Raw genomic sequence first — 72089 nt, 5'->3', positions numbered from 1 at the left:
CAAAGTCTGGGTCATCACAGCAAGTGCTTCCTGGAGTTGAGTAATCACAGTACCCAGTGCAGAGACCTGAATAGCCTCTGTGGTAGCCAGGGTGCCTGCTGTAGGTACTGGCAGAGTTCGAGTATCTGCGATTCTAGTTGTGGGGACCAGGGCAGCTGTGGTGTCTGTTACAGTGGTTGCAGCAGCTGTGCCATATCTGCCCTTATACAGATGTTGAAGCAAGAGCAAGAACTGAAAGACATTCAACAGGCCTGACAATATGACCACGGTGGTCAATACATCCCACTGGTATTCAAAATTTTCAAAAGCCATTGAGATCCGCTTCAAGGGAAAAAAAATATACAGGTCACTCATTCCCATTCCATAGAAATCAGAAACGGTCCCAGTTCCAAACAAATTTATAATACCATAAACCAATGCCAAACCACATAGCAGACTGATACCTTTAAGTCCATCGGTCATCACAGCAAGTGCTTCCTGTAGTTGAGCAATCGCAGTGCCCAGTGCAGAGATCTGAATAGCCTCTATGGTAGCCGGGGCACCTGCTGTAGGGACTGGCAGGGTTTGAGTATTTGTGATTCCAGTTGTGGGTGCTGGGGCAGCTGCAGTGTCTGTCATAGGGGCTGGAGCTGCTGTGGTGTCTGGTGTAGGGGCTGGGGCTGCTGTGGGGCCCATTTCAGTGGTTACAGCAGCTGTGTTGTAACCACCCTTACACCGATGTTTAAGCAAGAACAAGAACTGAAAGACCTTCAAAAGGCCTGACAATATAAGCATGGTGGTTGAAACATCCCAAGGGTATTCAAAATTCTCAAAAGCCGTTGAGATCAGCCTAAAGGAAAAAGGAAAGTACATGTCACCCATTCCCATTCCATAGAAATCAGAAATGGACACAGTTCCAAAAGAATTTATGATACCATAAACCAATACCAAACCACATAGCAGAGTGATACCTCTAAGTCCATACCCAGAAGTGATAAACCGCACAAAAGCACTGACAAACAGTGACAAAACCACACATTTGATTAGCCACTCCAAAAGCAACTGTAAAAACAAACACCAGAAAATTCCACCCAGGGACCCTGCTACTGACACCAACATAATGAATGTTCATAACAAAAAACAGTCAAGTCTCTGAAAACATCAGCTCTCTGAGACTCTTAGATCAAAAGTCTACAGCTCTCCCAGGTGATCTATTTATATTGGGCACCAAATAAATTGTCTTTGTTTAGCCCACACACAGAGCTCAACAATAGCAATTTTTCTCTCACCCAATGTCCCTACCCCAACTGAGGAAGGAAATTTGGAAAAGGAGGGAGACTCATGGGTTAAAATTTAACAGATTTGATAAAATCAAGAAACCAATATCAACAATAACACAAAGCACACAAAAGTATACTTAACTACAGAGTTGCAGCAGGTTGTTCTAGGAATACCAGTCATTTAGAAAGAGAAAAATAGAAACAATCAGAGCAAAAATATCCCTACTCATCTCCAGCAAGCTTTCCCTTTTGTAGTGAACTTTATGTTAATGATCTAGAATACACCTGTGGGCCAGTCTGGGTCAGCTGCCCTGGATTTAACTGCTAAGGGCCTTGATCACCATGGCTGACCACAAACTGAAACAAAATCCCAAAGAAACCAGGACAGGTATAAAATTAAATATCGGTGTAGGTGTTATTTAGGCATCTCATCCGCTGCAGCCTCCGCAATGGCCACTATATCTACTCAAACCCTGGCAAGGACGAGGGCTAGGCCCTTGCCCTGCCCCAGCGAGCCTCAGCACTCCCACGACAACCACTGCACCCCCCACAACAGCCGCTGCATCTACTCGACCTTCAGCAACAGGCATTGTGCCGCTTCAACTCCAATGACAGGCACCGCAGCTACGCCAGCCTCAGCAACTTGCACTGCAGCCACAGCAGCCCCGGTGACAACCACTGCATCCACTCTACCCCTGACAGCGGGCACCATAGTCACACCAACTCCAACAACAGATCACAGAATCACAGAATTGTTTTGGTTGGAAAGGACCTTTAAGATCATTGAGTCCAACCATTAACCTAACACTACCAAGTCAACCACTAAACAATATCCCTAAGCACCCCATCTACTCATCTTTTAAATACCTCCAGGGATGGTGACTCAACCACTTCCCTGGGCAGCCTGTTCCACTGCTTGATAACCCTTTCTGTGAAGAAATTTTTCCTAATATCCAATCTAAACCTCCCCTGGTGCAACTTGAGGCTGTTTCCTCTCATCCTATCACTTGTTACCTGGAAGAAGAGACTAGCACTCTCCTTGCTACAACCTCCTTTCAGGTACTTGTAGACAGCAATAGTCTCCCCTGAGCCTCCTTTTCTCCAAGCTAAGCAACCCCAGTTCCCTCAGCCAATCCTCATAAGACTTGTTCTCCAGACCCTTCACCAGCTTTGTTGCCCTTCTCTGGACTCTCTCCAGCACCTCAATGTCTTTCTTGTAGTAAGGGGCCCAAAACTGAACACAGTATTAAAGGTGCAGCCTCACCAGTCCTGCAAACAGTCCAACTCTGACAATGGGCACTGTAGTTACTTTAACCTCAACGATGGGCACTGCAGCTACACCAACCGTGGTGTCTGCCATGGTGATTCTACTCCCATCTGCTACTGGTGCTCAGTGCAGATGCAAGTGCTCTATGCCTACTTCAGGACCAGATGACCAATCCGTGCCGGTATCAATCACCCCTGTAATCAAGAAGAAATACCAAAAGAAATCAGCTCATGAAGTGAAGGATGATGACTCAGAGCCTTCTCAGGCAGAGCCATCACCTGACACAGGTGAGGGCCCTTCTCAGGCAGAGCCAGGACCCAATGCAGATGAGGGCCGCCTTGGTCATCTTTTTAAAACAGACCCATCACAGAAGAAAGGTCCTTCTAAAGCAGAACTATCACAGGAGAAGGACTCGGACATAGAGGTAACCTACCACTCCCTATCCCTGAAGGACCTGTGAAATATAAGGAAAGACTTGAGCCATCATGAAGGTGAGCCAATTATTACCTGGTTGCTCCGATGCTGGGATAATGGGGCAGATGATAGCATGGACTTGGATGGTAGAGAAGACAGACAGTTGGGTTTGCTGTCTAGAGACGGTGGTGTTGATAAGGTGCTTGCGAAAAAAACAAAAACTATCAGTCTCTGGAGGCAACTCTTGTCAGCCGTAAAGAGCAGGTATCCCTATAAAGATGATGTTATGAGCCACCCAAGCAAATGGACCACTATAGAAAAAGGTATTAACTACCTTAGAGAACTAGCTGTGCAAGAGATCATTTATAGACACCCACGGGAAATTGTAGATCCTGTAAATCCTGATGAAGTGGAATGCAACCGATCCATGTTCCGGAAGGTTGTGCAGAGTGCTCCACCGGCATATATCCATACATTGTCAATATTAGTCTGGAAAGAAAGTGATATGGCACGACCTAGTGTGGGTAAAATGGCTAACTGTATGCGACAGTATGAAGATAGTATTTCTTCCCCACTGCAGACCCGCATCTCGGCTGTGGAAAAACTGACTAAGGAAAACAAGGACTCATTTAAACAACTGTCAGACAAACTGTCCAGGATAGAGAATAAACTTGACTCTCTACCTACACAGGCCCGCGTTGCAGCTGTTAAGAGAAAACGCCCTCCTACAAATCTGGCTCAAAGGAAATGGAACACATCACGAGGTATCCTGTGGTTTGCCCTGCATGGTTATGGGGAAGACATGAGCAGATGGCATGGACAACCTACCAGTACTCTACAGGCACGAGTACGTGAGTTACAAGGTAGAAGAAATACCAGAGAGGGTTTTCCTAGGAGGATGGCTGCTCCAGTTTACAGTGGGCAATACCCCAGTCAGGGTAGATGAACCTCAAATCCCTATGTACCAGATGCGAATAAGGGGAATGAAGGTCTAATCCCCATGAGCAGCACGAATCCATTCCTTAATTAGAGGGGCCCTGCCTCCAGCCAGGTGGAGGAGAGGGACAACCGAGTGTATTGGACTGTATGGATTCGATGGCCTGGAACATTAAAACCACAAAGGTATAGAGCCCTGGTAGACACTGGTGCACAGTGCACCCTAATGCTGTCGAATCATAAAGGGACAGAATCCATCAGCATTTCGGGAGTAACAGGGGGAGGGCACAGTTTGCTTTTACCTGGAGAGGTATCCAGTACACCTGGAATCGATTGCTGCGGTGGGCGGAAAAGAAGGCATGGACTCTGTGATCAAGGAGGCAAGGGCCAAAAGCCGAAAGGCCTAAGGCTCCTTTATTGTTATTCTACTACCTTATTGTCAGGTTGCGAATTAAGCTCGTCAGCAGTTGCCCGGCCCTTGGCCCTTGACAGCAACCCCAACTAAATTAAATGCAGTCAGTCCCACATGGGACCCGCCTAATCCAATGCAGTCAGTCCACATGGGACCTGCCTGATTCAATGCAGTCAGTCTACGTGGGACCCGCCTAAGTGCAGGCAGTCCCGCGTGGGACCCGCTTTATTAGTAAATCACACGGTATGTTTTACCTGCCTGCAGGCAAAGCACCCCCAAAATCCTGACCAAAAATAAAATAGATTCGTGATCCTTGAGTTCGGACAAAGCACAACTGAGGCACGGTATCAATAAACTGAACCTTGACTTTATTAAGTCCAATAATGAGGCAACTTAGTGAACAAGGAAGGGGGAGAGAGAGAGAAGTAAGTAAAATGAAGAGAGGAAAGAAATCAGTTGAGAGGGAAAGGATAGTCACCACCCTGGATCCCGCAGTGTCCCGTGGGTCCTCTGTTGATTCTTGGCAGTTGGGGGTGGGCGCGCACATGGTGGGGCAAAACGGCCTCTTTTATAGTCATGCTGACGCGGAGCCGCCAGTCACAGTTCACACCACTCACAGTCCTGAGGGCGTTGACAGGTCCGGTTCCCACGCAGTAGGATTGGCCCATTGCCAGGCTGTCGCCCGATATCCCGGATGGGTCTCTCCGGAGTGGGTGGAGGGCTTCAGGGCGGGGACGTCACTCACCCCTAGTCAGAGTCTAACTTCTTGCCTCAGAAAATGTAGTCAAGGTCAGGTAGTCCTTTACCCCAGAAGACGGCGTCTGAGCACGTGGGATAGGACAGTTTCTGAGACAATGCTGAAAAAAAAAAGGGGGGCAAGGAACAGATCCCCACACCTATTTAAATGCTACAATGCAGGAGCCGGACTATGCAGTTCAAGATAACATCAACATTCACACGCTAAGCACTCATCACCCATTCTGGGAAGAGCCACAGTGTTCTGGGCTCAAAACATCAACAACCATTCCTTGTTTTCAGTTCTGTATTCAGAACTGACCTTCAACACACTTCTTTCATGCCTCAAAGGGCCCTGTGAACTGGTCACGGCTCCTTTATCTTAAAAGCAAGCAAGAACTATTCTCAATGCAGCGTTCCCAAGTGAATCCTCTGCTCTTCAAGTAAAGCACAGCTGTTTGCAGGCTGATGGTCTTCCACATTTCCCCCTTTTTTGTTTATTTCGATGACAAGGGTGATCATGATGTGGGTTTCGGCTTTTCAGAGTCCTCTGATTGCAGACCAGATAAAGTGAAAGACTATAACAAAAATAAGAGTATAAAACCTCCCACTATTGCAAACATCCATAACCGTAAGTTTAGACCCATAAACCAATTCTTTAGATTTAACCACTTAACATTGTCCGATATATCATCCAAGACACTCTTTTGCTAATTCCTTAAGATTAGATAATTGATTTTGTAGGGCAGCTTTTAGGTCTTGCACTTAGCCATTTTAGATCATTGGTCGAAATAGGGATTTAAGGATCCCACCACGTTGTGGGTGCAAACAATAGGGGTTCCAGCATGTGTGCCCAATAAAGCGTATCATCTGCCATACTCCATTAAGGACAGACCCAAAACAAACAGCTTATTATAATCACCTTTGAATTCGCAGAGATCAAGGCAAAATAAGCTAAAAGGGTGTTACAGGGTATAGGCTCAGCCTCAACCTGATACCAGACACTTGAGCAAAAGCAGGCCTCAGAGCAGGCCCTAAAAGACCTACTCTGTGCAACCCTCAGATAGAATCAACTTTCCTTTCAGTAATTTTCCTTTCAGTTAAAAACAACTGCACCTTCCAAAACCAGCTACATGTTCTGTGGGCAGTGTCTGGCTCTGGGACTGATAATACCCAAAGTTATATCTATCACTGACTCATGCTTGTGCTTATTCCCAGAGAATCCAAAGTCTCTGTTAAATTCCTCACTAATTACAAAGAAAGGCCAAAGATAACAAGACTGTGAACAACATCCTTGTAGTGTCCAAATTGACTCGATTCACACGCTCTAGAAGAGATAACTGCTGTGAGAACCAAAACAGTATCTTCTCCTCGGAGCCACCTGCATGTGTCAACAGAAAGGCCTTAACCATGCTTGCATGGAAACGGGGTCACACAGCAGACAGCACAACTATGGGGGGACCACGACCACCAGAGACCACCCAAGACCCCTCGCAGCATGCTACTTGCGTGCTCATCCAGTCATTTCAGCATTTCCCAAGTAATGCCTGGTGTCGGGTTGACTGTTCTACGTCGCTTGCGTGGTCCCTGTACTTTCGGCGTCTGCATTTCTGGTACCGGGTTCTGGTTGTGGTTTCTCCAGCTCATGGTATGGCTTCACGCATCTTGCAGGTAGCCAACGAGGACCTGTTGGGAGTAAAACACAAGCATATCCCCTCCCCCATGTCAACAATTCTATTGGTCCACGACAATCAGTTGGGCCTGGCAAATCTTTATATCAAACCTTAGGATTTTGTGTAAAGGGAACTTTACCCTGAAAATGTCATTCCACTGCCATGGTATCTAATCGTGTTATTGTGAGCATAGGCCGATCATTAGTTACCTTTTGATTCCACAACACCTGTGGCATATTAGTACTGCCAAATCCTCCTCTGCCATGTGGATGTGGATTTGCTGCTGGCACAGTATATGGTATCAATAGCAACTGTGCCACACACTGACCTTTAGGTATAAAACAAGGTGGTTCTGATGTCCATAACATGATTTTAATTTGGCCCATATAATCTGAATCAATAACTCCGGGTATGACAAATATATTTTGCTTTCCCACAGAAGAACGCCCAAAAATCAATCCTACCAGTCCAGAAGGGGGAGGCCCATATACATTGGTATCTATGATCTTAGTCCTTTTATCATTCAATTCTGTATTGGTGGCTGAGGCCTGATCCAACCCGGTGCTGCCAGCTGTGCTGGCAACGAGTTCTGAGACTGTCCGTTTATCGGATTCTCGGACTGAGCATGTGTACAACAGACCCTGTTGTATTGGGGGGCACCGGGCCTCGCGCTCCTCCTCCAGTTTCCCTGCATGGGGTTTCCATCCTTATCAAACCTTGATCGACACTGATTGCTCCATTGATAGCCCTTTTCACACTTAGGACATAGTCCTCTGGGTGTTCTGGGTCTTTTTGATCCTTTCTGCTCATCTTTTTTCTTTACTGTCAGCTTTGGGCAGTTCTTTCTAATATGTCCCATTTGATGACACTCAAAACATTTCACTTCTGCTCGTCCCATGACGAGTTGCTGAGCCAAGGCACTTGCAAGTAAAGTAGCTTTATGCTCTTCAGAACCTACGTTCTGACAGGCTTTAATAAATTCTGCTATACTTCTGTAAGAGTTTCTTAGAGAGGCAAAAATTTTTTGACAATCTGCATTTGCATTTTCATAAGCCAATTGTAATAACAGCGTTTCTACTGTATTTTCATCATCAATCTGCCTGCTCAATGCAGTTTGTAAACGATCAATAAATGTAACATAGGGTTCTTGAGCTCCTTGCCTGACTGCAGCAAAAGAGGCAATTGGCAGTTTTGCTTAGACTGCAGCTTGCTTAGACTGCAGTTTTGCTGTGTCACACTTATTTCCCTGCCTCCGGAACGCATTTCAGGCACTTTAAAGCCAATGCAGAGATCTGTTGTAAATGCTGTCGAGGTAGCCCTGCCTGTGCCTCTGTTGTCGCATAGCAATTAGTTCTCAAATATTCATCTAAGCCTGCTTCCATATTTTCCAAAGTGTCTGCAGAAGCAGCCTCCTGGTACTCTGCCAGCTACACTGAATATTGTGCAGGTGTTAAAATCATCCGTAAAAGTGACTTCCAATCATGTGGAGTCATAGTATAGGATTCCCCAATGACTGTTATTAAACTTAAAGTATAGTCACTGTGCAAACCATAGTCTCTCACCGCAGCCTGTACTTCCTTAATCTTTTCATAACTAAGGTAGTGATACTCAGGAGAATGATTTGGGCGATAATTACCGGCATCGCCATCAGCATAGTAAAATCTCCTTTATGAGCAGCTTCCTCTCTACATTTTTCTGCCAGCGTTTTGTATTTCATTACACGAGACTGGTGCCTTTTCAGAAAAGCCAATAGGTGGCTCGGCAGACGCAGGATAAGGAGGAGCTGTTGGTGTTAACTGTGCTCTCGCTGTAGCCGCTGCCGCTACTGCTGCCGGCTGCGAGACCCCCTGTACAGAAGGGACGGCTGCAGCCGTTTCTTTTACCGATGTTAATGGTGGATATAAATTGAACTGTATGTCTGGATCTGTGAAATCAGGATCGTAAGGATCATCTGATTCTCCAGAGACTGTTTCATATACAGGCTCCTGTTGCTCCTTCACATTGTCCTGGTTTGGCCTAAACCAGGCCGATTTTCCTTTCAGTGATTTTTACTTTCAGCTAAGTCTCCTCTAAGTAACTGCACTTTCTGAAACTGACTGCATGTTTTTGCAGACAGTGTCTGCTTCCAGGACTGATAACGCTCGAAGTTTGTAGTTATCACTGAGGCACCGGTAGGGATGTTGTGCAGAAAGGCTCTTGCTGTACTTATTCTTGAGAGAAACCCCTGGGGCAGTCGATTCCAGGTAAAAGCAAACTGTGGCCTGCACTTTGGTGCCAAGGGAATAGAGAAAAATGCATTAGCAATGTCTATAGTGGCGTACCACTTGGCTGCCTTTGACTCCAGTTCGTATTGAAGTTCTAGCATGTCTGGCACAGCAGCACTCAGAGGTGGTGTAACTTCATTTAGGCCACGATAGTCCACAGTTAATCTCCATTCTCCATTAGACTTTTGCACTGGCCATATAGGACTATTAAAGGGTGAGCGAGTCTTGCTAATCACTCCTTGATTTTCTAATTGTCTAATCAGTTTATGAATGGGGATCAGGGAGTCTCGATTGGTGCGATATTGTCGTCGGTGCACCGTGGCAGTAGCAATTGGCACCTGTTGTTCTTCAACTTTCAGCAACCCCACAACAGAAGGATCCTCTGAGAGGCCAGGCAAGGTAGACAGCTGTTTAATGTCCTCAGTCTCTACAGCTGCTACACCAAAGGCCCATCTATATCCTTTTGGGTCCTTAAAATACCCTTTCTTAAGGTAGTCTATGCCAAGGATGCACGGAGCATCTGGACCAGTCACAATGGGGTGCTTTTTCCATTCATTTTCAGTTAGGCTCACTTCGGCCTCCAATACAGATAACTCTTGAGATCCCCCTGTTATTCCCGAGATACTGACAGGTGTTAATAGGAGTGGATGCCTGAGATTGCAAATACTCCTCTGCAGGCTGGAGTGCAGAGAGTGCTGTAAAAACAGCCCTCCACGTTGCTTCTTAATCCTCTAGAATATCAGACTGCAACGTGTTCCGTTTTTGTATTTCTACCCCCACTTTCGCCCAGGTACAGTTGTCTTTGATCCATACTAATAACTGCACCAATTTCACTAATTGAACCTTATAGCCCTGTTCGCGTAATATATGCTGTAATACCTCAGTGTAGAGCTTATGCTCTTGGGAACTAGCCTGTCCCATGTTTATTGCGATCGTGGAACTCAACGATTCCTGGGGACTCACTCACTGGTCCTGGGGACTCTCTGGTCCTAGAGATTCTCTGATCCTGGCACGTGCTAGCCCCTGACAATCATTCGATCACAGAGTCGCTGCCGCTTCGTTGATCTTCAAACTTTTTTGGGCGCCATTTGCGGCAGGCAGAAAAGAAGACACAGACTCTGCGATCAAGGATGCAAGGGCCAAAAGCCGAAAGGCCTAAGGCTCCTTTATTTTTATTCTACTACCCTATTTAAATGCTACAATGCAGGAGCCGGACTATGCAGTTCAAGATGACATCAACATTCACACGCTAAGCACTCATCACCCATTCTGGGAAGAGCCACAGTGTTCTGGGCTCAAAACATCAACAATCATTCCTTGTTTTCAGTTCTGTGTTCAGAACTGACCTTCAACACATGTTGACTTCTTTCATGCCTCAAAGGGCCCTGTGAACTGGTCATGGCTCCTTTATCTTAAAAGCAAGCAAGAACTATTCTCAATGCAGCATTCCCAAATGAATCCTCTGCTCTTCAAGTAAAGCACAGCTGTATGCAGGATGATGGCCTTCCACAGATTGCCTCAGGGGTAGAAATACAGCCACACAATTTGCCATGGACTGATCCAGACTGAGCTGGAAAAGGGTGGAGCTCCAGAACACTTGCAGTACAGTGATGACATCATTGTATGGGGTGACACAGCAGCAGAATTTTTTGGGAAAGGGGAGAAAATAATCTCTGGAGGCAACTCTTGTCAGCTGTAAAGAGCAGGTATCCCTATAAAGATGGTGTTATGAGCCACCTAAGCAAATGGACCACTATAGAAAAAGGTATTAACTACCTTAGACAACTAGCTGTGCAAGAGATCATTTATAGACACCCTCAGGACATTGTAGATCCTGTAAATCCTGATGAAGTGGAATGCAACCGATCCATGTTCTGGAAGGTTGTGAAGAATGCTCCACCGACACATACCCATACATTGTCAATATTAGTCTGGGGAGAAGGTGCTATGGCACGTTCTACTGTGGGTGAAATGGCTAACTGTATGCGACAGTATGAAGATAGTATTTCTTCCCCACTGCAGGCCCGTGTCTCGGCTGTGGAAAAACTGACTAAGGAAAACAAGGACTCATTTAAACAACTGTCAGACAAACTGTCCAGGATCGAGAATAAACTTGACTCTCTACCTACACAGGCCCGTGTTGCAGCCGTTAAGAGAAAACGCCCTCCTACAGGACCAGCTCAAAGGAAACAGAACACATCACGAGGTATCCTGTGGTTTGCCCTGCGGGATTATGGGGAAGACATGAGCAGATGGCATGGACAACCTACCAGTACCCTACAGGCACGAGTAGGTGAGTTGCAAGCTAAAAGAAATGCCAGAGAGAATTTTCCTAGGAGGATGGCTGCCCCAGTTACCAGTGAGCAGGACCCCAGTCAGGGTAGATGAACCTCAAATCCCTTTCTCCCAAATGTGAATAAGGAAAATGAAGGTTCAATCCCTGTGAGCAGCACAAATCCATTCCTTAATTAGGGGGGCTCTGCCTCCAGCCAGGTGGAGGAGAGGGACAACAGAGTTTATTGGACTGTGTGGATTCGATGGCCTGGCACATTAGAACCAGAAAGGTATCGAGCCTTGGTAGACACTGGTGCACAGTGCACCCTAATGCCATCGGATCATCAAGGGACAGAATCTATCAGTATTTCAGGAGTAACAGGGGGATCTCAAGTGTTATCTGTATTGGAGGCCGAAGTGAGCCTAACTAAAAATGAATGGAAAAAGCACCCCATTGTGACTGGCCCAGATGCTCCGTGCATCCTTGGCATAGACTACCTCAAGAGAGGGTATTTTAAGGACCCAAAAGGATATAGATGGGCCTTTGGTATAGCAGCTGTAGAGACTGAGGACATTCAACAGCTGTCTACCTTACCTGGCCTCTCGGAGGATCCTTCTGTTGTGGGGTTGCTGAAGGCTGAAGAACAACAGGTGCCAATTGCTACTACCACGGTGCACCGACGACAATATCGCACCAATCGAGACTCCCTGATCCCCATTCATAAACTGATTAGACAATTGGAAAATCAAGGAGTGATTAGCAAGACTCGCTCACCCTTTAATAGTCCTATATGGCCAGTGCAAAAGTCTAATGGAGAATGGAGATTAACTGTGGACTATCGTGGCCTAAATGAAGTTACGCCACCTCTGAGTGCTGCTGTGCCAGACATGCTAGAACTTCAATACGAACTGCAGTCAAAGGCAGCCAAGTGGTACGCCACTATAGACATTGCTAATGCATTTTTCTCTATTCCTTTGGCACCAAAGTGCAGGCCACAGTTTGCTTTTACCTGGAGAGGTATCCAGTACACCTGGAATCGACTGCCCCAGGGGTGGAAACACAGTCCTACTCTTTGCCATGGACTGATCCAGACTGCACTAGAAAAGGGTGGAGCTCCAGAACATTTGCAATACATTGATGACATCATTGTATGGGGTGATACAGCAGCAGAAGTTTTTGACAAATGGAAGAAAATAATCCAAATTCTTCTGAAAGCTGGTTTTGCCATAAAAAGAGGCAAGGTCAAGGGACCTGCCCGGGAGATCCAGTTTTTAGGGATTAAATGGCAAGATGGGCATCGCCAGATCCCCATAGAGGTGATCAACAAAATAACAGCTATGTCCCCACCAACTAACAAAAAGGAAACACAAGCCTTCTTAGGCGTTGTGGGTTTCTGGAGAATGCATATTCCAGATTACAGCCAGATTGTACGCCCTCTTTATCAAGTGACCAGAAAGAAAAATGATTTTCAGTGGGGCCCTGAACAACGACAGGCTTTTGAACAGATTAAACAAGAGATTGTGCATGCAGTAGCCCTTGGACCAGTCCGTATGGGACAAGATGTTAAAAATGTGCTCTACACCTCAGCTGGGGACAATGGTCCTACCTGGAGCCTCTGGCAGAAAGTGCCAGGGGAGACTCGAGGTCGACCCCTAGGATTTTGGAGTCGAGGATACAAGGGTTCCGAGGCCAATTACACTCCAACTGAAAAAGAGATACTGGCAGCATATGAAGGAGTTAGAGCTGCATCAGAGGTAATCGGTACTGAAGCACAGCTTCTCCTGGCACCCCGATTACCAGTACTAGGCTGGATGTTCAAGGGTAAGGTTCCTACTACCCATCATGCAACTGATGCTACATGGAGTAAATGGATTGCATTAATTACACAGAGGGCTCAAATAGGAAACCCTAATCGCCCAGGAATCTTAGAAGTGATCATGGACTGGCCAGAAGGCAAAGACTTCGGAATGCCACCAGAAAAGGAGGTGACACGTGCTGAAGAAGCCCCACCGTATAATGAACTACCAGAGGATGAGAAGCATCCAGCTGGCTTTAGACATTGCTGAACAAGAAAAGTGTCCAACGCTGTATCTCTATACTGACTCGTGGATGGTAGCAAAATGCCTTGTGGGGGTGGTTAAAGCAGTGGAAGCGAAGAAACTGGCAGCGCAAAGGTAAACCTATTTGGGCTGCTGAATTGTGGCAAGATATTGCTACTCGGCTAGAGAAACTAGTCGTGAAGGTACGTCATGTAGATGCTCACGTACCTAAAAGTCGGGCAACTGAGGAACATCGAAACAACCAACAAACGGATCAGGCTGCTAAAGTGTTCCAAATAGATTTGGACTGGGAACATAAAGGTGAACTATTTTTAGCTCGGTGGGCTCATGACACTTCAGGTCATCAAGGGAGAGATGCAACATACAGATGGGCTCGTGACCGAGGGGTGGACTTAACTATGGACTCTATTGCACAGGTTATCCATGATTGTGAAACATGCGCCGCAATTAAGCAAGCCAAACGGTTAAAACCTCTGTGGTATGGGGGGCGGTGGTTGAAATATAAATATGGGGAGGCCTGGCAAATTGACTATATCACACTCCCTCAAACCCGCCAGGGTAAACGTTATGTGCTTACCATGGTGGAGGCGACCACCGGATGGCTGGAAACATACTCTGTGCCCCATGCCACTGCCTGGAACACTATTCTGGGCCTTGAAAAGCAAATCTTGTGGCAACATGGCACACCAGAGAGAATTGAGTCGGACAATGGGACTCATTTCAAAAACAGTCTCATAGACAACTGGGCCAAAGAGCATGGCATCGAATGGGTATATCATATCCCCTATCATGCACCAGCCTCTGGGAAAACTGAACGATACAATGGGGTGTTAAAAACTACCCTGAAAGCAATGGGGGGGTGGAACCTTTAGAAACTGGGATAAGCATTTGGCACAAGCTACCTGGTTAGTTAACACCAGGGGATCTATCAACCGAGCTGGCCCTGCTCAGTCGGACCTTTTACATACAGTAGAAGGGGATAAGGTCCCTGTGGTGCATGAAAGGAGTCTGTTGGGAAAAACTGTCTGGGTTCTTCCTGCTACGGGCAAAGGTAAACCCATTCATGGGATTGCTTTTGCTCAAGGACCTGGATGTACTTGGTGGGTGATGCTGCAGGATGGTGAAGTCCGATGTCTCCCTGAAGGTGATCTGATTCTGAGTGAGAATACTTAATTCTGAACTGTATGATGTTAATTGCTGCATAATACTAACAGTGTTCATAAGTGTCTTTCAGGTTAAGACAGTGGTGATGAGACCAGATCTAGCTGCAAGTGGCGTCCAGTAACCTCCTCGAGACTGACATCTTTAACCTGCAACCCGTGGGCATGAACCGTGACAGAACTCAAACCATGTCTCCTGCCCTGAGAGACTGCTAGCCAGATGGAAACCAACAATCCTGAACTAAATGAACATAATGAACTTTTTGTATAGAGATGAATCATAAACTAGTGATGTCTGTATATATTTGAAAATGAAAATGTAGTGGTAATCTGAGTATGACATGAATGGTATGGAATAAGGGGTGGAATGTCCTGGTTTGGCCTAAACCAGGCCAATTTTCCTTTCAGTGATTTTTACTTTCAGCTAAGTCTCTTCTAAGTAACTGCACTTTCTGAAACTAACTGCATGTTTTGCAGACAGTGTCTGCTTCTAGGACTGATAATGCTCAAAGTTTGTAGTTATCACTGAGGCACCGGTAGGGATGTTATGCAGAAAGGCTCTTGCTGTACTTAGAGAAACCAAGGTCACTGCTAAATTCCTCACTGCTTACGAGTGAAGAGCCGAAGGGGGGTCGCACCTGCAGGGAGGAGCGGACAGGGCAGGTGACCCAAAATTGACCAACGAAGGTATTCCATCCCATACACGTCATTCTCAGTATAAAACGGGGGGATCACGAGGGTCTCGCTCTCTTGCCCCTTCTTCTGCCCCCTTCCCTTGGTGCTTTGGCTGTGTTTGGGTGTTTCTGCTGCTTTGGGCTGCTTCTGCGGCTTGAGCCTTTGGCCAGTGTCCAAGGAGGACTCTCTCCGTTTTCCTGCTGCCCCCGATCCTGATCTGTGCATCCCTGAATCCAGCTCTCGACCGTCGCTGGGCCCAGCCTGGGCCTTCCCGGAGCCTGCCCTGCAGTGCCGGTGGTGATGCAGCCGACATCGGGGGAGCTCGATCTTGGTTTTGTATATATATTTGTATATATTTGATTATTTCTATTATTATTATTATACTCTTTTTCATTATTATAGTTTATTAAAACTGTTTTAACTTTCCAACCCATAAGTTTCTCTCCCTTTTCCCTTTCCTTTTCCCTTCGGGTCGGGGGGAGGGTTAACAGAGAGCGTCTGCCACAGGTTTAATAGCCGGCCCAGCTTTAAACCTTGACAGCTGGTTTTGCCATAAAAAGAGGCAAGGTCAAGGGACCTTCCCGGGAGATCCAGTTTTTAGGGACTAAATGGCAAGATGGGCGTTGTCAGATCCCGATAGAGGTGATCAACAAAATAACAGCTATGTCCCCACCAACTAACAAAAAGGAAACACAAGCCTTCTTAGGTGTTGTGGGCTTCTGGAGAATGCATATTTGAATTGCTGAGGTCGGAGCAATAGGCCCTGAACTAAAGTTGCCCTCTAGATGAACCTCCAACCAGACATTATATAGTATTAGTATCTGATTATTAGTGAAATATGCATGATCATTAACGAAAGATGTAGCTTGAAGCGGGGCGGCGGCTCACCGGGTGTCGTGCGACGGTCCGGAGTAACGACACGATCTCAGTGTGAGTATGGAAGTTTTCCGTTTATTCGCAAAGCACGCAGCGGATATATAGGCGGTAACCTGAGTACATGCTAATCACGCATCCCGATCGCACTTGTGATTGGTCTATAGATTTACATACTCAGAGCTCTGGACTTAACTCTTGCGTAGCTCAAAGCCTGGGTTGCTCAGACCGCTCAGTGGCACAAAATCGTGCCCCTTCTCACTTAACCAAGCCTCTACACTTTCTCACTTAACCAAGCCTCTACAATTCCCCCTTCTTGTTTGTGAGCAAGCCAGGCCTGATTTACAAGTTTCATTAAAGCTTTCTGCAAACAAGAAAATAGACATAGTAACACCAATAAGATAACTGCAATCACAAAAAACTCCCGTGAGAACCATTTTTACCAGTTCCATCACCCATCCGCCAATTCCCAGGTCTCCAAGCCAGTCATCCAGGAATCCATGCTGTTCACGTAACCGGTTTGTGGATTTTATCAAATCCTGGATCTGCTTATGAATAGACTGAGAAAAATCGTTTAAATCCATACAACACATCCCATCAAAGTCTTGGCACCCATGTCCATGCATAAGCAAAAAAAAAATCTATAGCAGCCCTATTTTGCAAAGTTGCATGCCTAACACTGTCTACATCTTTTACTAAAACTTCTAATACCCGGGATGTTTTATTGACCCTTTTTCCACTCCGGCAGGCCAACCTTCACATCCGCGAGACCGCACACGCCGAAGCAACCCCGGGGGCAAAGACAGATGCGAAGACTGTCTCAGCTTTTGACCATAGTTCTACCTCATCCCCACACTCCCCATCAAATGCGACATGCCCCGTCACCAATAATTGGCTCATTCATGGGTAGTCATTTACATCTGTCGCGTCTCCTTGCCCCTCCGATTTCTCGGGGAGGTGTGGTTTTACTGATCGGCTCGGCACCCAAAGTGGTCCCTGGTCGGTGGCCACGCACATATATCCCCGTCCACTAAGGATCACTGGCACCGGTCCTTTCCACTCCCCTGTAGCAGGTTCCCGATAAATCACCTGTAACTGAGGTATAATGGTGTTATTATTAAATTTCAACTGCTGGTGATGTACTACAACCGGTGGTTCTTCTCGGTCCCCTGTCAAACACAGAAAATTCAGAGTAAACAACACTTTATGCAACCGCGATGTTGGATCAGTATTTACTTCCTTCTGTCTCCTTAAATATTCCTTTAAGGTTCTATGGGTACGTTCGATGATCCCTTGACCTGTCGGGGAGTGTGGTATACCAGTAACATGTTTCACTCCCCAGCGTGTTAAAAATACACGAAACTTTTGGCTGGTGTATGCTGGTCCATTATCTGTTTTGATCTGTTCTGGCACCCCCATAATGGCAAAACACGCCAACAAATGTTTACAAACCTGTTGCGCCTTTTCTCCGGACATCGCGGATGCCCAGATTAACTTCGAAAAAGTATCTACTGTGACATGTACATATTTTTGTCTCCCAAACTCCGGAATATATGTTACATCCATCTGCCATAGCTCAAGTGCTGCCAAACCCTTCGGGTTTACACCAATACCAATGCCTGGTCCCTGAGCCCCACACCTCGGACATGCTTGAACAATAGATTTTGCCTCATTTTCTGTTATTCCAAATTGTCTCTGGATTCCTTTTGCATTTTGATGGAAATGCTCATGACTTTGTCTGGCTTGTTGAAATTTGTCTAAAGGAGGAATAGGGCAAGCAGGGCTAACCAGAGAGTCTGCCACCTGATTGCCCTTCCCCAGACCAAGATCCCATTGATGACTCCGCACATGTATTATGCAACAAGGCGCACTGCGTTGTCGCATAATAGACCGTAATTGCAAGAATAACTGCCCAAGGCGGGGATTTTGTGTGTTTCGGAGCAATGCCTCCTCCAAGCGTGGGATGACACCTGCTACGTACATAGAATCTGTGACTATATTTATAGCCCCATCCAGCCAATTTGTCAAGGCCCAGCCTACGGCAGATAGTTCCAGAGTCTGTAAGGTATCATTGGCCTGACCATACAGCATGTGGTGTACCCAATTCCCTTTTTCCTGCCACACGCACACCGCTTTGCACTGTTTCTTTCCCGCATCTGTATAGACTGTTAACCCTTCCACTATTGGTGTTTTCTGTACTTTAGATTTTTCTATCCATTGATTTTTCTGTAATATCTGCCATAATTTGCCTTTCGGTTGCTGTGAATGGACTCTTCCTTCATACCCCAAAAACGCCTCCTGAATGGGTCGAGAATTGCGGAACCACCATTCTAGGTCTGCAGCATTAACAGGAATACTAATATCCGCTGGATCCAGTCCCATTAATTCTATAATCCTAGATCTACCCTTTCTCACTAGTTCCCCTATGGCTTCTGGTCTAGTCTGTATGCTTGTCTTTGGTTGTACACTAAGGAATACCCATTCCAACACCCAAAAAGCTTCATCTTTATCGTGGCATTTGTAGTGGCATTGGTTGTAGCCCTGGGGGAGTTCCCCCGCTTTATGTTGCCACTGACAAATGACACCACAAACCATGCTTTCGCGGTTAATGACAAGTAGGGACACAGGTAGTTCACGAATGCGTCGCGATGACCATGCAGTTTGTAATTTGGCGATGATTAACCGCAACGCGCTTTGTTGAGTCTCAGACAGCTGTATGGTATCAGCGGGGTGTGATTGTCGCAGCAGTTCGGTGAGGGGGGCGATCTCAGTATTCGAGATACCAACACAGTTACGGACCCACTGAATATCTCTGAGAAGCGTTTGTACATCTTTCAGGTTTTTCAAATCTGTATGTAGTTCCACCTTTTGAGGTCGGATTTGAGCATCCGAAATTGTCTATCCTAAGTATTTCCAGGGATCAGTTCGTTGAATCTTTTCTGGTGCGATCACGAGACCTTTCTCCGCCAACGTTGTTGTTAGTTTGTGGAGACTTTCTTCTGAAAAAGGATCGGCCTGGCATAACAAAATATCATCCATATAATGATAGATGATAGTCTGTGGCCATAGCTGGCGCAATGGTTTCAGCGCCCATGCTACATAGAGCTGACATAACGTAGGTGAATTTTTCATGCCCTGCGGTAGAACTACCCATTCATACCGCTGAGCTGGTTCCGCTTTGTTGATAACAGGAATAGAAAAAGCAAACCTCATGGTGTCCTGAGGATGTAAAGATATGGTGAAAAAACAGTCCTTCAAGTCTACAATCAATATATGCCATCCTGCTGGTAACATGTTAGGTGACGGAATACCTGGTTGCAATGCTCCCATTGCTTGCATTTGTTCATTAATTTTCCGTAAATCATGTAATAATCTCCACTTTCCACTTTTCTTAGGGATGACAAAAATGGGTGTATTCCAAGGACTAACTGAGGGTTTGATATGTCCTGCTTTTAACTGTTCCTCTACTAGTCCCTTAGTAATCTGCAGTCGCTCTTCAGTCATAGGCCACTGGTCAACCCACACAGGCTCATCTGATAACCAAGTCAAAGGTGGATTGGGCGACTGCTCTCCAGTGGCCATTATCAAAAATGGGTGGTTGTAAGAACCGCACCAATCTGACTTAAGACATCTCGCCCTATGAGTGCTTCCAAAACCCCAGGTAAGGACAAGACATAAACTTTCAAAGTTACACGCCGTCCCTCTGGAAAGTGTAAGGTCACAGGGTGATGACTAACAGCTGTCATAGAATTCCCGCCAACGCCAGCAATATGTGAATCAGGTGTTTCTAGTGTCCAATTCCTTGGCCAGACACGTCGACTGACAATGGTGACGTCGGCACCTGTATCCAGCAAGGCCTGTACCTTTATACGAGTGTTTTTCTGAGACATTGTGATTGACATATTTGGTCTGTTGTCCATTCTCATGGTAAAACATACCGCTGGTCCTGTGGAGCCAAATCCACGATCTCCACGGTAGGTAGTCGTATTAGCACCTTGTTGATAGGCAGAAAGGGGGATTATTTGTCCAACTCGACTACCTTTTGGTACAAACATAGGTGGATTAAGTGTATACATCATAATATATACGATCCCGGTATAGTCTGCATCTATGACTCCTGGAAGTATTATAAGTCCTTTTATACCGGCCGAAGATCGTCCTAACAAAAGTCCTCCCATGGGATTGAGATCCCCGCTTAGCGGACCCTGCACATTAGTAGGGACCTTCTGTACTTCTTGACTCCGCAAGGTGACATCTACTGTGATTTCCACATCGAACCCCAGGCTTCCTCGGGTTGCTGGTTGGTGTTGTTGTAAAAAGCCTTTGGTTCATATGATGGGTTGACTTGTCTCCTCACGCGGCCCATCTCCGCGCTCCTTCGGAAGTTTCCCTGACACGCCTTAGTTGCATGATTATTCTTCTGGCAGGTATCACACCAGACAGCAGCTCGGCAATCTTTTCTGGCATGTCCGTTCTCTCCACATCGATAGCAATTTCCTTGAAAGGATTGTCCCGCTCGTGTTGGTCGTCGTGTCCCTCTTTGTTGTATCAGCGCTGCCAAAGGTTGAACCACTTCCTTAACGGCACTTTGTACGGCAGCAGCAACGGTATTGCTAGCTCTTTGCACATCAGCACGTTCGACTCGTTTCACCATTTCCTCCACCCCTGCACCTTTAGGTAAGCTAGCGAGCAACTGTTTAGTTTGTTTGTTCACGTTATCAAAAGCCAAAATCTGTAACATCTGCTGCCTGTTATCATCATCAAGATCAGGATGATTCATTACGGCTTCCCATAGTCTATTAATAAAATTCTCATATTTCTCCGTAGCTCCTTGAACCACTGATCCGAATGACGGGATCACGGAGCCAGGCAAGGCTTGGAATGCTTCAAATGCAAGCTGTGCAGATTTTTGTAGGACTACTGCTGGTAACTGTAACTGTGCTTGCACCGTAGAATAAGCTCCTTGTCCTGTGAGAATGTCCATAGTAACTCCATGTAAAGGATCATTTGGATTGTTCATTCTTCGCGCAGCTTCGTTGGCTGCTCGTTGTGCCCATTCTGAACCCCACAAAAGGAATTGAGTAGGTGTCAGCAACAGTTTCATTAAATTCCGGGAGTCATGCGGGCATAAGAGATCAGCAGAAAAAATCCAGGAGATTATATTCCTCGTAGCGTCTGATTTTACTCCATACTGTGTAACTGCAGCTTTTGCTTGTTGAAGAATTTTCCAATCATGTGGTTCCCAAGTAGCTACTCCATTCTGTTGTAGCACTGGAAAAGCTCCCACTCCACCTAGATCCGCAGCAGCACTCCAGTGTCCTTCTAATATGGCATCACGAATCACCCCACTCCACCTCGGTGCCCGAGGTGCAGGTGGAAGCGGAGCATCCCTGGCGTTGTCTCTGTTTTGTAATCCATGAGTGGATGCTCTTAGCTGTAGCTGCTGTACCTTTAAATCCTTTAATTTTCGCAAGACCTGCTGTAAGAGGCCGGTGGGGTCGGTTTCCGGGTTCTCACGGCCAGGTGGGGTAGATGACGTCGATGTTGACGGGCAGGGCGAGGGAGGAAGGGGCGGGTACGCCGGCGGTACCAAGGGAGGGGGCCGGCTCCCCTCTCCTCCCACCAACCGGGCAGGGTCGGGAGGAGCTGACCACTCCTCCTTCTCCTCCTCCTCTTCCGCTTTCCGCTCCCTTTGCCGCGTGACTAAATTCGTGCTGTGCCACTGCTCCCGAGAGGCTGCCGCCTCTACCGCCGCACGGGCTTCGGTTACAGATGGTTGTATCGGCGCCGACATGCCCTTAACTGCTGGTAACCCAAAGAAACGAGCCCGAGACCCAAAAGTTTTTGCCTTTTTAGCGGGGGGTGTGGACTCCGTTACCGCCAGCATCTCAGCAGCCGCGCAGGTGACCTCTCTTTCTGCCCTCATAGTTTTTAAAGTCTCTATCACTTCTTGCCAGAGTCCACGCACCTCCCTAATTTCTTTTTCCTCAGGGTCCCTCTCAATAGTCTTTTCCCACATAATGTCTCCCATTTCTCTCCATTCCTCCACAGAAAATACAAGCGCTGTGTCTTTAAAATGTCCCCAGCGCTGGCCCAACTTTATCAGCTTAATTAGCTGTTTTTCCGCTGTCTCGCTCCCTCTCTTAGAGGGGATACTTGCGAGTAACGCGGCTGCAGCCTCTGTCTCCATGGCTGCCCTTTTTTACTCTGGGAGCTGAGTGGCCAACTCTTCCAGTGTCTGCTCTGCCTTCTTTGACCCGAGCAGCACCACTCCCAGCCGTCCTTTTCCCAACACCCTCCTTATCGCTGCTTACCGCAGTCTCGGAGAGAGCACGCCGAAAGGAACCATCCTCTGCTACCAGTTGAAGCGGGGCGGCGGCTCACCGGGTGTCGGGCGACGGTCTGGAGTAACGACACGATCTCAGTGTGAGTATGGAAGTTCTCCGTTTATTCGCAAAGCACGCAGCGGATATATAGGCGGTAACCTGAGTACATGCTAATCACGCATCCCGATCGCACTTGTGATTGGTCTATAGATTTACATACTCAGAGCTCTGGACTTAACTCTTGCGTAGCTCAAAGCCTGGGTTGCTCAGACCGCTCAGTGGCACAAAATCATGCCCCTTCTCACTTAACCAAGCCTCTACAGTAGCTTAGGTAAAATATAATCCTTAGTGAAAGTGAAAAGCCATGAAAATGTATCCATGTTATCATATCTATTTTTCCTTGCTTAGAGGCAGGCTGTCAAGGCCGGGAAACCAGGTATTCGGCCTTGTCTGGGAACATGTAGTCAGAGCCAAATAGATAAAGACACTCCCTTAGTTCCTCCTTGAGTCCTGGCCAGGCTTTGGGTGGCATCTAATGGAGTGAAACCAGATTTTCCGTATTTGAAGTTACATAATAATTTTGCTGTTCAGTATATTTATAGATGATTTAGACGTAGGGATTGAGTGCACCCTCAGAAAATTTGCAGATGACACCAAGCTGGGTGGGAGTGTCGATCTCCTGGAGGGTAGGAAGGCCCTACAGAGGAATCTGGACAGGTTAGATAGATGGGCCGAGACCAACGGCATGAGGTTCAACAAGAATCTTTTGAACTTGGTGTCTGTGCCCTTTGTGCTGACCCAGTCTATTGGCAAAACAATATTCCAGATTACAGCCAGATTGTACGCCCTCTTTATCAAGTAACCAGAAAGAAAAATTATTTTCTGTGGGGCCCTGAACAACGACAGGCTTTTGAACAGATTAAAGAAGAGATTGTACATGCAGTAGCCCTTGGACCAGTTCGTAGGGGACAAGATGTTAAAAATGTGCTCTATACCGCAGCTGGGGACAATGGTCCTACCTGGAGCCTCTGGCAGAAAGTAGCAGGTTCTGAGGCCAATTACGCTCCAACTGAAAAAGAAATACTGGCACCATATGAAGGAGTTAGAGCTGCCTCAGAAGTAATTGGTTAAAGCAGTGGAAGTGAAGCAACTGGCAGCGCAAAGGTAAACCTATTTGGGCTGCTGGATTGTGGCAAGATATTGCTGCCCGGCTAGAGAAACTAGTCATGAAGGTACGTCATGTAGATGCTCACGTACCTAAAAGTCAGGCCACTGAGGAACATCTTAACAACCAACAAACGGATCAGGCTGCTAAAGTGCTCCAAATAGATTTGGACTGGGAACATAAAGGTGAACTATTTTTAGCTCGGTGGGCTCATGACACTTCAGGTCATCAAGGGAGAGATGCAACATATAGATGGGCTCGTGACCGAGGGGTGGACTTAACCATGGACTCTATTGCACAGGTTATCCATGACTGTGAAACATGCGCTGCAATTAAGCAAGCCAAACGGTTAAAACCTCTGTGGTATGGGGGGCGGTGGTTGAAATATAAATATGGGGAGGCCTGGCAAATTGTCTATATCACACTCCCTCAAACCCGCCAGGGTAAACGCTATGTGCTTACCATGGTGGAGGCGACCACCGGATGGCTGGAAACATACCCTGTGCCCCATGCCACTGCCTGGAACACTATCCTGGGCCTCGAAAAGCAAATCTTGTGGCGACATGGCACACCAGAGAGAATTGAGTTGGACAATGGGACTCATTTCAAAAACAGTCTCATAGACAACTGGGCCAAAGAGCATGGCATCGAGTGGGTATATCATATCCCCTATCATGCACCAGCATCTGGGAAAATTGAACGATACAACGGGCTGTTAAAAACTACCCTGAAAGCAATGGGGGGTGGATCCTTTTAAAACTCGGATAAGCATTTGGCACAAGCTACCTGGTTAGTTAACACCAGGGGATCTATCAATCGAGCTGGCCCTGCTCAGTCAGACCTTTTACATACAGTAGAAGGAGAAAAAGTCCCTGTGGTGCATGAAAGGAATTTGTTGGGAAAAACTGTTTGGGTTCTTCCTGCTACGGGCAAAGGCAAACCTATTCATGGGATTGCTTTCACTCAAGGGCCTGGATGTACTTGGTGGGTGCTACTGAAGGATGGTGAAGTCCGATGTCTCCCTGAAGGTGATATAATTCTGTGTGAGAATACTTAATTCTGAACTGTATGATGTTAATTGTTACATAATACTAACAGTGTTCAATAAGTGTCTTTCAGGTGAAGGCAGTGGTGATGAGACCGGAGCTAGCTTCATCAAGTGGCGTCCAGTAACCCCCTCAAGACTGACATTTTTAACCTGCAACCTGTGGGCACGAACCATGACAAATCTCATACTGTCTCTCCTGCCCTGAGAGACTACTATGCCAGATGGAAACCCACAATCATGAACTAAATGAACTTGAACTTTTTGTGTAGAGAGATGAATCATAAACTAGTGATATCTGTATGTATTTGAAAATGAAAAGGTAATAGTGATCTGAGTATGATGTAAATGGTATGGAATAAGGGGTGGAATGTCCTGGTTTGGCCTAAACCAGGCCAATTTTCCTTTCAGTGATTTTTACTTTCAGCTAAGTCTCTTCTAAGTAACTGCACATTCTGAAACTAACTGCATGTTTTGCACACAGTGTCTGCTTCTAGGACTGATAACGCTCAAAGTTTATAGTTATCACTGAGGCACCGGTAGGGATGTTATGCAGAAAGGCTCTTGCTATACTTAGTCTTAGAGAAACCAAGGTCACTGCTAAATTCCTCACTGTTTATGAGTGAAGAGCCACAGGAGGGTTGCACCTCCAGGGAGGAGCAGACAGGACAGGTGACCCAAAATTGACACACGAAGGTATTCCATCCCATACACGTCATTCTCAGTATAAAGCAAGGGGATCACGAGGGTCTCAGGCCTTCTTCTCCCTTCTCGCCCCCTTCTGCTATGGTCGGTGTCCAAAGAGGACTCTGTCCATTTTTCTGCTGCCCCCGATCCCGATCTTATACCACATCTGAAACACATTCAGGACAACTGACAATAAAAACATGCCACCTAGACAGTCCCATCCGAAATTCGCAAAATCTAGCGGAATCAGCTTGGCAGAAAAGGGGAAGGTACTATTTCCCGAAGTAAAATTTAAAGTGTAATCATTAACGGAATCAGCTAAAGGACGCCCGGAGTGCGCAGATGAAGTCGCTGCTACTGATTAGCAATTAAAGCTGGCCATCGTTGCATTATAGAGATAAGAGATTGGAATAGTAACGGCCCAGTTTATCACGGCATAAATCAGTATTAAACCCCATACCAAAACGATGCATTTTGACCAGAGCCCACTGCTAAACCACACGTAGACATTAATTAGAAGCAAGCAATAACACAGTGCATACCGCAGCTAAGGCAGCATTGCAATACTCAGCTGTGAAAGAAACTCTATAAAGAGACGAGATAACACTGTGCTCAAAAGCAACATTATCATGTTAGCTATCTGGTTTAATTTCCAACCCCTTGTGAACCTCAAAGGAAGAAATCTGAGCTATCCAGGTCTCCTCCCGCTGGAGCTGGGATTCGACTTATCAGAGCAACCTGTTGGAGCTTCTCTCGAGCCCCATGTTGGGCGCCAATAAATCTGTCACGGTTTAAAGCTGGGCCGGCTATTAAAGTTAAACAGTTTTAATGAACTATAATACTGAAAAAGAGTATAAAAATAATAATAGAAATAATTAAATATCTACAAATATATAAAAAACCAAGATCAAGCTCCCCCGATGTTGGTCACGTCACCACTGGCACTGCAGGGCAGGCTCCGGGAAGGCCCAGACCAGGTCCAGCGATGGACAGGAACTGGATTCAGGGATGCACGGATCAGGGGGCAGCAGAAAAACAGACAGAGTCCTCTTTGGACACTGGCCATAGCAGAAGGGGGCGAGAAGGAGGAAGAAGGCCTGAGACCCTCGTGATCCCCCCGTATTTTACCGAGAATGATGTGTATAGGATGGAATACCTTCGTTGGTCAATTTTGGGTCACCTGTCCTGTCTGCTCCTCCCTGGAGGCACAACCCTCCCGCGGCTCTTCACTTGTAATCGGTGAGGAATTTAGCAGTGACCTTGGTTTCTCTAAGACTAAGTACAGCAAGAGCCTTTCTGCATAACATCCCTACCGGTGCCTCAGTGATAACTATAAACTTTGAGCGTTATCAGTCCTGGAAGCAGACACTGTGCAAAACATGCAGTTAGTTTCAGAATGTGCAGTTACTTAGAAGAAACTTAGCTGAAAGGAAAAATCACTGAAAGAAAAATTGGTCTGGTTTAGGCCAAACCAGGACAGGGTTGAACAGAGACACTCAGAAATAAATATAAACTTTGAGCGTTATCAGTCCTAGAAGCAGACACTGTCTGCAAAACATGCAGTTAGTTTCAGAAAATGCAGTTACTTAGAAGAAACTTAGCTGAAAGGAAAAATCACTGAAAGAAATTTGGTTCTGTTCATGTCCAAACCACGAGACTGTGTCAGGAAACCAACCAAGCAGTGTGGACAATTACAGGGCCGTGCTCAGGCCGAGGAGTTACTCAGAGAGATGTAGCCTGAGTGACCGCTGGCTCAAAGGTGGGGAGCCCCTTGCAACACCTACCTCTTGCTCAGGCATTCAGGAAAATAAGCAGGACTCCACAGTCTGTACTTGGGGGCAGGAGAGCAGAAGGGGCTGGAAGTATCTCTCTCACCCATGCTGCCATGACCAGGGTGGGATGCACCCTTCCAGAACAGAAGCTCAGAGCTCACAGGGGAATGGTTCTCCAGCCTGATGCATTGCTTTCCTCCACAAGGTTTTCCTTTTGTCGGCTCTGGGATGGGTAAGGAAGCCAGGGCAAGGCTGAGGATGTTGGTTTGTTAATGTAGGGTCTCTGGGGTGGACTGTGCATGTGGGTTTGTTCTGTAGGGTCTCTGGCAGGCACTGTGCTGAGCTATGCATGCCCTCACTGGCCTTTCCCTCCACATTGCTGTGCTGCTTCTGAGTTCTTCTGTGCAGCAATGTCAAGCTGTGCAGATCAAAGGGCAGTGATGAACCACAGGTGAAGGCTCTTCCTCAAAGCCATAGGCCAAGACCCACTGAGCACTCTCAGCCCTCTTCTCTGCCCTGCTCTCCTGCAGATGGTGGCATGGGTCACAGGGCTGCTCCCACCAGCTCAGCCAAGGCCAGTTCTGGGCAGCGCTCTGATGTGGTCCCGCTCGGCCCACCACTGCAGCCAGACCAGCTTCTTGGCATCTCTGCTCCTGGCTCACATTTGGCAGAACCACAAACACTTCAGGGATGCTGCGCTGTGGCTGGGGAGTATTACTAATAGCCTGGCAAGAGGCAGGAGATGGAGCAAGGCTGGCACAGACTCCTGGGATGAGTGTGGAGCTGCTGAGAGCCACATTGCCCAGGACCAGGTCAAGAGGGAAAGGAGCAGCCCTGTTGCCTGCTGGGCAGCCTTGGAGAATGGAAGGTATTGGGAGATAAGCCATTCAGGCTGGTTCAGGAGCAGGGTGGGAGATGCTGGAGGTGGTAGCGTTTCCCCTACCTGTTTGGCACAAGGTGACCAGTGAAGCTCCCTGCAGTGCTGGTTCATTGCAAGGACGTCGTTGTGCTCACATGGCTGCATGTCACATCACTGTGGATCACAGGTGGTGCTGGCATGGCCAGAGCTGCCTGTCCCTCCTTTTCAGAGATGGTGGTTGGGTTTTTTTATCAGTGTCCTCAATGTTTTCAAATTCACAGCCCACAGGGCTTCCAGCAGGGGTGCACTCATCTGGGCTCAGGCATCGGCTGCTCAGTCCTCTGCCACCCTGTTGTGCACCCTGGCAGGGGCACTGGGGCTTGTTTGAAGAGAAGCAGAGCAGGGAGCTGAAATCACTGCCCACCACTAAGAGATAGGGATGGGATGTGGATGCTGCCTCCACAGATGTCACGGTACCAGCACCCAGGCATGAGAAGCATCGACAGGCACTAACAGGAGGCAGTGAGCAAATGTTGCCAGGTGCTGTGCTGACTCTGCTCATAGAAAATTAATGACACAACGAATATTTGCAGCCTTCCCACTACAGACAGCCCCGCACTGGCCTTGCAGCTGGAGTGCCAGAGAGGGAACGAGGGCAGGGGGGCTGCAACATGCCTGCACAGCGGGGACCTTACCAGCCCCTGCTCACAGCTGGATGAGGGCTGCTGCAGCTTGCAGCCATGGTGCTGGGTTCTGAGCATGCACGGCCCTGCGCTCGCCAAGCTCAGCAACACACAGCGCACTGGGAAATGTCCTGCTGCATCACCTGTACTGTGTGCTGTTGAGCATAACCAGGCTGCACATGAACCACTGGGGCTGGGACCTTCTCCCACATACTCTGGGCTCCTTGCATTGACCAGACCTCCTAGCAGGTTGTAATAGACCCTGCTGTGCCCCTATCTCCTGTTTCCTATGAGGCAGAAGAGGGAGAGGTTTGTCAGGGACCTCATAAGCAGGGAGCTGGGGAACATGCAGGACAGGGGCAGGTACAGAGATCTGCTGGGTGATGTGTGGTAATGTGGGAAAAGAGCAGAGGTTGTCAGGGGACAGGAGGTGAGAGGACACCTGGGACCAAGAGGCTACACTCACATTCTGGGAGAGAGCACCAAAGGGAGTCATTTGAGTCAGTCAATGCTCCCCCTGCCTGTCCTGCTTACCTCTGGGTCTGCATAGCCCCTGCAGGCTGGAAAACCATCTTGCAATGAAACCTTGTGCCTGCTCTGGCACAGCTTCACACACTTGCTCCCCGCAGCCATCCCTGGATCCCCCTCAGCAGCAGCCATTGATGTTCCTGAGTGTTTGCAGAGAAGAAGCCTCAGGTACGGAGGGGCTCTTGCACATGGGTGCAGAGGAGGGGACTGCTGCAGGTCTGGTGCTGGGGCTCTTAGCAAGGCAAGCCTTTGGTCAGGGTGGGTTACTGTTGGCTGATCCCAACCAGAGCTGTGCTGCAAGGACCTGGTGCCACAGGTGCTGGAGTGGAATAGAGGTGGGGATGCAGCGATCACCAGGCTTTCTGCGTGGAAGCCCCCTGCACCCCTTGCTGCCCTGCACACAGCCTGGCCACCTCCTGGTGACCAGTGAAGCTCCCTGCAGCATGTGAAGAGTGGCTTAGTGGGCACTTGGCATCCAGCCAAGGTCAACCCACCACACCACACCTACGGACACCTTAGAACACCCTGAGCACCCTGGAGAAGCAGGTGCCAGACTGAAATGGTGTGAACTCCTGTCTGAAACCTACTTTGGCCCCCATGAGCATGTACAAGGAATAAAGACAAGGAACCCTGAACAATGCCACCTCCCTGAGACACACCATAATCTGATGATGTGATGTAGCCCGCCTCCAATCTGAACTGACAGGTCAAAGCAACCCATTTTCAGCAAGAACAAAAGATGGGACAGGTTTATGAGATGCTCAGGAGTGGTGCCCCTAATGGCCAGCTCCTTCTTCCCTGCTCCAAGTCTTGGCCAGAGACTCTGAGCCTGTGTGGCACCACTAGCCAAGTACTGCCAGAGCTGGAAAGGGTCAAAACAACATGGGCTCATGCAGGACAGCAGAGGAAAAAAAATACCCAGGCAGGGGCAGCCACATCCAGCCTGGGTCTGGGAATATTCCAGAGGGGTGAGAAAAGGACCTCTGGTCCTGCACTTCTACTGGATGATACCAGGACTGAATCAACTACTCTTGGCCAGGTGAGGTCTATCTCCTCCCTTCTCCTACGGTCTGCCGTGAGCCAAGGATAGTTAGGGACAACCTCTCTCCTTCTGAAGGTGTTGGCTGTGGCCGGAAGCAGGACAAAGCCTGCAGTGCAGTGTCCCAGCACAGATACCCCTCAGGCCCTTCTCAGGGATGGGCTGAAATCACAAGGCTGTGTAGCAGGGAGCTCAATCAACACCTTTTTTATTAATATGCATCATAAATAAATAAATAAAGACAAGACACCTTGTTCTAATGGGGAAATACAAATTAAATATGGTGCAACGTCTGCTAAGCGATGTACAAGCAGGAGGTAACCTTGCAAGTCCAGGGCCCCTCACCATGGGGAGGCCAGCTGAGGCACGATGCTGCGAGCAGCATCAACCCAGCCAAGGCACCAAATACTGGTATGGCCTTTCATTAACACTGTTCCCCACCTGATGTGCAGTGGACAGCATGAACATGGCAAGGAAGGGGTTGACTGGCATTGCCTCTACCGAGGACCCCAGGACGCCCAGCAGCCCCTTGTGCTCATACACAACACTCGCCCCCCCCCCTCCCCATCCCACAGCACTGCTCAGCAAGACCAGAAACCCTATGCCAAGGGGAGCACCATCCATCCCTCCCCATCTCCCCAGCTCCTTCTGGGAGCACCCCTCTGCTCTACCTGCTGGGAGCACTGCCCCAAACTCCAAAGAGCATCCCTATCCCAGTCAGGGACTCTGCCCTCACCCCCTCCCCTCCCCTCCCCTCCCACCCCCTCTCCACTGAGCATCCCAGGGCATCCTAGGCACTGTCTCCCTGCTCAGAATGGAGGGCATGGAGCCACCCCCCAAAGCACCCATCTCCGCACAGAGTGGCTCTACCCATCCTGGACCTATGTAACACTGAACATCCATGCTCCTTCCTCACGATTCCACACACCCCTTTGCTCCGCACGCACATACGTACTCTGTCCCCCTCCCTTGGCTGTGGCCAGGCACAGCCCCAGGTCCTGCAGTGTGGCAGTGCCAGGCCACTTGGCCCAGTACAACCCACCAGTCACTGCTATTACACATTAGGACAGGGCTGCTCCAGTGTAGGGGAGTCTACCTTGCAGCCTCCCTTCAAGACACAACGCAACCCATAAGCCCAGCCTTGCAGAGACCTTGCCAACACACAGTGCTCCCACCCCTGTGGCTGATGATGCCAGGGATGCTGAAGGCTGCAGACTGCACTGCCACCCCTGGGGAGGGGATGACCAGCATCCTGCACCCTCCAGCATGAAACTGAGCCATGCAGCGAGGCAGCACTGCCCTGGCAGGGACTGCTTGGGTTCCTGCTATGTACGAGTCCATGGCCTACAGGTGCTGGAGATGGCAGGGGGTGGAGGGGGCTCAGATGGTCCCTGGTGTGGCTGCATGCACAGCAATGCCTGACAATATGAGGTGCAGCTTGCAGAAGGCCCCAGGGGCCAAGTCAGCCTTTGGCAGCTGCACAAGGAGGAAGAAGGAACCACCTATGGTTACTGTATTCTGTAATGGTAAGAAACTAGCAAGAAGCTGTGTCTGTTCCTCTGGCAGGGTGGGCTTCCCCAGATGAGCCTCAGCAGCCCACAGTACTGCGCTTGGCCTCCCAGTCACATCAATAGTCCTCGTCCGCTGGGTGGGTGATGTACATGATGGGCACCAGTCCCTTCTCAGAGCCGAGGCTGCACTGCAGCCAGTCACTGTCTACCTTGGAGATGACCTGCAGGATATCCCCCTTGTTGAAGCTCAGCTGTCCTGCCTCAGTGGCAATGTGATGGCAAAGAGCTTTCACCTCACTGCAGACAGAGGGAGGGGAGGAAGGGTTAACTTGCCACAGCACACTCACCCCACTGAAGCCCAGGGACCACTGTGGGCACAGAAGAGTGAGGAATACACCCCCTGCCTCCCTCCCCAGACAGGCTCTCAGCTGCATCCCCCCCCAGCTCCTCATTGCCTGCAGATTGCAGAGTTGGGGTGGACAAGCTGTGTCACTGCCCTGAACTGTCCCCTGGTCCATGAGTACAAAGGGGGTCAGGTGAACCACAACAAGCAGAGCCATGCCAACCCCAACCCACCATGTCCCAGCACCTGCAGGACAGCCACGTGACATCGCTCACCAGGGAGGGTGGGCAGACAGCCCCCAGGCTGGCCATGTCTTGGGGGGCATTTCAGGTGGCTCTGGCTGGGAGGGCTCTGGCTCAGGGGCTGCTTCTCGCCACATGCTTGCCCCGACCTTCTGGGCCACCAGCTGGAACATGGATTTGTCCAAGCTCAGCCAGCCGGAGGGCAACCTGCAAGAAGGAGATAGAAGCAGGTAGTGGCAGGGGAGCATACCCAGGGGCAAGGAGCAGCTGCTCTCATGGCAAGGTCATGCTTTAGAGGTCTGGCTCCATGCACAAAGTGCACTGTGGTCCCCAGGCTGTCTCCTGGTGGGGAGAGCTCAGCATCCTCCAGACACACCATGGCCTAGACTGGGAAGGACATTTCCAGTGGCCATAGAAGCAAGAAGGGTGCAGATGGAGAGGCAATGTGGGGGCAACTTCACGCCTCCTCCTCACCCGTTGTGAGCAACAGGGATGGCTCCATGTTTTGCTCTCACTTAGTATGTGTTTTTGGGAGGGATGAGGTGATGATGGGGGTGGTGCAGCAGGGGCTCTTCCTGCGGAGAGGGAGCTTAGGAGCAGAGGCAGTGGTAGAGCTCAGGCAGAAGATTGAGCAAGGGTGGGAGCTGAGGAGGGAAACGGTGGTGTGGGCGGGCAGGCAGGCAGGGCTGGGCAGGGGTAACCTCTCTGTTCACACACTGCCTCTGATATACCACCACGGTGTAGCCCAGTGGTTGGCTATTGACCTGACTTCCACCTGCACTTCTGCAACCCCAGGTTAGCCAGCCTTCCCCAGCCCCATCCCTACCTGTTAAGCTGCATGGGCCATTTTTGCACCTTCCTGGACCCAAACAAGTGTCCCCACTTGATGGGCTGGCTGCCCTTTGATGCACTGATGCTGCTCTCCTCTTGGGGGGCTGCTGCTGCTACGCCCACTCTTTGCTGAGTCCCAGTATCCTTTTCCTTGCTGCGCTTCAGCTCTGTAAGCACCAGGTCTGGGGGGCTGCCCATCCAGAAGGGCCAGCTCCATCCCTTCATCTCTTTGCTGACCGGTACCTGCTGGGGCTTTTCCAAGGGCTCTTCCACAGCTTCAGGACTTGGCTTGCTGGCAGCCTTGGGCCTCTCCTCCAAGGTACCCTCAGCCTCTGCATCCTCCACCACCCCTTTGCGGAGGGGTTGTGCCTTGCAGGTCTCCACTGACCTGGGCACAGCATTCAAAGCTGCCGCCTTCTTCTCGTAGCGGATGAACTTCGAGCCTTCGGCTGAGCCCTCGATGTAAATCTGAGAGCTCTGCATGAGCTGGTACCACCAGACTGCCTGCTTGCCCTTCTTCCCCTCCCACATGCTCTCTTGCACTTTCCTCCACTCTTCCTCCCTGTTGCCATCTCTGCAGGAGCCCCCACCCCCTTGACCCTCTCACTCACAGTTTGCTGGGGGCTGCGGCCTGGTGAGACATCATCATCTCTGGCACCCACTTTGCATGCTTCAGGGGCAGTGCTGCAGCCGTAAGGATCCTCACTGCTGCCCTGCATCCACATCAGCTGCAGGGTGGAGTGTGTGGAAAGCAGCAGGTCCTGCTTCACACGCAGCAACTCCTTTTGCTGCTGCTGCTCTTTGCCCATCTGCATCAGGTGGTGCTCAAAAAGGAGGTCTAGGTTGAAGGGTAGCAGGGAGAGAGGCTGGAGCAGGAACTCCTCGAAAAGAGGCTGGCACACGCTATGAGACAGGCACAAGAAGCCTACTGGCTGGTAGTGTGCCAGGATGATATCTGTAGGGCAAGAGACATTTAATTAGATGAGAGGCCCTTGCCACCTTTGTCAAGCCACCAAGAAGCTGCTGAAGCTATGGGGAAAGGAATTGAATACTAGTTTTTGGTCACAGCTGTGGCTGCAGTGTAAGGCTCAGCACTGGGCCAGGGAGTACCAGATGCTCTGTGAGCTCTGGGCAAACTGGCCCAGGTCCTGCTTCCAGTCATGCCTGCAGCCAGGACCTGCCTGTCAGACTATCCACCAGGATGACCTCTGCCACAAATGCCATGGGAGGAGGGTGCAAATAAAGAGCATCAAATAGGGTTGGTACACATTAAGATTCTTTTCCCCACCTCCTGGAGATGAACAAGGAGCTGCAGATCTGGCCAGTACCAGTCCCCTGCAGAGAGAGAGGTGTCAGGGACAGCTGAATACAGTCTTTCCAGGGATCTGGCTGGGCTGAACTGTGGATCCTAAGAAAACGAACTAGCATTTCTATCATCTGCAGCATTCATCCTTCACTTCATTTGACCACATCTGCAGTGTCCCCCCGCCAGCTTTGTTGTCAGGTCTCACTCCCAGGGAGAGAGTTGGGAACAGAATTTGTGGCCGTTTGGTCCCAGTGAGATAACAAACTTACACCATAGACAGGACTTGCACCTTATCTCCAACCCCTTTGCCTAACCTTCTGTGTCCTGACAGCCCTAGCCATTGCTCACACTTCCAGCTCTTAATGATGGCTTGAAACAGATGGTCATCTTCTGCTCCAGAAAAACAGGGTGCTTTCTCTTGCCACACTGCTTAGTACAAAGGCAAGTCTATTTTCCTGTCTGCTCCAGAGAGAAGTGCTGACTGCACACACAGACCCGAGAAATGTCTGCTGTCAGCCCCCAAACCTGCCAGAAGATACTGGGCTGAGCACAGGCTGAGCCAGCAGCACTCTCAGGGGATCCACCAGATCGAGGGTGTCTGTCTCACTGTGCACTTAGCACTTACTTAGTCATGCTGCTTCTAAGCATCTGGCAGCTTGGTCGTTGCTGCTGGGTTATCTGTACACTCCAGAAACATTTCTGGTTGAAAAAATAGATACATCCAGTAAAATCTGCTTTTCATTTGCCAGGAGGTTTTCCTTTCCATTTCCCACGCCTGAAGGGTTTCAGCTAAGTGTTCACACCTCCAGCCATATGAAGCTCTCGGGCACCAGGCAGGGAATGCAGAAATTTGGGGAGGGTTAGAGCTGGTCTCCTGCAGGTAGATTGAGGGATCTGCATTGGAGGTGATAACCTTGGGTACTATCTGCAGCTGGGAAGGACATGGCTGACCAGGCTCTCCACAGCTCAGGTAGAGGAAGCTGCATGGAGCTTTGACTTCCACCTCGCTCCCTTTACCTGAGCAGCCCTCCAGCAACACATACAGTGGGACTGTGTATAGTCTAGTCCTTCAGCTCAGAGCAGAGGGGAGCAGCCCAGGCTGAGAGACCAACAAGAGACATGCGTGCCCCAGAGCTTAGATCTGTGCTCTACATTGTGCAGAATTTGGCCCCCACTGCATCCTGCAGCCCTCAGGCTCTTACCTTCATGGTTGTAGAGGTGGTTGAACCAGAACTCCAAGGACTGGATACTGCAGAAAGTGAAAACAAGTGGGGAAACAAAGAAAAAGTAAAAATCAATTCACCCCCTTCATCCTAGCTGTTCTACAAGAAGTGTGGCTGGAAAAGGGCATTTACACAGCATAGCCCTGTGAACCTTAAGACCTAGTGAAAGGACAATGGCTCACTCCCATCAGCATGCACTGACCACAGCCACCCAGCCTGTCACAGAGCCAGTTTGCTTTACATGAGGCATTGTGCAACCATAACCCCTAACAACCATGTTTCCAGCAACTTTCCTCACCATTTAGCTCCTATGTCCTTGGCAGAGCTTAGCTTTGCTGAGAAGGGCTCATGTGAAAGAGGCAAATCATCTACAAACATGAGACCATTGCTGCAGGCTTGGCCCGAAATATGCTGGCACCCTGTGCCAGCAGGGGAGAGCTGGGCCATCCTGGGTAGGGAGAGCAGGGCAGAGCTTGCTCCTGCTTGTAAGGGTCCCCCAACATTTAGAGATCTTGGAGACTCTGTTGCCACTGTCAGAGCTCTTGCTGACCACTGGAGAGGAGCGAGGAAATACCATCCTAACAGCATTCATTCCTTTACTACAACCGCCTTCTGTTTAACACAGAGTGTAGTGTGCACACTCCTTATCCAATCTGGAAGGGTCAGCCTTGAGTCCTGAACCAGGGCAATTTCTCCTTCAAAGCCTCATGCACTGTGATTCACTGCAGCTCCAGGAAGCAGTGATTTAAGCAGGCATTTTCAGGAGTAATTTATGCGTATTTTATGTTTATCCCTATATGGACCCTGACAGACTCACTCTTCCCACCTAATGTTTTGGGGCTAAAACAAGCTGACAATGTTCTTCAGTGGGCTACAGCCAGCCCTTCTCAGTTCTGGCCTGGTAGGGGTAGGTTTTGATCCTTCTGGAGTTCCCTGAGGCTCACAGCTTCTTCCTTCACTCACCTACAGCTGGGGAGTGGCTTCCCAGGTTTCTTAAGTCTTTTCATTGGCAACTGTGCCTGCTTGCAGTCAAGGACCAGCACCTGCTGCCAGCCCTGGACAGTGACATGCAGTCAGCCCAGGAAGCCTGCTTACTTGAGGAGGCCAAAGATGAATGCATTGAACCTCATGGTGTGGTTGGTAAGCTCCGTGTACCGGCTGATCTTGCTATAGAGGCTGTGCAGCAACTTGGTAGAGGGGCCTATGGAGAGAAGCAAAATGTTGAGATTAGTTGTGGTCAGCAAAGCCAAAACAGCATCACAGGAAGGAGCATCAAGGCAAAGACAGAAGTTGGCTGGGTGCCCATGCCCATATGTGCATTGCCCCTCTACCAATCATCAAGATGAGTTCACTCCATCCCAACAATTAGACTTCACAAGGGGCAAAGTTGTCTGTCCCAGACTGCCACTCCAAAACTTTGGGAGAGTTTCAATGGATGAAAGTACCCCAGGGACCTGTCTCCCACACGTCATGGACAATCATGGCCCTCAGCTCTGAATCAGCAGGTAAACAGAATATTATGGTGGGTGGTTATAATTTGGGGTGTCTGCAATCACAGAGATAACCCCAGAGCTGGAGATTTGCCACAAACGGGCTAGGAGGCTTCCCAGCCCTGGATGGAAGCTCTTCGTGATGCAGAAATCGGTGTGGCCCTGCCATCTGTAACCTCAGCAAGGAGTTCTCCTGGATGGTAGCCACTGCCACAATCCAGGGTGCAGATTGGTGCTAGCAGAGGGTGCAGGCGATGTGGGCATGCTTGAGCCAAGTGAGCTGTGTGTGCAAATTTTCTTACAGACCAGGCTAGAGCACAGCTCTGCCTTATACAGTAGCTGTGCAGGGCTAAAGATGAAGGTCTAGAAACACCCCGGAAACTTAGAGAAGGGAAAAGGGCATTCTTTTAGGGGTTTTTTTCTCTTTTTTTTTTTTTTTTTTTCATTGCTAGGGGCTGTTATAGGAGAATTTAGAAATTTCAGGGAAAATGACAATAAATATTTAGACAGAATAGAGCAGTGGCTCTCCCACCTTGCAAAAGAAGGTCAAGGTGCACCTTGTTCCGCGCAGGAAGCCAGGTATTATTCTTCATCCCCATCCTTATAGTCAACCTTCCCCAGCACCTCCCAGCCACAACACAGGAGTACCACAGAGCGATGGGCGTTGCTGCACATCCTCCATACCTAGCTGGGTGGATGCCTCCACCATACTCCAGGGGATGTTCCTCCTCTGGCCAATGATCATGTCCAGGACATAAGCCTTGAGCCCGTCACTCAGGATGTCCCAGACAGCAGGGCACAGGTATTTCAGGATGAGATGCCCTATGTTGGGGCTCACGGAGCTATTCCCAAGTTTGACCTAAGGGAGAACAGGCAACAGGGAGAGAGTTGGGTTGGTAACTGCTCTACAAGGTACAGATGCATGCGAACAGTCCAGTCCTACTTGCCTACTACAGACACCCAGCAAGCAATATTCAGGCCACAATGATGTTCAGCAGCTCCTTGAACAGGCAGGCTCTTCCCCTTCACCCCTGCTGCCTCATACCCAATTCTGGGTTGCTTCCTGCAAGGTCTGCCCCAGGCTGGGATGAGGCAACAGCTTGGGAAGAGAATATCCCAGCTTGAGAAGAGGATGCCCCAGTTAGAAGGGATGCCCAGTTCTCCCTATGGGTATAACAAGGCTATTCTGCTGAAGGAAGAAGAGAGTAGGGGCTTCTGCTGCTGCTGTAGATTTTCTTGTTGCTATTTTTGAAGTAGGAAGCAGCAAGCGACATAGGAACTTCCAGTACTGAGGGGTTAAGGAACACTTAACTCAGTGACATGCAGAGCTATAATTCCTAGGGATTACTATAAATAAACAGGATGAGGGCAAAATGGATAGACAGAGCCCAGGTTGAGGTGAGGAAGCATGTAAGAGCCCAGCAGCACCAGAGCAGGGACATATTCTGCTGTATACAGTCCTTGAGCTGCCAAGGGGTCTATCCAAAGGGGTCAGCCCCAGGCCTTGCACATCATGTCGGTGGTCTCAGGCAGTTGTGTTCAGGGCACAGATTTCACCAGCTGAGCTGGAATTACACTGGCCAGTTCGCACAGGTCCACAAAGGTCCTGAACTGAGACTGAACTTCTGGGTCAGGAATAATCCTGCCAGATCCATTGAGTGTGGGAGCATCAGGGACGGGTGCTGCCTTTTGACAGGTGAATGATCAGCCCTTGGCACACTGATGCATAATGAAACCCCAGATCAAAACCACAGTGTTGTCTGGCAAGTAAAGTAATGGAATGTTGCGATTATTCCCCAAACCAACACTGCAAGAATAGGAAATTCACAGTGAAGCTTTCAAAAGCTGTGGAAATACAAACAGCTCTGGTTATGCTGCACAGCAATCTCTGCATCTGCAACAATTGTAATTAGGGGCAAATTACCCTGGGCTCCGAGATAAGATTGAATGGGCTTGGAATCTGTCCCAGTCAGGTTTCTCCTTGGGGATGGCACTCCAGGGCAGTTGTCATGTCCAGTGTCACATTGCTGCCCCAGAGTCCCTTCGACTGAAGCAGAGCATTCAGCTTTGAGAGGAGGCACCACAAAGATGCTTAGTGTCACAGGACTGCAAACACTGGCTGATACAAACAGAAATGAGCTTGCTCTGCCTGTGTGTGTTGGGTCTGTGTAGTAGGGCTTTGGTAGTGGGGGAGGGGCTACAGGGGTGGCTCCTGTGAGAAGCTGCTAGAAGGTTCCCCAGCTCCAAGTCGGACCCACCTCTGTCCAAGGCTGAGCCAATCAGCGACGGTGGTAGCGCTTCTGTGATAGCATATTTAAGAAGGGAAAAAAAAAACACCTGCTAGGAAGACCTGTAGCGGAGAGAGGAGCGGGATGTGAGAGAAACACCTATGCAGATACCAAGGTCAGAGAAGAAGGAGGGGGAGGAGGTGCACCAGAGCAGAGATTCCCCTGCAGCCCATGGTGAGACAGCAGGCTGTCCCCCTGCAGCCCATGGAGGACCACGGTGGAGCAGATAGGGACCTGCAGCCCGTGGAGGACCCCACGCCAAAGCAGGTGGTTGCGCCCGAAGGAGGCTGTGACCCTGTGGGAAGCCTGCGCTGGAGCAGTCTGTCCATGAAGGACTGCACCTCATGGGAGGGACCCACGCTGGAGCAGGGGAAGAGTGTGAGGAGTCCTCCCCGCTGAGGAGGAAGGAGCGGCAGAGACAATGTGTGGTGAACTGACTGCAACCCCCATTCCCCGTCCCCCTGCACCGCTCGAGGCGGAGGAGGTAGAGGACTCGGGAGCAAAGTAACTTGAGCTGGGGAAGAAGGGAGGGGTGGGGGAAGGTGTTTTTAAGATCTGTTTTTTTTTCCTCATTATCCTACTCCGATTTGATTGGTAACAAATTAAATTGATTTTTTCCCCAAGTCGAGTCTGTTTTGCCTGTGACCATAATTGGTGAGTGATCCCTCCCTGTCCTTGTCTCGACCCACGAGCTTTTCCTTATATTTTCTCCTCCCCATCCCACCAGGGGGGAGGAGTGAGCGAGTGGCTGCGTGGTATTTAGTTGCTGGTTGGGCCTAAAGGATGACACTGTGTTATTCCAGAAATGGGAGATGAAGGGAGCACAGGCCAAAGACAGACAGCCCCATCGGCAACCTAGATGAACTCTGAAGCTAGTGGGTTCATAGTAAGGGCTATAGGGGAAGCCCAACTGTCCCAGATGGGCAATGACTGACGCACTTTTTTATTGTTACGGAGCCCTGTGAGACATCAAGGGACTGAGGACACTGCACTATGCCCTGGCGTCAGTGCCGGAACAGAATCACTGGATGGGTGGAGGAGGGAAACACAGCTCTCCACTATATGAGAAAAAAGAGCTGGTGTACTGCATCAGACCAGAAGTCCAGTTGGCCTGATATTCTCTCTTATAAAGAGCCATAAGTAAGTACATAAGAAAGAGTCAAACCAGAGCAAACATATAATGATACTTCCCCTTAATACTCTCCCAGCCTACAACTACTTTCAACTCAGAGACTACCTAAGCTGGACATGATTTCTACATATTTAGTAGATTCAATTAATTTCCCTTCCCTGCATTTTTCTGATCTTCCCTTAAATCCACATAACCTTTTAGCATCCCCAGCATCATACAGCAAGAATTGTCACAGATTTACTATTTGCTGCATGATGTACCATTGCCTTTGTTTGTTTTGTTCTTGGTAGTACTAGCTTCATTGGATACCCTGTAGTTTTTTAACTGGAAGAGAATAGAGAGGCAATCTTTCTCCATCCTCTTCATGTCACTCATGATGTTGAGAAGCCATACTGAAAGCAAGACTTACCTTCACCCCTGGATCCCTGCTGGTTCCAAAGTGAGCCACAATCAGGTCAACAGCAGTGTTGATTGCCTTCACCAGACCTAGAGGGAAAGAAAGAGTCAGAGAGCTGCCCGAGGGGCTTCTAGGACAGACCCTGACCAAACACTTAATGAATAAATCAGACAGGGGCATTTCAAGCCCACGTCAGCACACATGCCCTCTCTGGCGACATGATCAGCTCATGTCAGCTCTCTGCCAAAAACATGCAGAACCCCTCCTAACTCCTCACCAAATCTATCCCTGCTGGCTCCAACACTCACATATAAGCCCAATAGTATGACAACCTTTAGAAATGGCTGAAGCATAAGATACCCTGTCAATGTTCCCAAGGGACACAGACCATCACCTCCACGCATCATCCCTTGAGGGAGCAGAGATGGGGTCTGAGACAATGAGTCTTTTGCTGCTTTTATCTTACAGGGTGGCAGGGCAGAAGCCATGCATTTGGCAAGCTATGTAATGACTTTCAGTAACAAGCCAGTGGTGGGTAATCTGACATCTGCATCAGTATGACCACAGAATCACAGAATCAACCAGGTTGGAAGAGACCTCTAGGATCATTGAGTCCAACCATTGCACTGACACCACCATGTCAACTAGACCATGGCACTAAGTGCCATGTCCAGTCTTTTCTTAAATACATCCAGAGATGGTGACTCCACCACCTCCCTGGGCAGCCCATTCCAATGTCTAATAACCCTTTCGGAGAAGAAATTCTTCCTAATGTCCAACATGAACCTCCCCTGGCGAAGCTTGAGGCTATGTCCTCTTGTCCTATCACTAGTTGCCTGGGAGAAGAGGCTGACTCCCACTTCACTACAACCTCCCTTCAGGTAGTTGTAGACTGCAATAAGGTCACCTCGGAGCCTCCTCTTCTCCAGGCTAAACAACCCCAGCTCCCTCAGCCGTTCCTCATAGGTCAGACCCTCCAGACCCTTCACCAGCTTGGTCGCCCTCCTCTGGACTCGCTCCAACACCTCAACATCTTTCTTGAAGTGCGGGGCCCAGAACTGGACACAGTAGTCAAGATGCGGCCTCACCAGTGCCGAGTATAGAGGGACGATCACTTGCCTAGACCGGCTGGCTACACTATTCCTAATAGAGGCCAGGATGCCATTGGCCGCCTTGGCCACATGGGCACACTGCTGGCTCATGTTTAGCCAGCTGTCGATCAGCACCCCCAGGTCTCTTTCTGCCAGGCCGCTCTCTAACCACTCTTCCCCCAGCCTGTAGCGCTGCATGGGGTTGTTGTGGCCAAAGTGTAAGACCCAGCACTTGTTCTTGTTGAGCCTCATGCCGTTGGTCTCGGACCATCTATCTAACCTGTCCAGATCCCTCTGTAGGGCCTTCCTACCCTCCAGCAGATAGACACTCCCACCCAGCTTGATGTCATCTGCAAATTTACTGAGGGTGCACTCAATCCCTATGTCTAGATCATCTATAAAGATATTGAACAGCACCGGTCCCAGAACTGAGCCCTGGGGAACACCGCTAGTGACCAGCTGCCAGTTGGACTTTGCCCCATTCACCACCCCTCTCTGGGCTCGGCCATCCAGCCAGTTTTTAACCCATCGAAGAGTCCACCCATCCAAGCCCCGGGCAGCTAGTTTGTCTAGGAGGATGCTGTGGGAGACAGTGTCGAATGCCTTACTGAAGTCTAGATAGACTACATCCACAGCCCTGCCCTCATCTACTGATGCAAGAACAGAAGTGGAATAGAGGGGAAGGCTGCTATCTGGTAATCACCAACACATGGCTGGCAAAGGCATGGGAACCTTTCTGCACATCCCTTGCCTCTGACATGATTACCGAGGCAGCTGTCAACAACCCAGTCCCCAAGCTTGCCTCTACCATGGGTCTCATCACAGCCATATCTTGTCCTACTTTGGAATCCTTTCTCCCACCCTTTTACATAAATGCTTTACCATGTAGGACCCAACAGACTTTTTTCCTAAATTACAAAATCTCAGGCTAGCACATCTGCAACACCACACAGATTCACAGGTCTCCCCTTGTATACTGAGACAGGAGTGGCAGCATGCCCTGCCTTAGGGTCATACTCCTGTGCCTGCCTGCTCTCTCTGCCCTTTCTTGTGGACTTAAGATCCTTTCTAATCATACTTCCTGGGACAAGCAGCTCAAACATACTCCATTGCACGTGGCATGGTGCAGAGAATGCAAGAACCTGCCGTGGAAACAGCCATCAGTCCAGGGGGACATGTAGTTATGATGCTATAGTAAAGAAGGGCAGGGAAAGAAACCATTATGTCTACAGAGATGAGATGAGACAGAGAGAAGCACCATTTGCCTTATGCTGCACTACACCACACCCTCCTCCACTATCACGAGATGCACGGACTCACCCTTCTTCTGCAGCAGGTCAATGGAGATTGACTCTGTGTTGCCTTCTGGGGAGAGGCAGAACTCAGCGGGGGGTTTCTCTACTAGTGAGAAGTAGTCAGGGAAGAAGTCAGTGTAGGTAAGCTGGAGTTGCCTCATAGACTGCCCTGTAGGGCCAAGACAGGGAGTAGAAGGATCAGCCCCAAGCCCTTATACCAAAGCCTCTCCCACATTGTTTGCTTTTCCCAGAAGCAACCTGCACCAGCAGGAGTCTTCACACCAGCCTGTCCAAGACAGCAAAGCTACAGGCTTGTTACTCTTCCAGAAATGGTTTGCAACATGAGCCTGTAGAGTTCAACCCCACAGCCCACCCAACATCTAGCTCCAGCTTGACTGGGGGCCCCTGGGCACTGGAAGATGCTGTGGGATGTTCACCCTCATGAGCTGGTGCTAAGGAAAACCTCACCGCACCAGACTCTCAGGGCTGCTGTGCGGATAGCCCCAGCAAGTGGGGTCAAAAGTAGAGCACAGAGAGAATCCTTACTTGTCACACACAGGCATCCACAGGCAACAAACTACATTCCTTCTGCCTGTCCCCTGGGATGGTCTCTATTTTCAAGGGGTGACTTTTGCAGGAATTCTTTCATGTGCTCGATTTCCGCCTGGTTGATTCCCCAGCTCTGGGCTAGGCATCTTCCTGTGAAGGAGGGATGAAGAAACTGGGTTGGCAGTGAGGCGTAGAGCTTTGGGGAATTCACTCCATGACTTGGGGATGGCCTCAAGAATGCTCTCCCTCCCACAGACAGACCCCTCTGCTCCTCCTGGAGAACTCAAAGGTTCAGCCAAAAGCAGCCTGCCACTCTCAGTCCTTCCTACATAGGTTTTGGAGGACAAAGACCTTAAGGGCAGAGCATGGAAAAGACAGAGCCCCATGGAGCCCTACAGTGTTGCCAGCTGCCCCATGAGAGCTACAGCCCAGCACCTAGCATGCTGCCAGGGTTGGGGTAGATGGGCAGACATGGTGGGGCACAGACATGAGATCTCCAAGTGCCACAACTCCTGTATGAGGCATGAACTACAAGCTGGACACAGTCCAGGAGCACTTGCTGAGGTCTGAGTTGGCTCTTGGGCCATTCACTTTCCTCTTCAATCCAGCCCAGAGCCAGACCTGACTGCTCTCACCTTGTGGAGAAGGGAGGCTCCACAGAGTGTACCCATCAGTGAGGCAATTTTCACCTTCATCTTGTACCCCTCAGCCCCACTGTGAGCAGATGCATCATCCCTCCCACTCAGAGCAGGCAGAGCAATGATGAAGCCAGGCATAGCTGGGATACTGAACCTGAGCCCCAAGGTCACCTCCCAAGACCCCCCCAGCAGAAAGGTGGTGTGCACCATGCAACTTGCAGTGGAAATGGCTGGTACTGAGAATTCCAGGGAGCTCAAAGATTGGGTTCCCCCGGTTCAGCCAGGGCTCTTGCTGCCTCCTGTCTAGGCTGCCTGCTAAGCCAGGCAGACCTGAAATGTGATCCAGACCCAGGGGGTTCCTCTGCCTGTACTCCTGCCACTTCAGTGCTTGGGGGGAGAGGTGGTTTGCTAGAACAGCATAGGCAGTGAGCACCAGATGGGAGGATGTGAGCAGATGGGAGGACATGGAGGGGAAACAGGGAGAGAGAAGATGAGAAAGAGGAAGGACAGAGAAAGAGAGACAAGAAGTTAGTTAAAAGTCCAGCAGCGTTTCAGGATGTTAGCATACATACATGAAGGGAGGTGGAGGCCACAGCCTGGCAGAGCAGGGCAGGAGCCTGGGTGGCCTCATGGCTGCGGGCAAAGAGGGAGCAGGTTTGGGGTGCAAGCACCTGGTGTGGGGTGCTCTAAGATCATCAGGCCCATGCTACCCTCTCCAGCAACACAGTGTAGAAGTCGGGACTGGATGGACATGCTCTTAGCATACAACTTTCTTTTGCAGGCAGAGTGATGATGGGGGCTGTTGGGTGCTGCAGCACCCAGATGCAATTTTGCCCTGGGCTGCAGTTATAAGGGAGGGTGGTATTATAGGAAGCAGTAGCCAGAGAGCTGGAGACGTTCCAGACTAGCACGTCCTGGCAGATGGGAACCTACCATTGAGGGGCCGTATTCCCATGCTGCTCAGGGGACCAGAGCTGCTGGTCTCACTGCCACTCCTCCAGTGGGGATCTGCACGGCCTCCCCCTCTGCTCATGGGCATACTGTCCACCGAGAGGGGCAGGAAGGACCCACTGTGGAATTGGTACTCGGAGAGTGGTGGGCTTGGCTCCAGCAATGCCTCCTTCTTGGGAACAGGCTTGGGGTTCTCCTTTTGCCTCAGGGCATCGGCTTTAGCAGCTTGGGAGGGCTGCATGGCACTGACAGCAGGGGAAGATCTCACGGGAAGCAGGCTGTCAGAGACAGGGCAGGATCTGCTCCTGGAAGGCTGGCTCTCTTCAGCCCTCTCTGCAGTGGGTGAGGAAGAGGAGTCCATGCTTTGAAAGAAAGGCACGTTGCATTGCACAGGAGTAACTCCCCAGGGGGGGTTGGATGGGTTGTCTCAGGGGCGGGCTTCTTAATGCAGCCATCATTGCGGGAGGCAGCTCCATTCACTGAGCGTTGGGTCAGGAGCATGCTGTGGGCTTGGCTCCCCGCTGCCGCCGACTGCTCTGCCGAGGTGGCCGAGGCTGAGGACTGGGAATTGGAGATCTGCTGGCTGGCAGGCCAGTTGCTGGACAAGGTGTAGAGTTGGGAAAGGCTGGAGGCAAAATGGCTGTGCAGAGCATGGGCCTTGGGTGGCTTGCTGAAAAGGTGCTGGAAAACAAAGGGCTGGATGGGTAGAGTCGTGGGATGCTGGTCCTTGCTGTAGTGTGCCACAGGTTTGCTGTCTGTGCCACCACCTTCGGGGAGAGAAAGGGGGACAGAGTGTGAGGATGGGCAGAGGGACAGTAATCATCAGCCTGGCAGATCATAGGCAAAAGAGACCCTGCTCTCAGCTGCGGGAAGAGGATGAGCTAGAGGCCAGTGACACAAGCAGAGCGGTTCAAGTCTGAACCAGTTACACACATCATGAGCTGGCAGGGTAAAGACATGTGGCCCCAAATGCAGAGTTTCCAGCTGCTGACAGCTGTCTGGGAAAGTAGGGCGCTGCACCAGGGGCTTCTCTCTCCTGGTAGGATCACCAGATTCCCACCCCTTCCCCATCCCTTGCTCCCAGGACAGCGCAAGCCATGGCCCCAAGCACCTGCCCTTGGCCTGCCTCCATCCAGGCAGTACCACAAAGACATGGCCCAATGCACCGAGGTACAGTAAGATTTCTTATCCCAACTCACCCAACTGAGCACAAGCATTACATGCAATAGCACCGCAGCTCTGTGTCCCACATCGCACTCAGTGCTGTCGGAAAAGCCGCTTACTTCCCCTTCTCCCTCCCTCCTCTTTCTCCTGTAACTGTTCTCCCTCTGAGCACACAGCTCCTTTCCTCCCCCTGCCTGTACCAGACCCAAGCAGGACGTTCCCAACCAAATCAGGCCCACAGCAGAATAAGAAGAGCTTCCAACCCTGGAAAAGGCAGATCTCCTTCAGCAAATGACTGACAGGGATTTCCTAAGGGTATGTGCTGGACTGATCTACATGTGCATGCCTGCAGATCCTGGGGGGGGCCACAATATCCTGAGGGACTCAGCTGAAGTGTGACACACTGTGCACACAGTGCACAACACACACAGCACTGGATGCACACACAGGGATGACTGGGATCCCTGATCACCACACCACATCCCAGCGTGGCATGGCAGCTTCTGGCTTGCCTTCCCCACCACTCCTCCAGCCCACAACAAATCCTGGGACAAAGGACCCATCCCAAGCAGAGCTCTGGTGTTACTTGCTGCCTGTGGGGTGTGCCAGGCCTCTCTCCCTATAGCTAGTCTTTAGCAGGGCTTGCTTTTCCTCTAGTCCCTTCTCAGACCCTTTAGGCTTGCATGCTACTCTCAGCTGGCACAAGGCAGCTCTGCCTCTATCTCCAGCTGCAGGCAGGAGCTTTCCACACAGCGCTAATGCCTGCGTTGCTGTCACAGTGCAGATGAAGGGACCACAGCAGGGGGTGCAGGAACTGCTGGGATATATTGCCCTGAGAGCTCCTATCTGCCCCCTCCTCCCACTCCCTGAGCAGCTCTCGCTCCTTCCAAGCATTCCCTCTGCAAACCAAGAGGGATGCTCCCACAGCTGCCTTCTCCGCTATCCCACACTGAGCGTGCACATTCAAGGCTCAATAAACAAACAGGACAATACACAAAAAACCCTCTTGCTCCAAAAGCCAAAATCTCTCCCACATCTGCCATGGCAATGAATGACATGTTCTTCCTGTCTCCTGCCAGAAATTTTCAAGGCATTAAATGGAGACAGTCAGGTCCTTGGCATGTTAGGGGCTATATACTGCAGCAGTCTGGTCAGAGCCCCATTTTAGACAGGCTCTTACCTGTGAAACACGTACAAGAACTGTCTAGGGCAGAGATAGAGGTCTCCTGCCATGCTGGAGAAATGGCTGTACCTCTGATGGGGCTGTCACACAGCTTCCTCACCAGGACATGTAATGGCAATATCAAGTTGGAAAGCAATTCACATATTACAGGCTTTCCTGCAGAGGGAGCTGGGACAATTACCCTCCAGAGGAACCTTTGCTGCAATCCAATGCACTGTGGAGGATATGGCCAGGATATTCCAGCAGAGACACACAGTTGCTCTAATCTCTGCAGGACTCATGTTGTAAGTCCTGGAAGAGACTGTGTGAGCTCCCTGACCCTGCATTGAGAGGAGACTGCTGGCTATGCCTCTTCCCTCCCCACCTCTGCCCCATGTGGCTCTGAAGAAGAAAGGCTAAAAACTCCTCAATGGTTCCCTTCCCTTCATCTGCTGGGAACGTGGCTCTGCTGAGCATCTTCAAATCTCTGTCTTGGGAGCTAAAGGCAGGTGGTGCTTATGGACTAGGAGAGTACAACACCCTGGAAGGGATACAATCCTCCAAGCTGCACAGACCCTGAGTGCTAATGCCATGTCCTCCCTTAGGTTTGCACAAAACTTCAAAAGGCTTTAGAAATACAAGGACAAGACACTTGCACTGATCTGGGTCTGAAATATAAACACATCAGAGCTTTGTCCCAAGGAGTGGTAGACCAGGAAACAAACTGCACAGGCACTGGTCTCCCATCGCCATGCAGGTTCCTCTGCTGCTCCCCTCATGTCCCAAAAAGCAGCCTTTCTTTTTACTTCTCCATTCTGCCTAGTTTGGCTCCTTACCATTTGCTCAGGCTCTAACATCTCTTTGTCCATGGCCACTGGTAGAGCTACCCGAGAAGCTGGCATCTGCCTCCATCAGCAGGGAGAGAGAGGCTTGCTCACCTGCCCTGTGCCCACTGGGGACAGTCTCAAAGGAGCCTGAGTCTTTGGTGGAATACAAAGCCTGGCTGTCCCCAAAAGCGTGATTCAAACAGAAGCCCTCGCAGCTCTGGTTCAGGCTATGGACAAAGGGCATGGGTGGAAGACTCTGGCTGCGGCGAGCTCTTTCTTCAAGGAAGGTTGGGCAATCCCGCTGTGTCTCAGGGATAAGGGAGAACAAGGAGGAATTGCCACTGGACCAGAGCGGTGGGGAGGTGCTGTTCTTTTTCCTGCCTTTAGCCAGTTCAGCAAAAGATGTCACTCGCTTTGGGGGGGAACTCTGGACTGGTATTACTGGACTTTCACTCAGCTTGACTGGACAGCTCACCATGTGCTCCAAAGAGCCCAGCCTGTTGATGGATTCCTGTCCAGGTTCTGATCATAGCTCCTGGAGCGCTGCCAGCTTGTGTTGAGGTTAGGTGGCAACACATTCACATAGACTTGACCCTCAGTCATGTTCTGGGTGGCTTCTCCCTTTGCCTCCTCTTCACTGCACTCCACATTACTTTCTTCTTGTCTCAGGTCAGGCCTTCTAAACAGATAGTATTTAGCAGGCTGGGCTGGGCTACCTTTGGTATGGTCTTCTGAGCAGCTAGTTATGGAAGATCCTGCCAGGCTGGGGGATGACTGGGAAGACAAGTCACATGTGACTAACTTATAATAATTCTGAGTAGCCACAACAAGCCATGCTTGGCTCTGGAAGCAGGCAGCGAGATCTGAGCTCTCTGAAGTGCAAGGCTCACAGTGGAGGTGATAGGAGTTACAGTTAGCATCAAAGACAGGTGAGGAGGAGTATTGACACCCACACACCTTCCCCAAACTCTCTGGGTGATGTGACTCACAAGACATCTTGGATTCTGTGGGTGATGAATGCAAATCCAGGTAAAAAGCTCCCACATCTGAGTGGCTGCAGAAGGAAGAGTCACAGGACAGGTTGGCTGAATTCAGGTTAGATTGAGAATGGCCATTCATTTTGTTGTAGAGAGCACTGAAGTTCACCAGCACCCCATTGGAGCTGTTGCAGGAAGAGTCACTTATGTAGCCCATCCGTTGGTCAATCACATCAGACTGACTTGATGAACTGTAGCAGTGACAGTCCCGGAGCTCTGAGCTGGAACACCTGCATGACCGTCTGTGCAGGGCATGCCAATTCCTCAGCGATTCACCCATGTTCTGGTTCCAGTCCTGGTCGCCACCACTGAAAAAGAAGCTGGAGGAGTTGCCACAACAGCAGCTGCATTCATCCAGCTCCATGCGTTCTGAGGGCTGGTGGCACTGGTTCGCATTGCTCCTCTTCTGGACTTCATCACTGCTGATTTTGTCCTCCTGCCCATCTACCACACCTGCCCAGCTGGCCATGTTCCAGGATTTCACAATGTGGTTGGGATCATGGAGGTGAAAAGGGGGCAAGGCCAGCTCGTGCAGATGAAAGGGAGGTTTGCCAGCCACAAGGAAGTTGTGAAGGTGGAAAGATTTTTGACCCAAGTCATCCCCAAAGATGCTGAGGTCTTCACCCTTATTCAGCAGGAAAGGGTTGTGTTGCTTACTGACACTATGGACAATCAAGTCCCTCACTTTGCCGCCTTTGTTGCCTGAGGCCTCTGTTGAGGTTTCGTAGGCCTGGAGAAAGCTGCTGTACACCAAGGAGTCAGTTTGTGAAAGGTCTCTGTCCAGAAGGGCAGAGGTCTGTGTAATGCCTAGTTCTGGCTGGCAGAAGGGGTTGGTCCTTTTGCTCATGGAACAGCACTGTCTATCAGGGACTTGGCAATGCACCAGAGGAATGTGATGGACAATCAGCATCTCACCAGTCAGTTTAGGTGAACTATCCATGGTGAGGAATGTTCTTCAGGACATCAATTAAGCTGGTGCTACCCATGGACAGGTAGGGGTGCACATGAGAGGCTGGGAGGACACTTCTCATGGTGGAATTCAGATACCTAGAGAGAGACACAAAAACACAAAGGAAGTTACCTCTCAGGAAAGACAGTGACTATTTAAAGTATCCTTGGTTTGACTGAAGGCTTCATGACCCAAACAGACTGGTCCTTGTCAGCACAAGTACCTGAGCACAAGGTCCCGAGTTCTCCTTCTTCAGGGAAAGCACCACAATGTAAGACAAACACTGTCCCTGCAGACTCCTGGGACAACACTTGTCCTTCCAACTGACCCCTCTCAAACTTATCTGAAGTGAGTAACTGATTTCACTGAAGTGGCCAAATGGCTGCACAGGCTTTGGGCCAAATGAAGACCTCACTGCTGATGGCACTGTACACTCACAGGAAAACATCCAGACAGCACAGGGTCTGAAATGAAGTGCTGCACTCCGATGAGAGCAGTTCATCTTCTCGCACTGGATTCAATATCTTTGCCTACCTTTAGGTACCTTGAACTTTCCTTTAAGAACCAAACACTTAACTGCACTGCCAGATCTTGCAACACCAGAGAGACACAAGTCCAGGCAGAGACTGGAAAGCAGAAACAACCATTCCTCTCCAAAATCCAGGAATCCCCATGAGGTCCTGAGCTCTTTTAACGGTGCCAGGGGAGCAAACCAAAGTATGCAACTACTTACGCACACAAGGGCCTCTCATGTGAAAAGGAGCAGATGACTTCAGTGAGACCATGAGGAGGTACTGCTGAGGATTAAATAGGTCCCATCCAGCACATTGCCTTCTGATAGCCTTTTGCTGATGATTAAGCCTCAGCTCAGGCCAGTTCCTCTTATGGTCCTGGGTGCCCAGTTCAAAGTTCCCTGACACTCTGCCACATTATCTATAGCGCTTATCTTATTACCTGCTGCACTTCACAACAGTACCACTGCCACAGACCACAGTCCCAGGAGCTGTACAGGCAGTGCACTAAGAGCCCAACTCCCTCAGTGTTCAGTAAGTAGCAGGTTTTCATAAAGCTAGAGGATGATGTTCACCACCAATTGATGTGGGAGAGCAGAGAACATGTTCATTCCTCCTTCCCCATCTAACCCAGAGGTCCAACCTGCAAGCACCTCCAGGACAGTCTGAAGGGGGTTTTCCCTCTTGCCTTCCCTTCTACACATCAGAGAAGTCAATGCAGAAAAGTGCATTGGAGGGCAGCTAAAGCAGCAAGGAGAGGAAGAAACCACAAAATACAATGCTGATCCACAATATCCTGGTTTGGACTAAAACAGACCAATTTTCCTTTCAGTGATTTTTACTTTCAGCTAAGTTTCTTCTAAGTAACTGCACTTTTTGAAACTAACTGCCTGTTTTGCAGACAGTCTCTGCTTCTAGGACTGCGTCTTCATTTAGCCCGCACCCAAGATTAAACAATAGCAGTTTTTCTCTCACCCAATATCCCTTCCCCAAATGAGAAAGAAAACTAGGAAAAAGAGGGAGACTCCTGGGTTAAAATGAAACAGATTTAATAAAGAAACCAACATAAATGCTAACACAAAACACACAAAAGTATACTTAGCTACAAAGTTGCAGCAGGTTGTCCAGGAATACCAATCAGTAACAATGAGGGGGAAAAAAAGGAAGGCTAAAAAAGAGGAAAGTAAAAAAAACCATCCCCACCTCTCCCCAGCAAGCCCTCCCTTTTATAGTGAACTTGATTGTTAATGATATAGAATACACCTGTGGGCCAGCCTGGGTCAGCTGCCCTGGATTTAGCTACTAAGGGCCCTGATCACCATGGCTGGCAACAAACAAACCAAATCCCAATGAAACCAGGACAGGATTCCACCCCTTATTCTATATCATTTACATCAAGTCACTACTATTTTCCCCATCCCTCAACATACATACACATCCACACACAGATATTGTCTCCAGTCCATGGACCATCTCTCCAAGAAGTCCATTGAATCAATGCAGTCCAAATCCATGGGTTCCATTTCTCATAATAGTCTCTCAGGGCAGGAAAAACATTGGTGTGGGATTCACTCAGTTGGCAGATTGGGACCAGGCCTCAATACAGTGTCATGGACTGGTGAAGGTGGGCACAGCAGGATGATGTGTTCCATCTTGATCTTGAAGCTGGTATATCTGGTGCAGCCCATGTTCATGGTCTGGGGTGATTCTTACTGTAATAAATGATACTTAACATCATACAGTTAAAGTTATTTGCTATTTTCGCCCAAAATCAAATCTCCTTGGGGTACACATTTAACTTCCCCCTCCTCCTGCATCATCCACCACATGCACCCAGGTCCTTGAGCAAAAGCAATTCCACACATAGGTTTGCCTTTGCTTGAGGCAGGAGTAATCCAAACTGTCTTCCCCAACATATTTCTTGCATGAACCACAGGGACTTTATCCCCCTCTACAGTGCACAACATTTCAGATTGAGCAGGACCAGCCCGGTTAATAGATCCCCTGCTATTAACTAACCAGGTGGCCTTTGCTAAGTGTTCATCCCAATTTTGAATGTCCCATCACCTTCAATGTAGTCTTCAACAGTCCATTACATGGTTCCACTTCCCCCCTGGCTAGTGCATGGTAGGGGATGTGATATATCCCTTTAATACCATGCTCTTTAGCCCAGGTGTCTATGAGGCTATTTCAGAAATGAGTCCCCTTGTCTAACTCTATTCTTTCCAGAGTGCCATGTCGCCACAAAATTTGCTTTTCAAGGTCCACAATAGTGTTACAGGCAGTGGCATGAGGCACAGGGTATGTTTCCAACCAGCCGGTACTTGCTTCCACCATTGTGAGCACATAGTGCTTGCCTTGTCGGGTTTGTGGAAGCGAGAGGTAATCAATCTGCCAGGCCTCTCCATAGTTATATTTCAGCCAGCGTCCTCCATACCACAGGGGTTTTAGTCTTTTGGCTTGTTTAATTGCAGCGCATGTTTCACATTCGTGGATTGGTGGGGTCCATGCAAGGAACGGACTAGAGCACACCAATATGATGCTCTACTAGTCACTTTATTGTAGTTAACACACTCTTTTATAACATACATACTTTTCTTATCTCTCAGTCATGCCTTAAGCTATTGGCTGCAAGCACTGTGCACACTCTGTCTGCGTGCCACTTCTGCTGTTCCGATTGGATACTTGCTATGAGCCTAAGCAAGGCCACATCCTTATGCTTTCTTGCTGACTCATGCTCTTACATAACAGTGTACTGGTATGTTCTCTCTATAGTTCTTCCACAATCCAGGCCCCAACATCTCCCCCTTTCTTTCTTAATACAATGGCAATGGTTCTTGATATCATTCCCTGCAAACCTTTTATGATACAGAGTACCAAGACAAAGATGAATAGCAATACTTGCGCCAAGCCTTTCACTAGGCTGGCTATCCACCCTCCAATTCCCAGATCACCCAACCAGTCATCCAAAAACCCATGATGCTCCTGCATTTTCTGTTCTGGATTCAGATTCTGGAGCCATGGCCAAATGATACGTGCAAGGCGGTGATCACGACTCCTCAAGGCCTCTGGTGTTAGAGTTGCCTGGTCCTGTAGCGTTGCTGGTTCATCTAGCCACGGCTTCACCCATTTGGCCGGAACCCATTGGCAGTTATTTCCTGTGGAGACACAAGCATACGCTCTGCCCCAAGTTATCAATTGCTTTGGCCCTTCCCAAGTGCCTGATTCCAGGATGAATACCCTTACCGATACGTTTGCATTACTGAGGTCTTTTTGATTTCCCTGCCCATGAGCTATGGCAGGTGGTATTTGCAAGTCCTGCTTAGGGTTTAGCCAATTTAATACAAACAATGTTTTATGTAGTGCATCCTGTGGTCCCATCTCCCCCTGTTTTCAAATAATTTCTAAATGCTTTTTTAATGTGCGATGCGCACATTCCACAATTGCCTGCCCTGTAGAATTATATGGAATACCGCATACATGTGTAATACCCCATTTCTGCATAAACTCTGCAAGTGATTCAGATCAATAGGCAGGGCCATTATCAGTCTTAATTTGTTCTGGCTGGCCCATTACTGCAATAGCTTGCAACAGATGTTTTTTAACAGCCTTAGCTGTCATGGAGGTCAGGGCTGTAGCCCACATGTGACCGGAGCAGGTGTCAATTGATACATGGATATATTTGAGTCGGCCAAATGCAGCATATTCGGTGATGTCTGTTTGCCAAATCTGTCTGGGTTGGAGTCCCCTGGGATTTGCTCCCGCAATCTGTAACACAGGTATTCTAGCACAATCAGGGCAAGAAGCTATAATCGCCCTTGCATCAGTCTTTGTCAATTGGAATTGCGATCGCAATGCTGCTGCAGATTGGTGAAAAAACTGGTGAGATTGCCGAGCCTCTGTTAATTTTGCCTGTGGGGATCTGTCCACCAGGAACGTGGATACCAACTGATGGGCTCGGGAGTTTCCTTCCACCAAACCTCCGGGTAAACTGGTATGGCTTCTAATGTGGGTGACAAATACCGGGTGTAGACGGTGTTGCATTTCATGCCATAGGTCGAAAAAGGCTTTGAACAGCAGTTCATTGGCGATATGGCGAAGCAACGATTGGTGTATGCGTTTCACAACCCCACCACGTATAGGGAATCCACTACCAAATTTAAGGGTGCTTCGTGCCACTTTTGTAAGGCCAGGAGTACAGCTTGTAATTCTAAAACCTGAACAGATCCTTCTGCTACAATGACATGTTTTCTCCATCCTCCCTGTTCTTGCCAGACAAATCCGGCTTTTCCAGTGCGGCTACTTGCATCGGTAAACACAGTGATTGCTTGCAACAGCTCACTGACGACAATAGGCCGTTCTTCCAGCGATATGTGAGTTTTAAAGATGGGGTGTGACGGATAGTGATTGACAATCTGCATCGTTGTGTTCAATAGGGCTAAGGACATAAGTTTTTCTCGTTGACATACTTCTGGTAGGTAGCTGAGGCTGATTGGAATAACAAGCTTGTCAGGTGTTTGTCCAGCCACAGCTAATAGCCGTGCAGTCCCTTTGAGAATGACTTGAGCGATAGCTTCCCACCTTGTAGTGATAGTCTTTTTACCATGAGAGGGTAAAAACACCCATTCCAGTACTTGAAGTGGATTTGACTGAGATGGGTCCCATTGTCCTAATATGCCTGACACTTCAAGGTCCATATTATAAATGTACAAGTCCACAGGTAATTCAGGCACTACTTGTGAAGCACAAGACAAGGCAATCTTTTGAGTTATTACTTGCAGTGCAGATCGAGCTGCTTCTGTGAGCTCGCGGGATTCTTGAGGTGCGGAACCCTTCTGAAGCATTTCAAAGAAAGGTTGAAGGTCTGCATTGGTGATGCCGCAGACAGTCCTTATCCACTGAATGTCTCCCACTAATTTCTGTACCTCGCTCAGGGTCTTTACGTTTGCTTGAATCTCCAATTTCTGAGGTCGAACAGTGGATTCGGTAAGCGATATCCCTAGATATTTCCAAGGTGTTGACAGCTGCACCTTTTCCGGGGCTACGACCAGGCCCCACTTTTCCAGATCCGACTTCAATTCTTCTACCACTTCGCTGGCGATGGTTCCCTTTTGACAAAGTAGCAAGTCATCCATATAATGGTAAATCAGCATTCCCTCATGCGTCTTTCGAAATTTCTGTAGAGCCAGATCCACGTACCACTGACAAATTGTTGGAGAATTCTTCATACCTTGTGGCAATACCACCCAATGATACCTCTTCGCTGGTGCTGCACGATTTATGGAGGGAACTGTAAATGCAAATTTTTCACAGTCATCTGGATGCAAAGGTATCGTGAAGAAACAGTCTTTGAGGTCGATCACAATGACATCCCATCCTCGTGGTAACATAGTAGGTGTAGGGAGCCCTGGCTGTAACGGACCCATGTCTTGCATGACAGCATTAACAGCCCTTAGATCTTGCAGTAATCTCCACTTCCCTGACTTTTTAGGTATTGTAAATACAGGTGTGTTCCATGGACTTGTTGAGGGTACTAGGTGACCTGCATCAAGTTGTTCTTGCACCAACTCCTGTAAGTGTGCGAGCTTTTCTTCGGTTAGCGGCCATTGGTCCACCCAGACGGGTGATGTTGTTAACCAAGTAAGCTTCAGTGTAGGTAACACTTGCGGATGTAAAGCAGCTTGTGTTGCACCATCGGCGTACTGACCTCTCCCTAATAGTGCGTCAATCGATGTCAGTCTCAAGGGGTCCCCGTCAGCTCGGCGTATGTTCTCAACAGCGGCTATCTCCACCTTTTGCTGCTACTTTTCCAAAAATAACAGGTACACGGTGGGTGGCAACATCAGTTCGCCAAGAGCGCGTATGTCCACTTGTGTTAATGTTTGGTTTTTAGAGAATGATGTTAGCAACTGCATCACCGCTTCTTGTAACTGCTTCACAGTTTTCCAATCAAATGGTGCCCATTGACAACGATCTCCTTGTGTGAAAACTGGCATTGCGGTGATGCTATGCGGTAACATTACGCCTTCGATGGTAGCCTCTCAAATGATGCCCCGCCATCATTGTCCTGGATCATAACCGGGTAATGCTTCAGGCAGTGTATTCTGTTCGTCACCAGGATCGTCAGAATCTGGAGAGTCTGGCAGTGGCGTAGATGGGGCTCGAGCTCCCCCTGCAGGTCTTTGAGTGCTATTCTCTTGTTGAGGAGGGTCAGTCAGCCGGCGCATGCCCGAACGAGAAGACGATGACCTGCCCTGGGAAGGCGATGGCCCGCCCAGGCCACTCCCAAATCTGTCGCGTAGGTACGCGTCAGCTGCTGCCTCCTCCCACTCCCCATCTGCGACACACCGTCGCGCCCACTTCCAGATTTTTTCCTCAAAAAATTTCCTGGAAGAAGCCCCCTTCCTCATCGGTTCATCTTGAAACTTACACACACATGTGTCTGCAAAGCCAAGGTAGATTTTCCATCCCCTTTCCTCATGCCCTCTCCATGGTCACGCAGGAAAAACCACAGGCCTCCTCGTGATGTGTACTGTCTCTCCCAAGCAGGTCTTGCAGGGGAGCGCTGTTTCCTGATGGCCAAGACATTCTTCGGTGCAGGTGGGGAGGGGGGTCTGTCCTCTATCTGGGAAAACTTTTCTAACACCTTACCAAATAGTGCTGTGGATTTGTCAGATGGTTTTTCTACAGCTGAGACACTGGTCTGTGGGGAGGAAATGAGACTGCCTGCATACTGCTGCATCTGATTATCTATATCGCCCACTGCTGGTGCATCAGCATCTATCCATCTAAATAATGCTGATGTGTTACCATATGATGGTGGTGCGCTCAGTACCCACTTGCGCCACATGGGTCCAGTAACTCTGAGTGCATCTGGATCTACTGGTGTCTGTGGGTCATCCAGGTCCTCAAAAATCAGCTCCCGCACAGCTACTTCCCTCAGATTCTTAATACTTCTCTCAATGGTTGCCCACTTGCCTGGGTGGTATATGACATCATCCCTAAAGGGATACCTTTTCCTTATGCTTTGCAGGAGTCGCCACCAGAGAGTGAGGGGCTCTGCACCACTTGCAAGACCCCTATCAATACCCACTTCTCTAGCCATTGGTCCCAGCTGCTTGGCTTCTCTACCATCTAACTCAAAACCATCAGCTCCATTATCCCAGCAGCAGAGCAGCCAAGTAACAAGTTGCTCGCCTTCATGACAGCTGTAATCTCTACGTAGATCTCACAGCTCACTCAGAGATAGGGATCGAGTAGTCACCTCTGGCTCATCCTCCTTTGATGTCCCTGGTCAGCCATCACAACCTACTCTTTTTGTGGTTTTCGTCTTCTGTACAGGAACAACCGATAGTGGCATTGGTTGAAGGACTAGCTTAGCTGGACCACCCATCACTGGGGCTTGATTAGCTGCAGTGCTTGTTGCCAAAGTCTGGGTAACCACAGCAAGTGCTTCCTGGAGTTGAGTAATCACAGTGCCCAGTGCAGAGATCTGAATAGCCTCGGTGGTAGCCAAGATGTCTGCTGTAGGGACTGGCAGGGTGAGTACCTGCAATTCCAGTTGTGGGTGCCGGGGCAGCTGCAATATCAGTTACAGTGGTTGCAGCAGCTGTGCCGTATCTGCCCTTATACAGATGTTGAAGCAAGAGCTGAAAAACATTCAACAGGCCTGACAATATGAGCATAACAGTTGAAACATCCCACGGGTATTCAAAATTTTCAAAAGCCTTTGAGATCCGCTTCAAGGGAAAAGGGAAGTACATGTCACCCACTCCCATTCCATAGAAATCAGAAATGGGCACAGTTCCAAACAAATTTATAATACCATAAACCAATGCCAAACCACATAGCAGCGTGATACCTTTAAGTCCATACCCAGAAGTGACAAACCATACAAAACCAGTAACAAACAGCAGTAAAACCACACATTTGATTAGCCACCCCAAAAGCAAATTTGAAACCAAACACCAGAGAATTCCACCCAGTAGCCCTGCTACCAACACAATGAATGCTTGTAACAAAAACAGTCAACTCCAAAAACTTCAACCCTCCAAGACTCTTAGATCAAGAGTCTCAAGTTCTCCCAGGTGATCTATTTATATCAGGCACCAAATAAAGTGTCTACATTTAGCCCACACACAGGGTTAAACAATCACAGTTCTCTCTCACCCAATATCCCTTCCCCAAACAAGGAAGAGAATTGGGAAAAAGGAAGGAGACTCAGGGGTTAGAACCTAAACAGATTTAACAAAATAAAGAAACCAATAAAAATGATAACACAAAACACACAAAATTATATTTATATGTAAATCACTTACAAGTTGCTCCAGGAAGGAGTGGTGAGAAAACACAGGGAGAGGGGAGGGGGAACAAAAAAAACCAAACAAACAAACAAAAAACAAAAAAAAACAAAACAAAAAAAACCAAAACAACAAAAAAAACAAAACAAAAAAAAAACACAAAAACAAAACAAAACAAAAAGAGCCCCACCCTTGCCTACCAAGCCCTCCCTTTTATAGTGAGCTTGATGTTAATGATATAGAATACACCTGTGGGCCAGCCTGGGTCAGCTGCCCTGGATTTAACTGCTAAGGGCCTTGATCACCATGGCTGGCCACAAACTGAAACCAAATCACAATGAAACCAGGACACATCCCATACACATCATTCACAGTGTACAGATGGGGGATCGTAAGGGTCTCACCCCCTTCTGCTATGGTCGGTGTCCAAAGAGGACTCTGTCCATTTTCTTGCTGCCCCTGATCCCTATCCATGCATCCCTGAATCCAGTTCCTGTCCGTCGCTGGGCCCAGTCTAGGCCTTCCCGGAGCCTGCCCTGCAGTGCCGGTGGTGACGTGACCGACATCAGGGGAGCTTGATTTTGGTTTTGTATATATTTGTATATATTTAATTATTTCCATTATTATTATTATACTATTTTTCATTATTAAAGTTCATTAAAACTGTTTTAACTTTCCAACCCCTAAGTCTCTCTCCCTTTCCTCTTTCCCTTCCCCTTCTGGGGAGGGGGAGGAGGGTTAATAGAGAGCATCTGCCACCCAGCTTTAATAAGTGACACATATTTAATAATTTAATAATTTAATAATAATAATTTAATAATTTAATAGCCAGCCCAGCTTTAAAAAGTGACACATGATGATCCTGAGGGATTGAAAAATGAACTATGGCTCTCATAGATCAATCCCTCATTCTGAAAACCCTGGCCCAAACACCCTTGGTCAGCAATCCACATCCCATATCTCATCCAGGCATCCTCAGTGCTCACAGCACCCTGACACTGCATACTGTGATCCTGCTCTGGACTCCAGGACCTCTGGTCTGCTGCCACCCCTGACCTTCAGACTCCAGAAAGTAGTATTCACAATATTTGATTCTTTGCCTACCTTACTCCTGCATTTGTGACTGTAGGATGATAATGGATTTGGGGCAGAGCTGCAAAGGCACATGGGAGCCCAGAAGGGAAATTAAGAAATGTGGGATAAGTGAAGTCAGAACAACAGTGTAGGCAATGAGACAGCTCCACAGAAAGATCAGGAACTTCAGTTCTTCCAGTGTCATGGCATAAGAATAGCAATTAAAAGATGCTAAAAAAAAAAAAGATCAAAAGTACTTTCCTCCCACACATAATAGTGCTTCTCACAGACACAGGATAATGCTGGCAGGAAAAAAAAAAAAAAAGATGGAAATGGACCTGGTGTTTACAGTAAACACCCAATGATGAAAAAGTTAATGCTAACACCAGCGTTAGCAAGCAGACTAGCCTTGTGGTAGACTCTACCAGAGATCATCATGAGACCTACATGGGGGGCACACACACCCTCACGCCTGCTTCTGCTGGGATGTTTCATCCAGGATTAGGCTCTCAAGTAGAGAGGTCACCTATCTACTTGGACCACATCCAGCTGGACTATCATGCGACCCTAAACTCCACCCCCAACCTACAGTCTCCCTAATGCCTATATCACCCTTCACTCTCCTTTCAGTGACGACTGTGTCTTACAAGCCTCTGGCTCCTTTCCCACAGCCTCTGCTGCAGAAGCTGAAAGGAATGAGTCTGTCCTCAGCCTGGTTCCTGGGAGATCTCTTACATCAGGGATTCCCAAGATCACATTGTTCAAGAACCACTGTGGGTAACAGCAGCTCCTGGCTCTGTGCCTAGCACACATACATGCTGAAAGTGGTGTTCAGCAGCTGGGGCAGTGTTCATGTCCCATTGTGAACTTTGCACACCATTGATGGTACATGTAGCAGTAGGAGCTCCTATTTATCCTGTCACTCCCCCAGCACTATGGGAAAAAAAACCTGGCCCTGGTCCCCCAGTGCCTGTCTACTCATTCAGACTTCCCCTGCCCTTGTTACTGCCTTTATAGCTGATTGCAACACTTAGATCATGTCTCTCCATAAGGCTTTGCTATATTTTGAGTGTCACCACAATACAACCGCTTGAAAAGCATCATTTTGAGGATACAGGCCGTGATGGCAGCACGCTTCACTGCTGAAGCACTGGGTCTCCGCTGCCTCTGGGAAATGGCTGCTTGGAGTCGACTTCCAGCACCAGCACTGATCTGCTGACAAGCCCTGCTGAGCAACATGCACTTCACGTTGGTGCAGATGCTGCTGTGGAAGGACAGGCACACTTTGACATTTGACAGCAAAATGTCAAGAGAGCTGACACACAGCCATTTCCCAGCTGTCTCTCCAGGCTGCAACATGCAACTCTGCCCAGCTATTTGGTTTCAGTTGCAGGACAGGCTCCCCAGGTGAACTGTGATTCACTGGCTATCACAGATGCTGCAGCAGATGGATGCCTACTCTGCCTGCACCCACAGCCTGCTCCCAGCACAAGGCTCTGAGGTCCAATATCACAGGAGGCACACAGCCAGCTCCTGCCAGGAGCCATTCTGACAGCTTTCCTAGGGATATGCATGACACTTTTTCTGCCTTACATATCTCTTTCTCCCTTGGGACACCTCTCCTGGCTTCCTCCTGTCTCAGGGATGCAGGGAGGTTAGGCGGTGGCACTGCCCGTGCAGGGATTATTCAGTTCCCAACACCAGAGCACCTTCCCTGGCCGTACTGTCCCTTGGCTCTCCCTCCCCAATTCTGGAAGACTGTAGAAGGATTCTCCCTCTTCTGTTTAGGGTCTGGTAGGCTTGGATTGACACTGGGGCATAAAATCCAACAAGCAGAGTATTTTGAGATTCTGTTGGATTTGATCAGCTCCTTGTAAAGCCCTCACACTCCTCTGCAAGGGAAAGTTTCCAGATGTGGGAATAGGCAGTCTGTACCTGAACACTTTTTGCCAAATGGGTTCATTCTTCTTATTTATCATTTGCAATAGCACAAGCCCACAGTGTGCTGAATCCTGCTCAATCCTACACACACATCAGCAAACATAGCATCCAGCAATGATCCCTGCCCAGAAAAGTGTGTTGTGGCAGAGTAAGGCAGGGAGGCCATGACTCTAGACACATCAGTACAACAGCCATTTTGATTGCAAATGCCAAAATTCTTTACTTTCTCCATACTGACACCATCTGCTGCTACATGGGAGATATGGATCGTTCATTCAGTCACCTCGCTCTTGAGGTGCTAAGGGTTACCTGGAGAAGGTAAGGGCCAAACATTTCATTACCTGTGGATGCTTCACTCCAGTCAAGATAATACAGAACAGAGAAGGATGGCATTTTGTGAGACACCTACGACGTGGTGTGGAATTGCTTATCAATGCTTATACTCCCATGTGTGTGTATATATATATACACACACGGCAAAAACTCTTTAGCTGCAGCAAAGCTTATGTAAGTAGTGGGAGAGGAGTGCTGAACAACAAAGGATGGTTCAGCACTGATCTGAGAGCTGCCTGCCAAGCCATGTCTGTGCTTTAGAAAGGAGGCAGCATGCTGCAGATAACAGGGGCACACAGCACCTTGCAGAGCTGAGCCTTTCAGGATCTGCACCTCATGCCTTGTAAGTCCTTGCTGAGCACTACACAAAGGCCCCCAAATCCCTCCTCTGTCCTACCCTCAAAGACTGAGGATGTCCTGATTTAAGGGTGGTCGGTGCAGCTCCATGGCTTCTGGAGTACAGCCTCCTGCCTCTGCAACACTGCTGAGAAGATGCAGAAGCTATCAGAGCCAGCTCCAAACTGGCCTGCAAGGCTCTACTTCAATTAAGAGGGGGCTGGTGCAAACACCAGCCTTGCCTCCAAGTGCCGATGCGTTAGGTGTGGCAGTCATATACCGCCAGGCATACCCCGCTATCTGTTACCACTCTGGCCATGCTTTTGGAGGTCCATCACTGATTGCTTAATACCCTGCTCAGCGCTCTCAGCTGCACACGTGGGGCGACTGGGTTCAACACACAGCGACACAAGTTTCCTCATAAAATGTAATGCAATAGTGGGGGAGGCATGCAGAGATTTAAGAAATAAATGTGATTTAAATACAAAAAGATTGCACATACAGCATGGAGAATGAAGATGCAGGAGCAAGATCATCAGAACTGCTAGCTGAAGGCCATGCTGGCTTTTTGGAGGGTGGCTTTTCTGAACAAATTACTGTTTCTACAAATCTCAGACACTTCATCTATGAAGTTGAATGCCCAATGTAAACCTTTAACCGTGAGGATTCTTGCTGCCTCTTTCTGAATGGCTATGGTTTCACTGTCATCACCATCCTCCTCAGATTGACCAATATCCATCAAGTCACTCAAGGGTGAAAGATGGAAAAACAGAGTTAAAAGCTGGGCATTCAGTTTCATAGATGAACCAGCAAAAATCGTTTTGTATTGGAGCTACTTGTTCTTTGAGGGTTGTTCCATGTAAATCCCTGACTCCTATGGAGCATTTGCATTAACATGCTTAAAGAAACCAACACAGCTCTACAAAACAAGCATGAGCAGAAATGCTGCAAAAAGCAATGGTTTGTGTGAGCTTGCAGACATGGGCACAATAGAGACATCTCCTCTTTGCTCCATGGGGAGAGATACATTCAATTTACTCCTTGTAAGTCTACCTCCAGGCAAAAGGGCTGGGAGAAGAACCCAAACTGAAAGCCACTCTTCAGACATTCAACAGGACAGGCAGCATGAGGGATCTCAGGGCTCGCTGGTTCCAGCACCAGTTTCCAGGATCCCAGTAATGCAGTTCAGGAAAATTCCAGCAAGCTGAAGGGCATTCAGGGAGCAGCATGAGAAAAGAGGATGGGATGAGGGGCACAGGGTGAGTGGTCTGGGGATGGGATTGAACCATCTGGGTGAGTAAGAAGAGGATGGATGTGAGGACTCAGGAAGCCTGTAAGTTGTTGTAGGGTGGGACTAGCTAGTGGTATTTGTTTGGACATTCATTCATTTCTCACCAGTTAATACATCTCTGCCAAATTCATTTAAATGTTTTAGTAAACCATCCAGCACATTTAATGAAAGAAAAGGTGTAAAAAGAAATACTAGTTGTTTGACTCATCCTAAACCTCCAGTTCTCCTTCCCTGCCTCAGAGAACAGGAAGCATAGTGAGGGTGGTCTGTCTGGTGCCAGGGTGAATATTCCAGCACTCAGTTTTTAAAGGGGGCTGCCACAAGACAGAAAGACTAAATGTTTCCTAAATTTCTGCCTCAGCTCAGGCTAGTTCCTCTTATGGTCCTGAGCAAACAGTGATTCCTGAAAAGACCACTTCCCTTTTCTTTCCACAGCGAGGTGTTGCCTGGGCCAGAGCTTTTTACAGCGGTTTCCAGGACAGCCTGACTAAGCCCATTATTAAAGTATCATTACATCCCAGAACTATATAGGATTATGATGTGTTCAAAATGGAAACTGCAGCACGTGATGATCAATCACAGCCCTTGTGCACATGACAGCAAGGAGCTGCTCAGGTCAGGGATGAAGGACTTGCCAGCAGAGATGATAGGCTGAGTGAAATGAAAATAAGTAGCAGTACATGTATTCCTGTTGATGACACAACTAGCATGAGGCAGGTACTGCCTCCCAGTCAGAGGAAAAGAAGCCTCAGCTGCTTTGGGCATTTTGAGTTGATTCTGTGATTCTGTGAGTTACAGAAGACATCAGAAATAGCTCAAGCAGCAGATCTATACCAGCTAACACAGGAGCCAGACAGTGACTGAACCAGTTTTTCTCATTTCTGTGCTGTCTTGCTCCATGAATCATCATCTGGCATGTGACAGGAGCCACTTATAGGCCATGACTCATAGGCATCCACCGAGGTGATCTGGGTTGGAACCTGGAACCTGCTCCTCCTTCTCTCCACAGCCCATCCTCTGCCCCAGGCCCCACCCCATATGCTCTTAATTACCATATGCAAATCCAGAGGAGAAAAACACACTGATGTTTCTAGCTGTTAATATCACACCGAAATTGCTGCTGAATTAAACTGCAGACACAGTAAATCCTTTCTTATCACAGACACTAGCAGCAGCAGCAGCAGCAGCAGGAGGGCTACGCACTTCTATAGCATCTTTCTGCCTGAGCACTCTGAAAGCATATTGAAGATCTTACAAGAGCAGAAATTACACAATTCCTTTCTGAAACATGGATCTGTCTGGGTGCTGGAGCCTGGCTGCTGCGTGATTCCCAGAGTACTCAAGAACCCACACAGATGAGGAAAAAATCTTATAAGCAAATGAAATAGCTGGGCAGAATCAGTAGCTAAGATGCCAAGCTTAACTCCTCCTTAGCTGCACAGTTTTGGCCAGGGCTTAGCCACAAAGCAGAGCTGTGACTATCAGCTGATTGCTTCATGAACATGCTCCTTTTACAGACCTGCCTGACTGAGGACCCTAGGAACCATAGGCTGCAGTTGAGTAGTGACAAAAATGCAGCCAGCGGTTGTGGGTGAACCAGAGTCAAAGCCAGCAGAAGCATAGACTGAAGGTTTTCCCATCAACTTCTATGCCTGGGAGCTGTGAGCTCAAAACTCTCCACCACAACAGCCACAGCGGGGCAGGGAATAAAGTGTCCTGCTGAGGGAGTCAGGCATCAAACTCAGTGCAGCTTTGTGGATCAAAGCCAGCTCTCTGATCTGTGCCTGCAGGCATACAAGATGGCAAAACTGCTCCCGAAGTCTGTTATATGGCTACATGCAATGGTGAATGAGCAGCTGTTCTTGCTCAGGTGTGCACTGCAGGGGCAAAGGCTCCTGAGATCATAGCAAGAGGTGGAGAGGGCACAGATGTTTCGTACGGATGGAGATATTCTCAACAGCACTGGAGATTTCAGGGGTTGCTGGGGATCTGATTCATCCCTAGAATTACTATATTTTGGAAAGACCTCTCAATGAGAGATCATGAATCACTTACACTGGGCCCTTAGGACTTTCTTACCTAACATTTACTGGAATCTGGATTCAGATAACTTGGTCTTGCCCAGACCGTGGCAAAGGAGAGGCCCTGCTTATCCAAGGCTTACTGAAGGATAATTTCAGAAGCAAGTTTAATCTGCACAACAAAAAAGTACATGAGGACAGCTGCATCTCAAGTAGTTCTAGATCCCCTATCACCTTCATAACTTGGGGAAAAGATGAGCTAAGCCCTAAAAGGGTCAAAGAAGGTCTTCACAGTGAATAAGATCTTACTGCAGTACAGGTCAGCACATCCATACAGACTCCAGCCACTCCATGGCTGCATATCTTCACTTTTGCTTCCTCTCTATCCAGATTAAAACTGGCATTGCACTTCTGTCCAGATCATGTGTTGCAGGAATCACAGCTGCAAAACAAACCTGAACCCTCCCTGCAAGGAAAAAGCATCAGTGACCACTGAAGAAAGCCTGAGAAATAAGGAACTCAGTCTTAAGATAACTCAGTTAAAGAGGCTGTAAAATTACGTTTACTGTCTGTTCAATCCAGAGTTCCACATATGTAGGAATCACTCATTATCAAGTGGAAAACCAAACATTTCTGGGATGGCAGATTACAGATATACAACCTCATATAGCAACATAACAAAAGCAGAACAGGAAGCAAAGGTGGCTACGGGAGAGTGAAGTAAAACCACAGCAGGGCCAAGTTCTTGAAATAACTAAGGTATCACCCCACAAGTCACCATAAATAAAGCACCTAGAGATGTCAAAAAGCCCTAGCAGGATTACTATCAGACTTGAACATAGCAGTGGTGCAATGGTTTGCTACCAGGACTAGATAGACACATCCCAGTGAACAGGAGAAGCAATGCAGGTATGGCATTACCTAGCGGTGATGAGCATCAGTTCTGCCAGACAGCCAGAATGCCTGCATCTGCAGAGCTTTATTATTTTTAAATGATGCAATCCTACATGGAAATTAATACATACTGTGTGCAACCAGATCAGGAGCTCCAAAATCAAGCACAAACAGAAAACATCCCAGCAGCAGGCTGGTTTTCTTGATGTTCTTCTTCACACTGCATGTCTAAATGGTTTTTCAAACAGCAGCTACGTCCAACAGCTGACTCCTGCTAAAACTGCAGGAAACTTTAACCCTTCCCAGCTCTAGGTAGTTCTAACAAGACCAGAAGCAATAACTGGATACACAGAAAGAAATTTTCTGTCTCTCCAGAGCAGGAATATACAATAAACAATTCAATAGTCTGGAGGCTGGCAGCACCCTGATTCGGGGATGATAGGATGCTACAAAGCAAAAAGGCTGAGTAACAGCCCAAGAAAGGCAGCATCTGATGAGAGTAATTCATCAAATTTATCCTGTCCTCTGAAGGACATCAGGACATCTTTGTTGGCAACATGGACAGTGGGATTGAGTGCGCCCTCAAGAAGTTTGCCAATGACACCAAGCTGCGTGGTGTAGTCGACACGCTGGAGGGAAGGGATGCCATCCAGAGGGACCTTGACAGGCTTGAGAGCTGGGCCCATGCAAACCACATGAAGTTCAACAAGGCCAAGCACAAGGTCCTGCATGTGGGTCAGGGCAATCCCAAGCACAAATACAGGCTGGGCAGAGAATGGATTGAGAGCAGCCCTGAGGAGAAGGACTTGGGGGTGATGGTTGACGAGAAGCTCAACATGAGCCGTCAATGTGCACTTGCAGCCCAGAAGGCCAACTGTATCCTGGGCTGCATCAAAAGCAGTGTGGCCAGCAGGTCGAGGGAAGTGATTCTGTCCCTCTACTCTGCTCTCGTGAGACCCCACCTGGAGTACTGCATCCAGCTCTGGGGCCCCCAACATAAGAAGGACATGGAGCTGTTGGAACGAGTCCAGAGGAGGGACACGAAGATAATCAGGGGGCTGGAGCACCTCTCCTATGAAGTCAAGCTGAGAGAGTTGGGGCTGTTCAGCCTGGAGAAGAGAAGTCCCAAGCTTTTTATTCTGCTCACATACAAGAGTATTCCCTGATCTTTGGTCCTGTCACCAATCTCTCTCCAACTGTCCTCCTGATGTGTGACTGGGCTCGTATGTTCACATGGCCATCAGTAAGGCAGAACTCAGAGGATCTGGATGAAACCGCAGCAACAATTTACATAACAGAATATTTTCCATGCAACAGAACTAAAAAAAAAGGCAAGCCAGAACTTTAATAAAATACTTATGAAACAGACCAGGCACTCCTAATAATTACACATACTTTTCTTCTGAGAGGAGAAACTTATCCCTTGCAGGGGCTAGCAACCCAAACCAAACTCACCTTGCAAAGCTCTAGCCAGGACAGTGATCAGTTGCCCTGAAAGAGATATTTGGTTTAGGACATCACTCCACAAGACACCTCATGTGCTAATTAGGCTTGGAATGACTGGGCTCAACAAAGCAATAAGGATCTAACTATCCTGGTTTCATTGGGATTTGGTTTCAGTTTGTGGCCAGCCGTGGTGATCAAGGCCCTCAGCAGTTAAATCCAGGGCAGCTGACCCTGGCTGGCCCACAGGTGTTTTCTATATCACTGACATCAAGCTCACTATAAAAGAAAGGGTTTGCTAGAGCAAGGTGGATTTTTTTTTTTTTTTCCCTTTTGCTCTCACTTTGATTCCTAAAGCAACTTGCCAATGATTTGTGGATGAGTATATTTGTCTGTTTTGTGTTGTCATTTATATTGATTTTCTTCATTTCATTAAATCTGATTGTGGGCTAAACAAAGACGGTTTATTTGGTGCCCAATGTAAATAGATCATGTGAGAGGCCCATAGACTTTTGGTTTAAGAGTCTTGGAGGGTTCAGTTTTTCACAGATTTGACTGTTTTAGGTAAAAGCATTCATCATGTTGGTGTTGGTAGCAAGGCCACTGGGTGGAATTCTCTAGTGTTTGTATTTACAGTTGCTCTTGGGATGGCTAATCAAATGTGTGGTTTGACTGTTGTTTGTTACTGGTTTTGTGCAGTTTGTTACTTCTGGCCATGGACTTAAAGGTATCGGTCTGCTATGTGGTTTGGCATTGGTTTATGGCATTATAAATCTGTTTAGAACTGGGACCATTTCTGATTTCTATGGAATGGGAATGAGTGACCTGTATGTTCTTTTTCCCTCAAAGCTGATCTCAATGGCTTTTGAAAATTTTGAATATCTGTGGCATGTTTTGACCACCATGCACATATTGTCAGGCCTCTTGAATGTTGTTCAGTTTCTGCTCTTACTTCAACATTAGTATAAGGGCAGATATGGCACAGCTGCTACAACCACTATAACAGACACTGCAGCTGCCCTGGTCACCACAACTGGAATTGCAGATACTCGGACCCTGCCAGTCCCTACAGTAGACACCCTGGCTACCCCAGAGGCTATTCAGATCTCTGTAATGGGCACTGTGATTACTTAACTCCAGGAAGCACTTGCTGTGATGACCCAGACTTTGGCAACAAGCATTGCAGCTAATCAACCCCCAGTGATGGGTGGCGCAGCTAACCTAGGGACTCAAACAGTGCTGGTATCGGTCGCCCCTGTACGGAAGATGAAAACCCCAACAAGAGCGGGTCGTGATGGCTGACCAGGGACATCACAGGAGGCTGAGCCAGAGGTGACTACTCGATCCCTATCTCTGAGTGAGCTGTGAGATCTACGTAGAGATTAAATTTGTCATGAAGGTGAGCAACTTGATACTTGGCTGCTCTGCTGCTGGGATAATGGAGCTGATGGTCTCAAGTTAGATGGTAGTGAAGCCAAGCAGCTGGGACCACTGGCTAGAGAAGTGAGTATTCATGGGGTCTTGCAAGTGGTGCAGAGCCCCTCACTCTCCAGTGGCGACTCCTGCAAAGCATGAAGAACAGGTATCCCTTTGGGGATGATGTCATATACCACTCAGGCAAGTGGACAACCATTGAGAGAAGTGTTAAGAATCTTGGGGAAATAGCTGGGAGGGAGCTGATTTTTGCTGCCCTAGAGGACCCAGAGACACCACTAGATCCAGATGCACTCAGAGTTACCGGACCCATGTGGTGCAAGTGGGTACAGACCACGCCACCATCATATGGCAACTCATAAGCGTTATTTAGCTGGGCAGATGCTGATGCACCAACAGTGGGCGATGTAGATAATCGGATGCGGCAATATGCCGACAGTCTCGTTTCCTCCACACGGACCAGCGTCTCCGCTGTGGAAAAACCATCTAATGAATCCACAGAAATGCTTGGTAAGGTGTTGGAAGTCAGCCATGTCACCACCGGCACTGCAGAGCAGGCTCCGGGAAGGCCCAGGCTGGGCCTAGCGACGGTCGAGAGCTGGATTCAGGGATGCACGGATCAGGATCGGGGGCAGCAGGAAAACAGACGGAGTCCTCCTTGGACACCGGCCATAGCAGAAAAAAGAGCGAGACCCTCGTGATCCCCCCGCTTTATACCGAGAATGACGTGTATGGGATGGAATACCCTCGTTGGTCAATTTTGGGTCACCTGCCCTGTCTGCTCCCCCCTGCAGCTGCGACCCCCCTTCGGCTCTTCACTCGTAAGCAGTGAGGAATTCAGCAGTGACCTTGGTTTCTCTAAGACTAAGTACAGCAAGAGCCTTACTGCACAACATCCCTACCGGTGCCTCAGCGATAACTACAAACTTTGAGCGTTATCAGTCCTGGAAGCAGACACTGTCTGCAAAACACGCAGTTAGTTTCAGAGAGTGCAGTTACTTAGAGGAGACTTAGCTGAAAGTAAAAATCACTGAAAGGAAAATCGGCCTGGTTTAGGCCAAACCAGGACATTCACCTTCCCCCACTACTGTACACCTTTACTGGGGCTGTATAGAATCATAGAATAGTTTGGGTTGGAAGGGACCTTGTCACGGTTTAAAGCTGGGCCAGCTATTAACCAGGTGGCAGATGCTCTCTGTTAACCCTCTCCCCCCCCCCCCCCCCGCAAGGGAAAGGGAAAGGGAAAAGGGAGAGAGACTTATGGGTTGGAAAGTTAAAACAGTTTTAATAAACTAGAATAATGAAAAAGAATATAATAACAATAATAATAGAAATAACCAAATATATACAAATATGTACAAAACCAAGATCAAGAGCTTGGAAATCCTCCTCAGGCAGAATTGCTCCCCCCAGTACAGGCAGAGGGGAAAAGGCAGTAGCTCCCCCCAGCACGGGCAGAGGGCAAAATGCAAAAGCTCCACTGCCATCACACCTGCAGGCTTTTAACTGGAGATTTGGCAAAGCTGGTACCAATCAGTGGGAGACAGGAGGGCCCCTCCCTCCTGGGCCCCACCTCCAGGAGGCAGTGGGTTAGTGATAAACAGGAAAGTGAGAATGACATGTATGGGATGGAATACCTTGCTGGTCAATCCTGGGTCATCTGCCCCGTCCACTACTCCCTGCAGGTACAACCCCCTTCGGCTCTTTACTTGTAAGCAGTGACCTTGGGTTCTCTAAGACTATTTGGCCTGGTTTGAGCCAAACCAGGACATTCCACCCCTTATTCCATACCATTCATGTCATACTCAGATCACCACTACCTTTTCATTTTCAAATATATATATACATATCACTAGTCTATGATTCATCTTTATGCAAAAAGTCCATCAAGTTCATTTGGTTCAGGATTGTGGGTTTGCATCTGGTTAGCAGTCTCTCAGCAGTCTTTCTGGCTAGCAGTCTCTCTTTTGTCATGGT

General features: G+C 48.7%; 1 protein-coding gene across 1 annotated transcript; it reads right to left on the bottom strand.

Moving 5' to 3' along the window:
* Window positions 1–31734: 31734 nt before the first annotated feature.
* On the bottom strand, window positions 31735–50524 carry LOC137675767 (AP-4 complex accessory subunit RUSC2-like). The gene is given in 14 exon segments (XM_068421981.1): window positions 31735–31915; window positions 32237–32410; window positions 33030–33618; window positions 33621–33989; window positions 35543–35589; window positions 36659–36764; window positions 37738–37912; window positions 40883–40959; window positions 43282–43425; window positions 44651–44851; window positions 45377–45793; window positions 45796–46161; window positions 48557–49051; window positions 49054–50524. Coding segments are annotated over 14 exon segments (4812 nt in total).
* Window positions 50525–72089: the final 21565 nt, after the last annotated feature.

The sequence above is a fragment of the Nyctibius grandis genome, chromosome W (genome assembly GCF_013368605.1).
Source record: "Nyctibius grandis isolate bNycGra1 chromosome W, bNycGra1.pri, whole genome shotgun sequence".
In the NCBI taxonomy this organism is placed as follows: domain Eukaryota; kingdom Metazoa; phylum Chordata; class Aves; order Nyctibiiformes; family Nyctibiidae; genus Nyctibius; species Nyctibius grandis.
This window is presented reverse-complemented; position numbering and strand designations above follow the sequence as displayed.